This window comes from Equus przewalskii, chromosome 2 (assembly GCF_037783145.1).
Source record: "Equus przewalskii isolate Varuska chromosome 2, EquPr2, whole genome shotgun sequence".
In the NCBI taxonomy this organism is placed as follows: Eukaryota; Metazoa; Chordata; class Mammalia; order Perissodactyla; family Equidae; genus Equus; species Equus przewalskii.
In genome coordinates, this window is record NC_091832.1 from 60,464,814 (window position 1) to 60,536,902 (window position 72,089).

Below are 72,089 nucleotides of genomic sequence, written 5' to 3' on the forward strand. Positions count from 1 at the left end.
CTGGTTGTGTTTGTGGGAGGAGGTGATTTCAGAGTCTGACTATACCAGCATCTTGACGAGATCTCTAGATGAATAATTTTAAATGGCATAGATGTGCCAATCATTGTCTGATTACATGTAGTTTCTCGAACTTCTTTCCATTACAAACAACATTATAATAAACTTTCTCTCACATATTATTTTAGTGTAGTGTGTTTTTATTCACATGAGATAGATTCTCAAGTGGAATTCCTCTACAATAGGACATGTATATTTTAGATTTTATTAGTCATGATTAGATTATTTCTAAGGAGATTTTAGCAATTTATAGTCTCACTAATGAGGTTTGAGAATACCTATTTCTCCATAGATCCTCCTGCACTAGATAGTATCCTTTAATAAAATTACTGCCAAATTAAGAATTAAAAAAAATGTCTGTGAGAGAATTGTTATTTCTATGATTGCTTAGTGAGATTATAGATATTTTTTGTAATGTTTATTGGCTGTTTTTCTTTTATTGCTGAATTGTTTCTTCATATGCTTTACCCATTTTCCTACTGGAATGCCTTTCTAGTCTTATTTTGTTTTGTGACTTTTGCCATGTAGAGTTTTAATGTAGTCATGTCTGTCGGCAATGTCCTTTAAGACTTCTAGGTTTTCTTTCTAATATAAAATGTCTCACTTCAATCTGAAATCTAAATTATATAATATTCTTCTTTACTTCTAGTGTTTGTCTACCTCTAGTTTTAAATTTTATTTTATGAAATTTTTAAAATATATAGAAAAGTAAAAAAGTTAGGAAGTTGCTTATTTTTTATTAAAGAAACAAGTCATTGCACATATAGCTAAAGCTTCACTTTTTCATGCTTTTTTCTTCCTACCTTCTTTGAAAATTACCATCATCCTGAAGTTCATATGAAGATAGAAAACTCTAAAAAAACAGAAACTTCAAGCCAGTCTATGGTCTCTGCATCAGTACTGGAGAGTGCCTAGAATTTATTCTACTTCTTCTTCTTCCTCATTTCAGGACAGTATTCTGTTAATAGCACCTTTTGTAATTTATCTTACATCTGTTCCTTTTTTTGTATTTTCTCTGCCAGTATCTTATGGGACAAATAGATCTAAGATATCCTATATTGCATCTGGGATAGGATAATATTTTCATTTTATTAATTCATTTTTACTGTGAATTATTACATATAGAAAAGTGTATAAAATCTAAGTATGTAAATAAACAAATTATCGAAAAGTAAACACACATGGAAACACCAGTTAGGTCAGGACATAGAGAATCGCCAGAACCTCAGAAGCCTTTCTCACAGCCTTCCTCTCCCAATCATAACCCCTCATTTTCCCTTTTCCCCAGGTAAGCAGTTCTATGAAAATTGTTTCCTTGCTTCTCTTTATACTTTTCTATGCATTCTGAAAGTGTAGTTTAGTTCTATTTGTTTTTGAAATTTGTATAAATGGAATCATGAAGTATGTTTAATTTGTATATTCCTAACATTTCTTTTTTAAAGATTCATTCATGTTGCTAAAATGTATTGTGGTGCCATCTATTCCTCTATTGATGAGAACTTAGGTTATTTCCAGTTTGGGGCTATTATGAAAAATTCTGCCATGAAAATTTTTGTATATGCTTCCAGCTGAACATAAGCACACACTTACATAGGTTCCACACCTAGTAGTGGAAGTGCTAGGTCATAAGGTATATGCACATATTAAACTGTTCTAGATAATGCCAAAATTTTTGCCAGAGTAATTGTACCAATTTAACCCTCCTATCATCAGAATATTCAAGTTTCTCTTGTTTTATACCCTTTCAAATACTTGATATTATAAGAGGTTTTAATTTTAGCCTGTCTGATAAGTGTATAGAGATTTTAATTTTCATTTCCCTAATTACACAAATGATATTGAATACCTTTATTTACATTTATTGATGATTTGGTTATCTTCTTTTATAAAGTACCTATTTATTCCTTTTGCTAAAATTTTGTGTTGGGTTATCTTTTATAGATTATATATATTTGCATAAACACATAATTATACGTGCATATTCTTGATACAAGTGCTTTGTTAGTAGAATGTGTACTTTTATCAATGAAATTTCTTACTGTTAATGTAAAGTTTATCATTCTTTTTTCTTTTTGGTTAGTGTTCTTGTGTCTTATCTGAAAACCTATAAATTTGCTCATATTTACTTTTTATTATTTCACATTTCTTATTTAATCCTATAACTCATATGTAATTGATTTTTGTGGAAATGATTATATTTTTCTCTGTTTCATTAGGTTTGGTTTCTGTAGATATATCTTTTTCTTTTGTTTGGGCATTTCCCTGTTTCTTCATTTTGCTTAACTTTCTGTGTTGATTTCTGCACATTAAATAAAACAACTCCCTCTCCTGGGCTTGACAGACTGACCTTGTGTAGGAGAAGACAACCAGCCTGGCCTGAGATTCTGGGTACCTCTCAAACCTTTGTCCTTGTCCCTACTGCTGTCTGTGTCCTTAGTGGCCCCCAGGAGGTTAGATTAGGATATGCCATGTTCCTTCAGTGCCCCAAAGGAGAGGGAAAATCCCACAGGCTTGTTCTGTCTCTTAAAGGACTACCAATTACCTGCCCTGTCAGAGTCCTGTTACAGGCTAATTGGAAGCACCAAAAATTGGGCAGCAGCTTGGAAGGTTAAGGTGCTATCTATGCAGTCTAGCCCATATCAGGAAGAAAGTGGGAGCTGGGTGTTTTTGCCTACTTGCTCTGTGCTGAGTCATGGGGAATAGCTCTGGGAGTGCTTCTGTGTTCACATAATATCATTTCTTTATTCTCTGTGGTCCTGGGGGACTCATAAATACAGTTCCCAGAGCTAGGTCATTTACGAGCCAATCCCTTGTGTGGCAGCCATAGAACCAGGGGCACTAAATTTGCGAACAATTTCTCTCAGGGAGAAGCTGGAGACTGTTTTATTGCTGGGACAAAACAGGGAGAGAAGGCCCAGGAAGTTTTATACATCCGTTCATGCTCCCAGAACTACTAATTATGTGCCTTGTGAGCTCTCAGATGCAGGCTAATTAGAGGCATGGCGTCGGGTAGCATCTAGGAAATCATGCAAATACCTTCCAGGGAGAAACTGGGAGCCTTGCTTTTTTTGCCTGCTCCCTCTACACTGAGCCCAGTGAGACAGCCATAGGAAGCAAGAGCACTTCCATTTAAAACTACCCCCTTGTTTAATGTGTTCTCAAGGAACTCAAAGGGCTGAGCCCTGTTGGCTCTCAGAGCTAGGTAATTTGAGACCCAGTCCCTCAGGTGGCGGCCATAAGTGTCAAGTGCTAGATGTGTGGATAAGCACTTTCCAGAGAGAAGCCAATACTTTGTTTTAGAGTTGGAGCAAAGCTGGAGGGAGAAGGTGGGGAAGTGCTCACAAGGCCCTGATGTCATGCTCCTGGAGAAACCCAGCCAGCTCCTAGATGCAGGCTTATTAGAAGCCTGACCCTCGGACAGCAGTTGGGAAAGTGTGCAGTTGGACCCCTTCCAGGGAGAAACTGCAAGCCTTGCCTTTTTGCCTGCGCCTTCTGCACTGAACCTGGGGGAGAGCTGTGGGGAGCTCCTGCACTTCTGTTTAAAACTGCCTCTTTGTTTAATATGGTCCTGGAGAACTCTCGACTGTCAAGCCCTTGAAATTTTTGCCTGTGTATTTACAAGTATAATTGCCTGAAATTTCCTTTCTCACATTGTCCTTTAGGTTTTGGTGTCAAATATACTAGACGTAGGAATGAGAAGGCACATCTTCTCTCTTTTCCTTTTCTCTTGGAGGATCGTGTACAATTGGAATTTTTCTTTTTTATATATTTCACTTACCAAGGAGTTAATCTAGGCTTGGAATTTACTCATGGGAATGTTTTTCATTAAAGAATTCAATTTTTTTTCTCACTCTTCTGTTTTATTCTTTTTTCAATTATTTTATTGAGATCATATTGGTTTATAACATATAATTTCAGGTGTATATTTTTATATGTCAGTTTCTGTATAGACTGCATCTTGCTCACCACCAGTAGTCTAATTTTTATCCATCACCATACGTATGTGCCACTTTACCCATTTTACCCACCCTCTCTTCCCCTCTGGTAACCACTAATCTGTTCTCTTTATACATGTGTTTGTTTATCTTCTACATATGAGTGAAATCATATGGTATTGATCTTTCTCTGTCTTGCTTGTTTCACTTAACATAATACCCTCAAGGTCCATCCATGTTGTTGCAATACCTTTTTTTGTCTTTTTTTATAGCTGAGTAGTATTCGATTGTATTTATGGACCACATCTTCTTTATCCAATCCTCAGTTGATGGGCACTTGCGTTGCTTCCACATCTTGGCTATTGTGAATAATGCTGCAATGAACATAGGGGTGCATAAATCTCTTTGAATTGCTGATTTCGTGTTCTTTCAGTAAATTCCTAGTAGTGGGATAGCCAGGTTGTATAGTATTTCTATTTTTATTTTTTTGAGAAATCGCCATACTGTTTTCCACAGTGTCTGCCCCAGTTTGCACTCCCACTAGCAATGTATGAAGGTTTCCTTTTCTCCACATCCACTCCAACATTTGTAATTTTTTGTCTTCTTAATTATAACCATTCTGACAGGTGTAAGGTGACATATCATTGTAGTTTTGATTTACATTTCCCTAATAACTAGTGATCTTAAACATCTTTTCACATTCCTGTTGTCCATCTGTATATCTTCTTTGGAAAAATGTCTGTTCATAACCTCTGCCCATTTTTGGATCCAATCGTTCGTTTTTTTGTAATTGAGTTGTATGAGTTCCTTATATATTTTGGAAATTAACCTTTTGTCAGATATATGATTTGCAAATACTTTCTCCCAGTTGGTGTGTTGGCTTTTTGTTTTGTTGATGGTTTCCTTTGCTGTGCAGAAGCTTTTTAGTCTGATGTAGTACCATGTTTATTTTTTTTCTTTCTCTTGCCTGAGTAGACATAGTATTCAAAAAGATACTGCTAGGTCCAATGTCAAAGAGTGTACTGCTTATATTTTCTTCTAGGAGTTTTATAGTTTCAGGTCTTACATTCAAGTCTTTAATCCATTTTGAGTTAATTTTTGTGTATGGTGTCTACTCTCATTCTTTTGCACATGGCTGTCCAATATTCTTAACACCATTTAGTGAAGAGACTTTCCTTTCTCCATTGTATTCTCTTGACTCCTTTGTCAAAGATTAACTGTCCATAGATGAGTGGTTTTATTTCTGGGATTTCAATTCTGTTCCATTGAGCTGTGTTTCTGTTTTTGTGCCAGTACTTGTGTTTTAATTATTGTAGCTTTGTAGTATGTTTTGAAGTCAGAGATTGTGATGCCTTCAGCTTTGTTCTTTTTTCTCAGGATTGCTTCGGCTATTTAAGGTCTTTTGTTGTTCCATATAAATTTTAGAATTCTTTGTTCTATTTCCATGAGGAATATCATTGGGATTCTGATTGGGATTGCATTGACTCTGTAGATTGCTTTAGGTAATATGGACATTTTAACCATGTTTATTCTTTGAGTCTGTAAGTATGGAATATCTTTCTATCTCTTTAAGTCCTCTTTAAATTTCTTTCAATAATGTCTTATAGTTTTAAGTGTATAGGTCTTTCACCTCCTTGGTTAGATTTATTCCTGGATATTTTATTCTATTTGTTATGATTGTAAGTGGGATTGTGTTCTTGACTTCTCTTTCTGCTAGCTCATTGTTAGTGTATAGAAAAGCAACTGATTTTTGTAAGTTGACTTTGTACCCTACAACTTTGCAGTAGTTGATTATTTCTAATAGTTTTCTGATAGATTCTTTAGGGTTTTCTATATATAGGATCATATCATCCACAAACAATGAGAGTTTCACTTCTTCCTTTTGAATTTGCATCCCTTTTATTTCTTTTCATTACCTAATTGCTCTGGCCAAAACCCCAGCACTGTGTTAAATAGGAGTGGTGAGAGTGTGCAACCTTGTCTTGTTCCTGTTCTCAGAGGAATAGTTTTAAGTTTTTCACTGTTGAATGTGATGTTGGCTGTGGGTTTGTTGTACAAGGTCTTTATTATGCTGTGGTACTTTCCTTCTTTACCCATTTTATTGAGAGTTTTTATCATAAATGGATGTTGGATCTTATCAAATACTTTCTCTGCATCTATTGAGATGATCATGTAATTTTTATTCCTCATCATCTTAATGTGGTGTATCACATTGATTGATTTGCAGATGTTGAATCATACCTGCATCCATGATATAAATCCCACTTGATTATGGTGTGTGATCCTTTTACTGTATTACTGTATTCAGTTTGCCAATATTTTGTTGAGGATTTTTGCACCTATATTCATCAGCAATATTGGCCTGTAATTTTCCTTCTTTGTGTTGTCCTTGTCTGGTTTTGGTATCAGGGTAATGTTGGCCTCATAGAATGCGTTAGGAAGTATTCCATCTTCTTCATTTTTTTGCAATAGTTTGAGAAGGATAGGTATTTAATCTTCTTTGAATGTTTGGAAGAATTCTCCAGAGAAGACATCTGGTCCTGGACTTTTGTTTTTTGGGAGGTTTTTGATTACTGTTTCAATCTCTTTACTTGTGATTAGGCTATTCAGATTCTCTATTTCTTCTTGATTCAGTTTTGGGAGGCTGTATGAATCTAAGAATATATCCATTTCTTTTAGGTTATCCAATTTGTAGGCATAAAGTTTTTCAGAGTATTCTTTTATAATCCTTTGTATTTCTGTGGTGTCCATTGTAATTTCTCCTCTTCATTTCTAACTTTATTTATTTGAGCCTTCTCTCTTTTTTCGTAGTGAACGTGGCTCTGGGTTTGTCAATTTTCTTTATCTTCTCCAAGAATCAGCTCTTAGTTTCTTTAATCCTTTCTACGTTTTTTTTAGTCTCTGTTTCATTGATTTTTGCTCTAATTTTTATTATCTCCCTCCTTCTGCTGATTTGAGGCTTTGTTTGTTCTTCTTTTCTAGTTCTGTGAGGCATAGTTTAAGATTATTTATTTGGGATTTTTCTTGTTTGTTGAGGTGGACCTGTAGTGCTATAAATTTCCTTCTTAGAACTGCTTTTGCTGCATCTCAAAAGAGTTAATATGTTATATTTTCATTTTCATTTGTCTCCAGGTGTTTTTTCATTTCTCCTTTTATTCCTTCCGTGATCCAATAGTTGTTCAGTAGCATGTTGTTTAGTCTCCACATATTTGTGGCTTTTACAGCTTTTTTCTTGTAGTTGATTTCTAGTCTCGTGTCATTGTGGTTGGAAAAGGTGCTTAATATGATTTCAATCTTCTTAAATTTTGAGGCTTGCCTTGCTTCCCAACATACGGTCCATCTTTGAGAATGTTCCATGTGCACTTGAGAAGAATGTGCATTCTGCTGTTTTTGATATATATCTATTAAGTCCATCTGGTCTTGTTTCATTTAAGGCCACTGTTTCCTTGTTGACATTCTGTCTGGATGATCTATCTATTGATGTAAGTGGGGTCTTGAGGTCCCTTACTATTATTGCGTTACTGTCAATTTCTCCCTTTAGGTGTGTTAGCAGTTGCTTTATATACTTTGGTGCTCCTGTGTTAGGTGCATATATATTCATAAATGTCATTTCCTTTTGGAAGAATGTCCCTTTTATCATTATATACTGCCTCTCTTTGTCTCTCATTGTCATTTTTATCTTGAAGTCTGCTTTGTCTGATATAAGTAGGGCAACACCTGCTTTCTTTTGCTTGTCATTAGCTCAGAGTATAATCTTCCATCCCTTTACCCTGAACCTATGTTTGTCTTTAGAGTTGAGATGTGTTTCCTGGAAGGAGCATATTGTTGGTTCTTGTTTTTTAATCCATCCAGCCACTCTGTGTCTTTTGATTGGAGAATTCAATCCATTTACAGTTAGAGTGACTATTGATATATGAGGAATTAATACCTGCCATTTTATTTCTTGTTTTCCAGTTGTTCTATATTTCCATTCTTCCTCTTCCCTTGTATTTCTGACCACCTTTTCAGTTTGGTGGTTTTCTGTGATCACTTTCTCATTTTTCACTTTATTTATGATTTGTGGCTCTATTCTCATTCTATGTTTAGTAGTTACCATAAAGTTTGTATAAAAGATCTCATAGATGAGATAGCCCATTTTCTGATAGCCTCTTATCTCCATTAGCCTAAGCAGGTTCCACCTCTCTCCTCTTCCTCCTCCGTTATTGTTGTCACAAATTGTTCCATTTTAAATTAATAGCCAAGTTTGTAGTATATTGATGACAATGCCACTGGTGTTTTTTGTGTGTGCATGAGAAAGATTGGCCCTGAGCTAACATCTGTTGCCAATCTTCCCCTTTTTTGCTTGAGGAAGATTGTCACTGAGATGACATCTGTGCCAATCCTCCTCTAACTTTTCTATGTTGAACACCACCACAGCATGGCTTGATGAGTGGTGTGTAGGTCCAATCCTTGCATACGAACCCGTGAACCCTGTGTCACCAAAGCAGAGCAGGTGAACTTAACCACTATGCCACTGGGCTGGCATACAAATTATTCGTTTTTGTATTGTGAGTTTGTGACTAAGTTGAAGTGTTTATAGCTTTTTCTTTGAGGAAGATTAGCCCTGAGCTAACATCTACTGCCAATCCTCTTCTTTTTTGCTGAAGAAAGTTGGCCCTGAGCTAACATCCATGGCCATCTTCCTCTATTTTATATGTAGGATGCCTGTCACAGAATAGCTTGATAAGCAGTGCATAGGTACACTGTTGGGATCTGAACCAGTGAACCTTGGGCCACCAATGTGGAGCATACAAACTTAACTGCTATGCCACCAGGCCAGCCCCTATTTATAGTTATTTTTGATACTTTCCTTCCTTTTATCTTTTATGTTATAATTGTTTGCTAACCTGTTCTTATAGAGAGCTGCAATTTTCTGATTTTGTCTATTTATTTCCCTACTCAAAGCTTTGTAAACTTTGCCTTTTTGTTTCAGGTGGGAGGGCTTCCTTCATCATTTCTTGTAAGGGAAGTCTAGTGGGACTGAACTCCCTCAGCTTTTGTTTATCTGGAAAGATTTTATTTCTCCATGATATCTGAAGGATAGTTTTGCCAGATAGAGTATTCTTGCCTGAAAGTTTTTGTCTTTCAGTATTCTGAATATATCATTCTATTCTCTCCTAGCCTATAGAGTTTACTCTGAAAAATCCACTGAAAGCCTGATAGGGGTTTCTTTGCAGGTTATTTTCTTCTGCCTTTCTGCCCTTTACATTTTTTCTTTGTCATTGACTTTTGAGAGTTTTAGTATTATACACCTTGGAGAAGGTCTTTTTGCCTTAATATAATTAGTAGTTCTATTGACTTCATGTACTTGTAAGTCCAGTTTCTTCTACATGTTTTGGGAATTTCTCAGTTATTATTTCTTTGAACAAGCTCTCTGCTGCTTTCTCCCTCACTTCTCCCTCTGGAATACCTGTAAGCCTTATATTGCATTTCCTCATTTTTAAAAAAATCTTAGTTCTCTCTCCTCTACCTGTAGCATTTCTATTTTTCTGTCTTCTAATTCACTAACCCTCTCCTCTATAACATCAGCTCTATTTTTTATGGTTTCTAGATTATTTTTTATCTCATTAATTGTGTTCTTCATATTCAGAATTTCTCTTTGTGTCTTTTAGAGTTTCAATCTGTTTCGTGAAGTATTCCTTCTGCTCATTCATTTTATTCCTGAGCTCATCAAATTCTCTTTCTGAGTTTTCTTGTAACTCATTGAGTTTCTTTATGACAGCTATTTTGAATTCTCTGTCATTTAGATTGTAAATTTCTGTGACTTCAGGATTGGTTTCTGGAGACTTGTCATTTTCCTTCTTCTCTGAAGTGTTACTGTAGTTTTTCATGGTGTTTGATGAATTGACCCTTGACTGGTGCATTTGTGGTAGTGTCAGGACACAGATTCCACCTGCCACTGCTGGGGGTGTGGAGCAGGAGCTGTGTTTTCTGATCCTGCTACATCTCCTGGGTGTTGCACAGGTACAGCTACTCTGTGCTTTCCCAGGCTGGCACCAGTCACTCTGCAGGTTGTGCTCACTTGGGCAGGGGCTTTGTGCAGGGTAGGTGGGTCATGCTCCATAAGCAAGGCCTCTGTGCTGCACAAGGGGACTGACTGAGCTGCTGCATGCTATGCAGGACAGCACCTATGCAGAATCTGAGCTGCCACTCTGTGGGTCCCATGGGCTGCTGTGATCCATGGGCAGGGCACCTTCTTGCAGGTGGGGCACCTTCTCTCTTCCACTGTGCTAGGAGAAAGAGGTGCCCACACTTGGACTGAGCTACCACTCAATGGATCTGGCAGACTGCTGTACTCTGTGGGTAGCAGCACCTTCTGAGTGGATGGGCACCTTCACAGGGTCTGAGCTGTGCCACTTAATGTAGATTGTTCCCACCAGTAGAGCTGCTATGGCACCGTGGGTGCTCCCACAGGCTGGGCTGCAACTCTGAAAGTGTTCGAGTAGCCCAGGCCATCCTTTTCTTACAGTCACACCAGCCACTGTGTGAGGATCTGTGACCTGGTTCACTGGTGCTGCTGAGGGGGAGAGGTGTGCTCACCCAGTTCCACTGCCTCCTGGGGATCCAGTCCACTTACCTTCAGATGTATAGCTGCATGGATTTCTCAGAAGTCCTGTTGTGCTGTGCAGGGAATCCTCTGGTGCTTGGTGAATCTCCATTTAGTTGTAACTTAAAGAGGAGAGACTAAGAGAATAACTTATTCCACCATAATGCTGACGTCACACTCCTAAAGGATTCAATTTTTGAAAGAGTTTTAGACTATTTAGGTTTTCTCTTTCTTCTTGTGCCAGTTTGAGTCAGTTTTATTTTCTACAGATCTGTCAATTTATCTAAAATTTTAAAATTTCTGCTTAATTAATATATATGTTTTCTTTCCTTCACATTCTATTTATTTGATAGATAAAGGGAACAAATCTATTTTCTGATTTCAGTCTTCTAATTTAAGGCTGTAATTGTTATCTGAATAGTATTTTAGCTGTATCTCACAGTTTTTGAAATATAGTATTTGTGTTTTTATTCATTGCAAAATATGTCTAATTTTCAAGTATTTTTTCTTTGACTCAAGAATTATTTAGGTCCATTTTTCTTAATTTCAAAAAGCATAGTGTATTGGTTCTGTAAGACTGCTATAAGAAAGTACCACAAACTGAATGGCTTAAACAACAGAGATGTATTGTCTCAGCATTTGGAGGCTAGAAGTCAGAGATCAATGTTTTGGCAGGGTTGTTTTCTTCTGAAAGATGTAAACGAGAACCTCTTCCATGCTTTTCTCCTAGCTTTTGGTTGTTTGCGGCAATCTTTTGGCATTACTCAGCTTGTAGATGCATCACCCAACCTCTGTCTTCCTCTTAACATGGCATTCTTCCTGTGCACATATGTCTGTGTTCAAACTTCCATTTTTTATGAGGACACCAGTCATATTGGGTTAGGGTTCACCCTAATGACCTCGTTTTAACTTGATCATCTGAAAAGCCTCAATTTCCAAAGAAGATCACATTCATAATTATTGAGGGTAAAGACTTTGCTATAGACTGAATATTTGTGTCCCTCTAAAATTGACATTTTGAAACTTAATCCCCAGTGTGATGGTATGTAGAGATGTGGTCTTTGAGAGTGATTAGGCATGAAGGTAGAGCCCTCATGAATGGTGTTAGTGTTCTTATAAAGAGACCTCAGAGAGCTCCCTTGCAACTTCCCACAATGAGAGGAGACAGAAAGAAGATGGCTGTCTATGAACGAGGAAGTGGGCCTTCACCAAACACTGAATTTGCTAAGCCCTTGATCTTGGACTCTCCAGCCTATAGAACTGTGAGAAATAAATCTCTATTGTTTATAAGCCACACTGTTCATGGTATTTTTGTTATGGCAGCCTCAATGGACTAAGACAGAATTCAACATCTTTTTCGGGGAGACACAATTCAACCTATATGAGGAATTTATTTTTCACATTATCTTTCTGTTATTGATTTCCAGCATAATTTCATCTGAGACTAAAATCAAGGTGATGTTTATTCTTTGACACACGAGACTTGCCTTTTTGCTAGTTTGGAGTAATTTTTGGTAAGCATTCCATAGCTTCTTGAAAAGCATATATATTTTACATTTGTTGGATGCAGTGTTCTACAGATATCAATTAGGTTGAGGTTGCTAACCATGTTGTTAAAAATTTCTATATTCTGCCATACTTATTTTTCTGCCTTTTCTCTCCATTACTGAGTGAAGTGTGGTAAAATCTTCTACTGTGATTGGAGATTTAGTTATCCTTGATTTACTTAGTTATAAACATGTTATTAGATGCACATTTAGTTTATAAATTGTTGATATTTGAATATTTTATCACTAAAAAATGACTTTCTTTATGTTTAGTAAAGCTTAATGTCTTAGTATCTACTTTGCTGTAAATATAGCTATACCAGATTTCTTTTGATGAGTAATTGTTCTGATTATACTTTTCCGTTCTTTTATTTTTAATATTTGTGTATTCTTATTTTTATATGTCTTTTGTAATGTGCATGTATATAGTTTGAATTTTTACTGAGCATCCTTTTCTTTCAATTTCACCAGTTAATTTATATTTAGTGTAATTATTGACATGATCAATTTAAAAGCTATCAAATTATTTTGTTCTTTCTATTTGTTTCACCCATTTTATTTATTTATTTTTTAGTCCTATTACATCTTACCTACCTATGTTTACATCGGTTATGTTCTTTTATCATTAAATTTTCTGCTTCTACTATTTTGGAAGTTATCTGCTCTTTTTCTACTTTTGTAAATAGTTCCCATAAAAATTGCAACACACATCATTGTCGTATCTAATTTAATGTTAACTGATACCTTTGTTCTATTTTTGGAATACAAGGATCTTAGAAGACTTGAAATCCCTTAAGCTCCTTCCTGAAATATATGTAGAATTTTAAATCTATTTTATAACTTCTATGAGATGTTGTTTTGTATAGTACACTTTTATTCAGATCTAGTTGCATATTTACTACTTCCTACATCTTTATCCTTTCATATGGGGATGATTTTCTGTTCCAGGAGCATATTCTAAAATGTTTTGTAATGTATGTCTTTAAGGGCTAATTATTTCAGTTTTGCTTAGTTAAAAATGTCTTTATTTCACTCATTATTTATTATGGTTAATTTTGTGTGCCCACTTGACTGGGCCATAGGGTGCCTAGATATTTGGTCAACATTATTCTGGGTGTGTCTGTGAGGGTGCTTCTGGATGAGATTAATATTTCAATCAGGAGACTGAGTAAAGTGGATTGCCTTCCCTAATGTGGGTGGGCCTCATCTAATCAATTGAAAGCCTGAATGGAAAACAAGGACTGACCCTCCTGGGAGTAAATGAGAACTCCTCCTAACTCCCTGCCTTGAGCTAGGATATCAGTCTCTTCCAACCTTTGGAGGGAAATTGAAACACCACTCTTCTTGCGTCTCCAGTCTGCTGGCTTTCAGACTGGAACTTACACCATTGGCTTTTCTGGTTTTCAGGCCTTTGGACTCAGACTGTAACTACCTGTTGGCTCTCCTGAGTCTCCAGTTTGCCAACTGCAGATCTTGGAGCTTCTCAGCTGCCATAATCTTGTGAGTCAATTCCTCATAATAAATCTCTTTATATATGTAAAATATGTAAATCAAGTTGCATTTTGTGTAAGAAGTGGTTACTCTTCTTTTGCCTCTGCTCCTACAATATGTTCCTTCAGGAGTTAAAGCATGAATGACTTTTATTGGAGGCTCACCAAGAACTCTGATTTTTTCACTCTAAAAGTACAGTTTAGCCTCTCAGTTGACTCTTTTTTATTAATCAGCATATGCTTTTATGTAAAATCACCTTTATGTCAAAGTTTAATTCTATGAGTTCTTATCTCCTTATCATATGTTATGTATTGCTGTGTAACAAATTACCCCCAAAGTTGGCAGCTTAAAAGGGCAAACATTTATTATCTCATAGTTTCTGTGGGTCAGGAATTTGGGCATGGCATAAATAGGCACCTCAGCATCAAGGCCTCTCACAGGCTGCAATCAAGGTGTAGATCGGGGCTTCAATTTCATCTGTGGGCTTGACTGGGGGCAGAATTGCTTCTAACTTCACACGGTTGTTGGCAGGATTCAGCTCCTTGCGACAGAGATGTTGGACTGGGGACTTCTGTTTCTCACTGGCTGTTGGCTTGAGCCCTCCTTCACTTTTTTACTATGTTGGCCTTTCCATAGGGCAGAAAACAACATGGCAGCTGGCTTCTATCAGTGATATCACAAGAGAGAGTGAGCAGGAAAGGGTGAGAAAGATGGAAGCTTGAGTCCTTTTGTAATCTAACCTTGCAAGTGACATTCCATCACTTTTGCTATATACTATACATTAGAAATGAGGGACTAAATAGGAAAGGATTACATAAAAGCATGAATACCAGGAGGCAAGGATCATTGGGAGCCATCTTAAAAGTTGCCTACCCTACCCTTGGACTTTTTGGGCTAAGTTCCCTACTAATTTGTTAGATTTTCATTAGTTATAAGAATATTTAAAAAATATTTCATCTGCCTTTTTTTCCTGCTTTCAAAAGTCCAGAACACTTAGTTCCTGTTACCATATTCTAAACAATGTGTACCTTTTTCCCTCAGAAAGAGAAAAACAAAGAGCAGGCTTCCGCATTTCAAACGATTATGTTCTCTTGGTCACTGGAAGAAACTGTTGGATTGAGATTTTATGATAGATTTTGGAGAATGCAGATGAATTAAGAGCATGATTCCTTCCCTAAACCAAGTCTTGAATAAAGTAGAGGCAGAGGGAGAGTACAGAGTGAAGGAAGAAGGACAGCTTAGATAGTGGTGGGTCACTGTTTCTATCTCCAATCCTGGGATTCATATAATGGGAGGGGAGGGAAATGGAATCAAGCAATGGAGGACAGAAACTGGGCAGAGTCTGAGAGTACAGTACACTAGTGTTTCCTTGTGTGAGCAGAGCTCAAAGAGGTGGTGAGACCACAGCATAGCATCAATTGCATAGTTTTCTTTAGTCGATAAGTCTGAGATAGTCTCACAGCACTGATTCCCTTTCCCTCACACAGGTGCTCCAGCACAAGAGGGGAGCAGTAGTAGAGTCCCTTTATGGCTGAGATCAGCATGGAAGTGGTGAAACCAGAGATGTTCCCACCTGAATTTCTGCTAACCTAGAGTGATGCCTGAGTAGCAGAATTATTCCATGAACTGAAGCATGAGCCTCATGCAAAGAGTTTTAAGAATTTTGTTAAGACTAAGAGGCAACTCAGCTGTGGTACATTGACTAGTGACTGAAGACCAAGTAGGAATGAAGATATCTTAGTAATGTTAACATAATCAATGCTTTCCCAGATGCCTCACCACTGCTTAACTCCTCTGGGACTTGTAAGTAACTTGAAGAAAAGAGGAACAGCTCTGAATTGACTAAGTTTAAGTTTCTGTGACGAGATGGAATGAGGTTCATAATAGGAATTAAGTTCATTTATAAAAAAATAAAGTTAAACTTGTGCAAATATGCCAGTGGACTGATATTCATACCCTCTACTTCAATTGAACTTCATTATGCCAAAACATCTCTTCATTCTCTCTCCTCCCCCTCCCAACCTACTTTCTCTTCTGGCCTCTTTAGTTTAGTGAGCTATATCACTAACTATCTCTTTGTCAATTTTGAAATCTCAGTATCATCTTTCATATCTTCTTATTAAATCATATGGCCACTACATTCTGTCAAACCTACTTCTGAAATTCATCCTGAATCTCTTCTTTCTTCTTAGTCTTCACTACCAGTGTTCCAGTCCTACATTACTGAAATATAATCATGTTGCCTAGTGGGATCATATGGAATTTCTGTTTTTTGAAGGGAAGGGGCAGAAGGAAGGTGAAAAGGGTAAAGGGGAACAGGTGAACAGTGGTGGATGGCAACTAGACTTTTGGTGGTGAACACTTCCCCATCTAATTAACCTCAATCTAATTGATATCTGTATTAGATGCAGTCTATATAGAAGTTGAAATATAATAATGAAATTTATATAATGTTATAAACCGATGTGACCTCCATAAAAACAATCTTGCATAAATATATTGTGTTTATATAAGATTGTATATCTCATAAATAGCAAATATACCTTATTTTCAAAACCACACGAAATTTTAAAAAACACCAATTTTATCTGAGACTAAAAAGAATGATTCGATAAATTCCAAAAAGCTATGGGACAGATCACATTCTCTGGCCTGATGAAATTACAGTTAACATGTACGGAGCTTACATTGAGGTCAGGAGCATTTCAGAAATGTACATATATTATCTCATATAATCCTTATAATTCCGTGATGTAGGTGCTATTGTTATCTTGTTTATAGATAAGGAAACTGAGGCAGAGAGAGACTAAAGACCTTACCCAAGGTCAAACTGTTAGTAAGTGGTGGGGCTGGGATATAGTGCTATAGACGAAACAACAATGTGGTGGCTATAAATTGGGGAAATTAAAATAAAAGTGCACACAGGAAAACAGAGTGTAAGCCTTTATAAAATTTATATTTACTTTAACCTGACCATCTAAACATATAATTATCATGAATTTCCATTATCCATCATATTAATTATTCTTATATAGACAAGGGAGTTTTAAACATTTTTAATTTCTTTTCCTGGAGTCTGCAGAAGATGGAGCTAGACTTTTCACCACATCTTTTTTTTCTTCAATTCAGTCTTCTTCAGTCTGCAGCAGATGCTCCAGTCAGCACAGTATCTAATTGCGAATTCATCAGCATTGCACTTCATTCTGCAATTATAGTATCCTGAACGACATACCTCCTTAAAAAATAAGCTTCTGGCTTTGAAAAGAGAAAACATTATATTACATTACTTACTGGTATATTTTAATGTCTGAAGTGTTTCATAATAAATTAAAACAGAAAAAAAAAAAATCCAGGAGAGAAAATTAGAGATATTGAATAAAGGTAAACCAGAATTTCTTCTGTAAGGAGAGTAGATAAATGAGGCAGTAGCTGGAAAAGGGCAGAGTTTTTGATGAGAACTATTACGGGATATGTCTGTCTAAAATGAATGCTCCATTTGGGGCTGAGGAGCCATGAGGCAAGAAAGAATGTTTAATTTCAGAAATGAAGTCCTTAAGAATTGAGTGGGGATAAAATCAAGTGTACAAGTGAAAGGGTTAACCTTAAATCAGAGAATGAAGAGAAGGTAGAGTAAGGTGAAATTAGGTGAAGATATTTGGTGGTGGGAAGATGGGGAAGTTATTTCTTGTTGCTTTTACCTTCTTGGCGAAATAAAAAAAAAGGCACCAATTGAGAGTGAGAAGGGGACAGGGGGATTTGGGTCTTGGTTCCAACTTTTCAGTGTATTTAGGCTCAAAACTTCATTTTACTGGGGAAGTTTCAGAGATCTGCACAAGATTCCACAAGGCGTAATCTCTCACTTTGGTTTCCAGTTTTCTCTCTTTCTTTCACACACATACACACCTACACACACACACACACAAACACACACACACAGAGGCATTTCCTTCTATCCTTTGCCCCCCAAAAAACCTATCTTAAGTTTTATAGTAATCATTTCCTTATTTGTTAAAAATAGGGGTTTTTTTTTTGAGGAAGATTAGCCCTGAGCTAACATCCACGGCCAAGCCTCCTCTTTTTCCTGAGGAAGATTGGCCCTGGGCTAACATCCGTGCCTGTCTTCCTCTATTTTATTTGGGAGATGCCTGCCACAGTATGACTTGATAAGTGGTGCATAACTCCGAGCCTGGGATCCTAACTGACAAATCCTGGCTGGTGAAGAGGAGAGTGCAAACTTAACTGCTATGCCACCTGGCTGGCGCCTAAAAATAGTTTTATATTATCTGAGTTTTCGCCCTTAGACAGTATAGTTTTTTTCTCGTTATAATTTTTATATTCCCTTTAAGTCTACAGGTCCTTCCCAAATCCTTTCCTTACAATATTTATACTGAGAAAGTTGAAATGAAAAACCTGTAGCATTTTCCACAGTTTATATTTTTCTGATTGCATACTCTTGGAGAATTCAGCATGTTCCTGTGTCCTCTGTATTTTCAGCAAATTGGCAGCTAGCTTCAGAGTCTTGATCGGACTCATTTTTGATTCCTTTAGCTAGCTGTACTGTAGTTGGTGTTGTGTGTGTGTGTGTGTATGTGAGGCCCATAATGTCTGGTTATCTCTCTTTTGGAGATAATAGCAGCCATTGATTCTCAATGGCTAGATTCATTAATGCAATGGGGCTTGTACATGGGGATACTGTAATTATATAATGTCTTTTTCCTTGTTTAGTTGTAATATTTTAGTAAGGTGATGTTTTCTTTAATCTATTTTGTTTTTTAAGCCACTTTATTATGATATGACTGATGTGCAAAAAGCTGTGTATGTTTAATGTATACCACTCAATAAGTTTGGGGACAAGTATGCAACTGTCAAATCATCACCACCATCAAGGCCACAGACATATTTATCACCTACCAAAGTTTCCTTCCACCTCCATTATTAATATCATGATTATTATTATTAGTAGTAAGAATACTTAGCATAAGATCTATCCTCTTAGCAAAGTTTTAGTATACAATACAGTATTGTTAGTTATAGGTACTATGTGTATAGCAGAACTTCAGAACTTATTTATCTTGTGTACTGAAGCTTGTACCCTTTGACCAACAACCTCCCATTTCCTTCATCCCTCAGCTCTAGGTAACCACTACTCTACTCTCTATCACTATGAGCTTGATTTTTTTAGATTTCACATACGAATGAGATCATGCAGTGTTTCTCTTTCTGTGTCTGGCTTATTTCACTTAGCATATGTCTCTCAGGTCCATCTAAGTTGTCACAAATGACAGGATTTCCTATCTTTTTAAGGGTGAATAATGACCCATTTTTTCTATATATCACATTTTCTTCTTGTGTGTGTGTGTTTTTCACTTTTATTGAGGAATGATTGACTAATAAAAATTGTATATATTTAAGGTGTACAATGTGGTGTTTTGATATAATATACATTGTGAATTGATTAGTATCACAAGATAATTAACATATCTACCATCTCAGATAGTTTAGTTATCTTCTTTTTTGTGTGGTAAGATCCCTCCAGATCTACTTTCTGAGCAAAATTCATGTATCTAATACATTATTATTAACTATAGTCACTGTGCTGTACATGAAGTCTCTAGAACTTGTTCATTTTATAACTGAAAGTTTGTACCCTTTGAGCAATATCTCTCTATTCTCCCACACCTACTCCCTGGGAACCACCATTATGTTGTCTACTTCTTTAAGTTGAACTTTTTTTACATTCCACATATAAATGAGATCATACAGTATTGGTCTTTCTGTGTCTGACTTATTTGACTTAGCATAAATCCTTCAGGTTTGTCCATGTTGTAAATGGTATAATTTATTTTTTTTTCATGCTGAATAACATTCTTTTGTATGCATATACCAAAATTTCTTTACTCATTCATCCATCGACAGACTTTTAGGTTGTTTCCATATCTTGGCTAGTGTGAACAAAGCTGCAATGAACACGGGAGTACAGCTCTCTCTTCAATAGCCTGATTTTGTTTCCTTTGGATATATACTCAGAAGTGGGATTGCTGGATCATAAGGTAGTTCTAATTTTAATTTTTTGAGAAACTTTCATACTGTTTTCCATAATGGCTGTACCAATTTACATTCCTCCCCAAAGTGGACAAGGGTTCCCTTTACTCCACTTGTTATCTTTTTGTTTCACAATAGCTATTGTAATAGATGTGAGGTGATATCTCATTGTGGTTTTAATTTGCATTTCCCTGATTAATGATGTTGAACACCTTTTTGTATTCCTGTTGGATATTCGTATATCTTATTTGGAAAAATATTCAAGTCTTTTGCTCATTTTTAAATTTTTTTATTATTAGTTTTGTCTATTGAGTTGTGTGAGTTTCTTGTATATTTTCAACTATGAACCCATTATTGGGTATATGGTTTCCAAATATTTTCTCCTTTTCACACTGTTGATTGTTCCCTTTGCTGTGCAGAAGGTTTTTAATTTGATGCAGTCCTACTTGTCTCATTTTTCCTGTGTTGCTTGTGCTTTGGTGCATATCCAAGAAATCATTGCCAAGACTAGTGTCATGAGGCTCTTCTTCCATGTTTTCTTCTAGGAATTTTATAGTTTCAGATCTCATGTTTAAATCTTTAATCCATTTCGAATAGATTTTTCTCTATCTATGTACTCATTTGCATGTGACTGTCCAGTTTTCCTAACACTGTTCGTTGAAGGGACTGTCCTTTCTCCATTGTGTAGTCTTGACACCCTTGTCAAATATCATCAGTTCACTCTACATGCAAAGGTTTATTTCTGGGCTCTCTATTCTCTTCTATTCATCAGCATGTCTTTTTTTATGTCAGTATCATACTTTACAAATTATTGTAGCTTTGTAATATATTTCAAAATCATGAAGTGTGATGCCTCCAGCTTTGTTCTTCTTTCACAAAACTGTTTCGGCTATTCAGGGACTTTTGTGTTTCCATATGAATTTTAGGATTTTGCTATCTTTCTTCTTAATATTTTTTACGTTGTCTTAAATTTTTCTTTTAAAAATGTTTTAGGATTGTTTTTTCTATTTCTATAAAAATGACATTAGGATTTTCATAGGGATTTTATTGAATCTGTAGATTGCTTTGGGTGGTATGAACATTTTAACAATATTAATTCTCTCAATCCATGAACACAGGGTATCTTTCCATTTATTTGTGTCTTCTTTAATTTCTTTCATTGTTTTGTAGTTTTCAGTGTAACATCTTTCACCTCCTTGGTTAAGTTGTATTCCTAAGTATTTTATTTCTTTGATGTTATTGTAAATGGGATTAGTCTCATAGATTCTTTTTAGAATAGTTTGTTGTTAGTGTCTGGAAATGTTACTGGTTTTTGTATGTTGATTTTATATTTTGTAATTTACGGAATTCTTTTACTAATTCTAACAGTTTTTTGGTGGCATCTTAGGGTTTCTACACATAAAATCATGTCACAAATCTACAAAAAGCTGAACTCATAGAAAACAGAGAGTAGAATGGTAGTTACCAGAGGCTGAAGGGCTGGAGGAAATGGGCAGATGTTGGTCAAAGGATACAAGTGCCCAGTTATAAGATGAATAAGTTCTAGTAATCTAATATACAGAATGGCGATTGTAGTTAATAATACTGTTATTATATACTTGAAAGTTGTTAGGAAAGCAGACCTTAATTGTTCTCAGCCCCCAAAATAAATGGTAATTATATGCCATAATGGAGGTGTTAGTTATGTTGACAATCATTTTGCAATATATACTCATATCAAATCAATATATAGTACACCTTAAACTTACACGATGCTATATGTTAATTATATCTCAATAAAGCTGGAAAAAATAAAATGAAATAAAATTTATGTTTAGAAAAGATAAAACAAAAGCAAAGTTTATTACCAGAATTTCCCAGCTATATTCCTTAATAAGTCATTCTCAGATATGTGAATGGGTTCTGAGAAATGAAAATCAAAAAAAAGTTTGCAATGAAATAAAATTAGAGTTTGTGTAATTAAAAAGGAAATTCTATTTTCTTCACTCTAGCAGGATAATTTTTTTGGAAAGAGAATTCTAGGTTGGTATGGTACTTTTTCTTTCAAGACTTTAAATATTTTACTTCACTTTCCTTGCTAGCATGGTTTCTGAAAAGAAGTCTGTTGTAATTCTTATCTTTGTTTATCTATAGAAAAGATTTTTTCCTGCTGCTTCTTTCAAGATTTTCTGCAGGTTGAATGTGATATTTCTAGGTTTAGATAGATATATATTTTTTGGTATTTATCTTTCTTGGTGTTCTCTGTGCTTCCTGGATCTGTATTGTGTCTATCATTAATTTTGGGAAATTCTCAGCCATTATTGCTTCAAATGTATCTTTTTTCCCTTTCCTTCTTTCTTCTCTTCCTGTTATTCCCATTAGACATATTTTGCTCCTTTTGTAATGTCTCACAGTTATCGAATATTCTGTTCATTTCATTTTTTTTTCCCTCTGTCTTTCAGTTTTGGAAGTTTCTATTGACATTTCTTCAAGCTCACTGATTCTTTCATCACATGTGTCCAGTCTGTTGATGAGGTCATTGTTATGGCCTGAATTGTGTTCTGCCAAAATTCCTATTTTCATATCCCAACCTCTAGTTCTACATAATGTAACCATATTTGGAAAGAAGATTTTTAAAGAGACTAAATTAAAATGAGAAAATTATGGTGAAGCCCTAATCCAGTATCACTGATATCCTTATAAGAAGATGAAGAGACACTGGGGATGTGCAGTGGCAGAGGAAAGTCCATGTGAGGACACAGTGAGTATGCAGTCATCTGCAAGCCAGGGAGAGTGGCTTCAGAGAGCACCATACCTGCTGATACCTTGATCTTGAACTTTTAGCTTCCAGAGCTGTGGGAAAATAAATTTTTATTTGAGCCACTTGGTCTGTGTTATTTTATTATGGCAGCCCTAGCAAACTAATACACTCATCAAAGGCATTCTTCATTTGGCTACAGTGTTTTGATTTCTAGCATTTCCTTTGATTCTTTGTTAGAGTTTCTATCTCTTTGCCTACATTATCCATTTGTTCTTGAATGTTGTCCACTCTTCGATTAGAACCCTTAGCATATTAATCATAGTTGTTTTAAATCTTCAATCTGGTAATTCCAACACCTCTGTCATATCTGTGTCTGGTTTTGATGGTTTTTCTGACTCTCCAAACTGTGTTTTTTGTCTTTTAGTAAGTCATAAATTTTTGTTGAAAACTGGACGTGATGTACTGGGCTAAAGGAACTGAAATAATAAATCTTTAGTGTGAGGTTTTCTGTTTATCTCACTAGGGGTTAAGCTGTGTTTACTGTTTGCTGCAGCAGTAGCTGTCAGAAGCTGAAATTTTCTCTGGTTACCTGGTGTTTGTATTACTTGTTGCCTTTGGATTTCTCTAGAGACTTCTTCTTGAATAAGAATGTCTGAGACATGCAATTCTTCCAGATGTTTTCCTGTATTGATATTATGGTGTAGGGGCTGAGAAATAATTTTGTAGTCCTATGATTAGGTATTAGTCTTTTTGTGAACCTGTACTCCTTGGCTGTGACCTTTACAACTGTTTCTCCATTTTTGTCCCTTAGGAGAGAAAAATATCTAGAAGAGACTGGAGTTGGGTATTTCCCTTCCACCATGTGGAAGGCTAGATCAAGCTAGAGTTGGATATTTCACATTCACCTGGTCACTGAAGCTCTGGTAAAACCCCAGTTGATAAGGTCCTGGTAAAATAGTTTCTCTTGAGGGCAAGCCGTGTTAAGAAGAACACATTGCTCTGGGAGTATTTCAAAATGGCTACCTTCCCCTCCCACTGTTGGAAATATGAGGGGATTTTTTCCCCCTGATCATCATTGTGAAAACTTGATAGGGCTCCAGGAGGTAAAATTCACAATAGTGTGAGAGTAATGCTAAGACTGGAGTTTTTACCCCTGGAGCTTTAACTCATAAATTTGTCCATGTTTAGCTTCCTGCAATTTGCCAATTACCCTGGAAATAGTTTCCATGGATGGTGCTCCTGCGCTTCTGTTCTGGTAAGTTTTGACTTTCTGTATCTGCCTGTCTGTCTCTCTAATTTTGTGGGCTGTGGTTTGCCCTGTGATCTCAGTTCTCTGATGGATTCAAGAAGAATTATTGATTTTCAGCTTTTCTTTTAAAAATTACTTTATTGGGGTCATATTGGCTTATAATATTGTGTAAATTTCAGGTCTACATTATTATATTTCAGTTTCTGTATAGACTGCACTGTGTTCACCACTGATGGTCTAGTTTTTGTTGTTGTTGTTGTTGTTTTTGGCAAAGAAGATTGGCCCTGAGCTAACATCTTTGCCAATCTTCCTCTATTTTGCATGTGGGATGGCACCACAGCATGGCTTGATGAGCCATACATAGGTCTGTGCCCATGATCTGATCCCATGAACCCTGGGCCACTAAAGTGGAGTACGTGAACTTAACCACTACAGCACTGGGCCAGCCCCTCAGTAGTCTAAGTTTTATCTGTCACCATACATATGTGCCCCTTTACCTCTTTTGCCCTCCCCTAACTCCCTTCCCCTCTGGTAACCATTAATCTGTTCTCCTTATATATGTGTTTGTTTTGTTTGTCTTTCACATGTGAATGAAATCATATGGTATTTGTCTTCCTCTCTCTGACTTATTTTGCTTAGCATAACACCCTCTAGGTGCATCCATTTTGTTGTAAATGGCACAGTGTTGTCTTTTTCATGGCTGAGTAGTGTTCTGTTATATATATATACACCAAATCTTCTTTATCCATTGATCCTTTGATGGGCACTTGGGTTGCTTCCATATCTTGGCTATTGCGAATAATGCTGCAATGAACAGAGGGGTGCATAAATCTTTTCTAATTATTGGTTTCACATTCTTTGGATAAATATGCAGTAGTGGATTAGCCAGATCATACAGTAGTTCTATTTTTAGGTTTTTTTTAGAAATCTCCATACTGTTTTCCATAGTGGGTGCACCAGTTTGAGCTCCCACAAGAAGTGTTTGAGTGTTCTCTTTTCTCCGCATCCTCTTCAAGACTTTGTATTTCTTGTCTTGTTAATTATAACCATTCTGATAGATGTGAGGTGATCTCTAATTGTAGTTTTTATTTTCATTTCCCTAATAATTAGTGGTGTTGAACATCTTTTTGTGTGGCTGTTGGCCATATGTATATCTTCTTTGGAAAAATGTCTGTTCATATCCTCTGCCCGTTTTTTGATTGGACTTTTTGTTTCTTTGTTGTTGAGTTGTATGAGTTCCTTATACATTTTGGAAATAAACCTCTTGTTGGATATATGATTTGCAAATATTTTCTCCCAGTTGGTGGATTGTCTTTTGATATTGTTCATGGTTTCCTTTGCTGTGCAGAAGCTTCTTAGTCTGATATAGTCCCATTTGTTTACTTTTTCTTTTGTTTCTCTTGCATGAGTAGTCATGGTATTCAAAAAGATACTGCTAACTGATGTCGAAGAGTGTACTGCCTATATTTTCTTCCAGGAGTTTTATCGTTTCAGGTCTTACATTCAAGTCTTTAATCCATTTTGAGTTAATTTTTGTGTATGATGTAAGATAATGGTCTACTCTCCTTCTTTTGCAAGTGGTGGTCCAGTGTTCCCAACACCATTTATTGAAGAGACTTTCCTTTCTCCATTGTATGTTCTTGGCTCCTTTGTCAAAGATTCACTGTAGATGTGCAGTTTTATTTCTGGGCTCTCAATTCTGTTCCATTGATCTGTGTGTCTTTTTTCTGTGCTACCAAGGTGTTTTGATTACTATAGCTTTGTAGTATGTTGTGAATTCAGGGAGTATGGTCCTTCCAACTTTGTTCTTTTTTTTCAGTATTGCTTTGGCTATTCTGGGTCTTTTGTTGTTCTATATAAATTTTAGAAATTTGTGTTCTATTTCTATGAAGAACATCATTGGGATTCCGAATGGGATTGCATTGACTCTGTAGATTACCTTAGGTAATGTGAACATCTTAACTATCTTTATTCTTCCAATCTATGAACATGGACTATATTTCCATTTCTATAGCTAAAGGTTTAGCTAAAGGTCTAGCTAAAGGTTTGTCAATTCTCTTTATCTTTTTCAAAGAACCAACTGTTCATTTCATTGATTTTTTTCTATTGACATTTTAGTCTCCATTTTATGTATTCTTTGATTTCTTTCAATAATGTCTTATAGTTTTCAGTGTCTAGGACTTTCACCTCCTTGGTTAAATTTATTCCCAAGTATTTTATTCTTTTTATTGTGATTGTAAATGGGATTGTATTCTTGACTTCTCTTTCTGTTAGTTGGTTATTAGTATATAGAAATGCAACTGTTTTTTTTGTGTGTTGATTTAGTACCTTGCAATTTTACTATATTTGTTTATTATTTATAATAGCTTTTTGATGGATTCTTCAGGGTTTTATATATATAGAATCACGTCATTGGCAAATTGTGATAGTTTACCTCTTCCTTTCCAATTTGGATCCCTTTTATTTGTTTTTCTTGCCTAATTGTTCTAGCTAAAACGTCTAGTAGTATGTTGAATATGAGTTGCAAGAGTTGGCAACCTTGTCTTGTTCCTGTTCTCAGAGAAATAGTTTTCAGTTTTTCACCATTGAGTATGATGTTGCCTGTGAGTTTGTCATATATGACCTTTATTATGTTGAGGTACTTTCCTTCTATACCCATTTTATTGAGAGTTTTTAATCATAAATGGATATTAGATCTTGCCAAAAGTTTTCTTTGCATCTACTGAGATGGCCACATGATTTTATTCTTCATTTTGTTGATGTGGTGTATCACATTGAGAGATTCATGGATGTTGAGGCATCCCTACATGCCTAGAATAAAAACCATTTGATCGTGGTGTATGATCCTTTCAATGTATTGCCATATTCCATTTGCTAATATTTTGTTGAGGATTTTTGCCTTTTGTTAATCAGCAATATTGGCCTGTAATTTTCCTTTTTCTGTTGTCGTTGTCTGGTTTTGGTATCAGGATAATGTTGGCCTCGTAAAATGAACTGAAAGTGTCCTGTCTTCTTCAATTTTTCAGAAATGTTTGAGAAGGATAGATATAAAATCTTCTTTGAATGTTTGGTACAATTCACCAGAGAAACCATATGGTTCTGGACTTTTGTTCTTTGGGAAGTTTTTGATTATTGTTGCAATCTCTTTACTTGTGATTGAAAGATTCAGAATCTATTTCTTTTTGATTCAGTTTTGGGAGGTTGTATGAGTCTAAGAATGTATCAATTTCCTCTGGATTATCCAATTTGTTGGTGTATAGCTTTTCATTGTATTCTCTTATGATCCTTTGTATTTCTGAGGTGTCGATTGTATTTTCTCCTCTTCTGCTTCTGTTTTTATTTATTTCAGCCTTCTTTCTTTTTTTTCTTAGTGAGTCTAGCTAAAGGTTTGTCAATTCTCTATCTTTTCAAAGAACCAGCTCTACGTTTCATTGATTTTTTTCCTATTGATTTTTTAGTCTCCATTTCATGTATTTCTGCTCTGATTTTCTTTACCACTTCCTTCTACTGTTTTGGGACTTTGTTCTTATTCCAGTTCCTTTAGGTGCACTGTTAGATTGTTTATTTGAGATTTTTGTTTCTTGAGGAAGGTCTGTATTGCTATGAAGTTCCCTCTTACTACCACTTTTACTACATCCCATAAGTTTTGGTATGTTGTATTTTCATTTTCATTTGTCTCCAGGTATTTTTTGATTTCTCATTTGATTTTGTCATTGATCCAATAGTTGTTCAGTAGCAAGAACGACTTGTTCAGCAACAAAATACTTATTTGTTGTTTAGTCTTCACGTATTTGTGACTTTTACAGCTTTTTCCTTGTAGTTGATTTCTAGTTTCATAACATTGTGGTTGGGAAAGATGCTTGATATGATTTAAATCATCTTAAATTTATTGAGGCTTGCTTTGTTTCCCAACATGTGGTCTATCTTTGAGAATGTTCCCTGTGCACTTGAGAAGTATGTGTATTCTGCTGTTTTGGGATGGAATGTTCTCTCTATATTAAGTCCATCTGGTTTAGTCTTTCATTTAAGGTCAGTGTTTCCTTGTTGGCTTTCCATCTGGATGATCTACCCATCGATGTAAGTGTAGTCTTAAGGTCCCCTACTATTATTGTGTTGCTGTCAATTTCTCTCTTTAGGTCTGTTAGTAGTTGCTTTATGTACTTTGGTGGCCCTGTGTTAGGTGGATATATATTAATAAGTGTTATACTTTCTTCGTGGAATATCACTTTTATCATTATATAATGTCTCTTGTTACTTTTTTTTGTCTTGAAGTCTGTTTTGTCTGATGTAAATATGGCTACAACTGCTTTATTTTCCTTGCCATTTGCTTGTAGTATCATCTTCCATACCTTCACTCTGAGCTTATGTTTGTCTTTAGAGCTGAGATGTGTTTCCTGGAGGCAGAATATTGTTGTGTCCTGTTTTTTAATTTGCTCAGCCCCACTATCTTTTTTTTTTTTTTTAGATTTTATTTTTTTATTTTTTCTCTCCAAAGCCCCCCAGTACACAGTTGTATATTCTTCGTTGTGGGTCCTTGTAGTTGTGGCATGTGGGATGCTGCCTCAGCGTGGTTTGATGAGCAGTGCCATGTCGGCGCCCAGGATTCGAACTGACGAAACACTGGGCCGCCTGCAGTGGAGCGCGCGAACTTAACCACTCAGCCACGGGGCCAGCCCCCCAGCCCCACTCTCTTTTGATTGAAGACTTCAATCCATTTACATTTAGAGTAATTGTTGATATAAGAGGCCTTAATAATGCCATTTTATTTTTTGTTTTCTCATTGTTTTATATGTTCATTGATGCTTTCTTTCTTTTTTTTTGGTGAGGAAGATTAGCCCTGAGCTAACATCTGTTGCCAGTCTTCCTCTTTTTTTTTCTCCCCAAAGCCACAGTACATTGTTGCATATCCTAGTTGTAAATTCCTCTAGTTCTTCTATGTGGGATGCTGCCACAGGATGGCTTGATGAGTGGTGCATAGGATCGCACCCAGGGTCCAAACCAGAGAACCCCTGGCCACTGAAGCAGAGCACATGAACTTAACCACTCAGCCACAGGGCTGGCCTCTTCCATCATTTCTTTTTCTTTGTATTTCTGTCTGCCATTTCAGTTTGTTGGTTTTCTGTGATGGTATTCTCAGTTTTCTTTTTATTTATGATTTGTGACTCTGCTCTGATTTTTTGTTTTATGGTTACCCTGAGATTTGTGTAAAAGATCTCCTTGATGAGATAGTCATTTTTCTGATAGCCTGTCATCTCCATTAGCCCATGCAGGTTCCATCCTTTTCTTCTTCTGCTGCTACGTTTTGGTTGTCACAAATTATTCTTTTTGTGTTGTGACTTTGTGAACAAAGTGAAGTGTTTACTGTTATTTTTGATGCTTTCTTTCCCTTTACCCTTCAAGTTATAATGAAGTACTTACTAACGTATTGTGATATATAGCTGCTATTTTCTGATCGTGCCTATTTATCTCCTTGCTCAAAGCTTTGTAAACCTTTGCCTTTTTGTTTAGGTAGGAGGGCTCCTTTCTTTCTTTCTTTTTTTTTTTGAGGAAGATTAGCCCTCAGCTAACTACTGCCAGTCCTCCTCTTTTTGCTGAGGAAGCCTGGCTCTGAGCTAACATCCTTGCCCATCTTCCTCTAGTTTATACGTGGGACGCCTACCACAGCATGGCTGCCAAGCAGTGCCATGTCCGCACCCGGGATCCGAACCAGCGAACCCCGGGCCGCCGAGAAGCGGAACGTGCGAACTTAACCGCTGCGCCACCGGGCCGGCCCCTGGAGGGCTCCTTTCAATATTTCTTTTAAGACATGTCTAGTGGCAATGAACTCCCTCAGCTTTTTTTTTGTCTGGGAAAGCTTTTATTTAGCCATCACATCTGAAGGGTAATTTCACTTGAGTATTCTTGGCTGGTAGTTTTTATCTTTCAGTATTTTAAAAATATCATTCCACTCTTTCCTAGCTTGTAGGGGATTTCTGCTGAGAAATGTGCCGCAAGTCTGATGGAGATTCCTTTGTAGGTTATTTTCTTCTCTCTTGCTGCCCTTATTATTCTTTTCTTGGCATTGACTTTTGACAGTTTTAATATTATATGCCCTGGAGAAGGTCATTTTGCATTGAGGTAATTAGGAGTTCTATTAGCTTCATGTACTTCCATGTCCAGTTCTTTCCCTAGATTTGGGAAGTTCTCAGCTATTATTTCTTTGAGTAAGCTCTCTGCTCTTTACTCCTTCTGCGATATTTATAATCCTTATGTTACTTTTTCTAGTTGAGTAAGACATTTCTTGGATAATTTCTTCATTTTTTAAAAATCTTAGTTCTCTCTCCTCCACCTGAATCATTTCTAGATTTCTATCTTTGAGCTCACTAATTCTCTCCTCCATATGGTCTGCTCTGTTTTTAATGCTTTCTCCATTATTTTTCATCTCATTAATTGTATTCTTCATCTCCAGAATTTCTGTTTGTTTTATTTTTTAGAGTTTAAATCTCTTTGGTGAAGTACTTCTTCTGTTCATTAATTTTATTCCTGCAATCCTTGAACTGTCTTTCTGATTTTTCTTGTAACTCGTTGAGTTTCTTTTTGACAGCTATTTTGAATTCTCTGTCAGGTTGTAATCTGTGACTTCAGGTATAGTTTCTGGAGAGTTGTCATTTTCTTTCTGTTCTTCCATTTTACTGTAATTCTCTGTGGTGTTTGATGAATTGATCCTCTACACATTTGTGGTAGTAACCACCTTTCTTGTTTAGATACAGCTTTGGTTACTTTGGTTCTAAACTTCTTCTGTTTGTATTTGACAGCCTGCACTTTCCACCCTCCACTGCCTCTGCTAGAGGTGTAGTTAGGACTCTCCTGTGTTGCTTGTGCTTCTGACATTGCTGGTGCCTTGCTGCTTACAATGTCACCACAATCTCAGGTGTCACCACTATGGTCACCAGGCTGTGAGCACTTCTGCTGCTTCTGGGGTTGCCTGGGTCTCTTGTTCCTTCACTGGCTCTCCACAGGTTCTCCCTGGGCCTGGATGCTGCTGCCGCATTCATCACCTGTGCTGCTTTCCCTGGATTGTCTAGGGGTGCTGGTTGCACTGCTGCTAGGGGTGCTGAATTCACAGGTGTTGCTGTTGTTGCCAGAGACCTGAGGACCCAGGGACTTGTATGCAGCCCCCACTCCTGGTGGAGCTGGTGTCAGGGTTGCCGTCACTGGGGGCTGTGGTCACTGTTTCTTCTATGGTTCCTGAAGCTTCTGGTCACAGGTTCTACCTGCCAGCATGTGGGGAAGCAGGCGTTAAGCAGGGAGAGGCTTTTCTTGCTCTATATTTGTGAAGCTGCTGATCTCTGGTGCTAGCCGGTGTGTTTTGAAAGCTCAGGTCAGGGTGCCCCACCCCAGCTGGGAACATTTGAGTTTTGTATATGATCCCCACTGTTGGAAAGCTCTGGCCACTACTTGGGGAGGGGGTGAAGGGGGTACACATGCTGCATCTGCTGGGAGACAGCCAGGGAGCAAGCTGCACCTGTTTTTTCTGCTCCCACTACATCTGCTCAGTCACTCAAGCTGTGGCGTCTGCTGTGTCCACTCCACTTGCAGTTGCACAAGCTGAAGTACCCACTGTCTCTGCTCCACACCCTGGATCACTGCTGCTCTGGGGGGGGGGGGGGGGCTGCTCCAGTATTTTCTCTGCCTCCCAGGGTTCCAGTCCACCCACCTTCAGATGTATAGATGCATAGATCTCTTATGCATCCTGTTGTGCTGTATAGGGAATCATCTGTTGGTCAATGGATGTCCAATTGGTTGTAATACAGAGAGGAGGGACAAAGGGGACAACACAGTCTGCCGTGATGCTGACATCACTCTGTTCAGCATTTTTATTGCTGTAAAAATGGGAGTGATGGTCTCAAGCTCCTTATGTGCTAGACCAGGAACCAGCAGAACATCTCCATAGCAATTTTAAGTTGTTTATATTGAATTTGGAATTATACCTGAGAGCCTAATGTTGCTTTTAAAGAACTTTTTAGAAACTCAAGTAATGAAATTTGTACATGTACTTTTTCAGTGGACTGACTGCTGAAATTTATGTGAGTTGTTACAATGAATTTATAGAATATATTTTAAGCTATTATTTCTATCTGCTATACGTAAATGAATTTGAAACTTAGGCTAAAGTATTGAAAGTATTTGATGGTGACGTATACCATGCTTGATTCACCTCTTTTGGAAATAATTAGAGCACAGAGATAATATGCTTGTCTTGGTTATTGACATTGGAGTATATAGCAAATAAAAGTGTCCTTGCTCTCCTGGAGGTCAAGGGTGGTAGAAATAAAATTAGGAGTGAATCTGGAGCATCCACCTTAAAGATGATGATTTCCTTTGAAGGTTAATAAACTGTTTAAATTACACTGTTTAAATTCTTTCTGTAATGGCAAACATTCATGACAAATATTTGACAAAAATGACAAACATTTATAGAAACAAAAATGAATCTTCCAATAATCAGTTTTGAATATGTTCACATGCTGGAATGAGAATTCTACTCAGTTGCTGGACCAGGGAAGACTGCTATAGAACGTTTTGAGCAAAGAAGTTAATGGATATTCATATCCACCATAAAGGAACACTTAGATTTGGGTATACAACTGCGTCTGTCTGTGGTCTATCATACACTCTCCATGCCTAGCTGACTTTCTGTTTATAATTTTAAATAGAATTATTCAATATTTTACAATACTTAGTAAGTAAGGTCAAGAAGAAAGGAAGTGTGTAAATGAGCAAATCAAGTTTGGCTTCATTCTTTTTAGCTCCTCTAGAGCCATTTTCCATTTTGTTCTGGGGAGATATGAATTTGAAATTTTAAAATTAACACAACTAAGTATTGAGAACAAAGTTTTTCAATAACGAAGCATCTGAAAATGTGTGAATTCAAACTGAGAATTCATTAAGTGAGGAGATGAGAGTATTTGGCAGAATCCACTTGTTAGAGATTAAAGGAAATAAATTTATATTTAATTCCCAATGAGTTTATTTTTCCCACTAAAATGGTTATAGGATGTCGCCGAATTGCCTTTCCATATAATCTTTCTAGGGGAGTTATTATGAATCTTTTAAAATCTTTGCCCCTCTGCCTGGTAAAGAGTACTTGATTATTGTTTGATTTTGCATTTTACAATTTTATTTCTTTCATTCTTAATGATGTTGAGCATCCTTTCATATGTACTTGGAATTTTTATTCTTTCTTCTGTGAATTTCTGATCATATTCCTTGCTTATTAGAAAAAGAAGTGTTTGTTTTATTCTTATTTTATAAGAGAAGTTTAATTAATGCAGGGTTTTTCATTATTTTTCATCATTCTCATCTTTCACAGCTGGAACATGGTTTTTCATATTAGAAGGATATAATACATATTTTGTTGATTTAGGAATAACAGAGATTTTTCTGTCATAGACATTGCAAATGATTTTCTTCAGTTTATCATTCAACTTTGTCTTTGCTTTGGTTGTTTTGCTTTAGTTTTCTGTTTAATTTTTGATTGTTAAATTATCGTCTTTTTATAGTTTCTAGCATTTGTGTCTTGCGTAGAGAGATTGTCACCACTTCAAGATTACACATATATTTTCACCTGTCTTTTTGGTATGTTTAAACTTTCCTTTCATACCTTTAAATATTTAGTCCATCCAGTGGTCCACCTATTAATTGAATTGTGAAGTGTTAAGTATTCATTTGCAAAATAATGTATCTCTACTGCATTCTTTATAACAAAATTAATTCCACATGAACAAAATATTTAATTAAATAATATATATTTAGTCTATTTATTTAAAATTCCTTTTCTATCATAGACAACATGGAATAAATGATCTACTTTTGAATTTTCAATTGTCTTGCAAGATAGGCCTATCCTTTCTGTCACCAGCATCAAGTTGTTTTGAATTATTCTGATATTTAATAATACTGGCTTATCTGCATTATATTTATTTAGAACTATTTTTTTGGATATTCTTTAAGATGTATTTAAATAATGCTATTACTAAAATAAAAAATATTTTCTTGATTTTGGTTGGGGTTTGAATTTGCAGATAAAATGAGGCAGAATTTCTGCATTTAAAAATATTGATAGTTTGTACCTTAGGATGAGTTATACTTTATTCGTTAAATACTTCTCTTATGACTTTGTACTATATATTTCACTTTGCTTCACATAAATTGTAGGAAGTATTCTATGTATTGTGTAATTTTTCTATTTTTTTTTAAGGAAGATTAGCCCTGAACTAACATCTGCTGCCAATCCTCCTCTTTCTGCTGAGGAAGTTTGGCCCTGAGCTAAGATCTCTGCCAGTCTTCCTCTATTTAATATGTGGGATGCCTGCCATAGCATGGCTTGATAAGCTGGGCATAGGCCCCTGCCAGGGATCTGAACCAGCAAACTCTGGGCTGCTGAAGTGGAGTGCATGAAATTAACTGCTGCACCACTGTAGTGGCTGGCCTCCAATTTTTCTATTTTGATTTAATTTTTTTCTATTATAATTTCCCACTGGTTACAATGATGTCATACTCGATATATTAATTTTTATAACTATTAACTTTGTTACCATATGCACCTAATAGAATGCAATCAGGAAAACAGGTGCTATTTTAAATAATTTACCCAAAAGGAAAACACCGGAGTTGGAAGGGCTGACAGAAGAACTCAGAGAAGGAAAGGTCAGTGGAGAAGCAGAAAAAGAAACCATTTGGTCCTGAGTTTTTCTGTGTTTTAAGATTTTTGATTACTGACTCAATCTCCTTACTCATTATTGATCTCTTCAGATTTCCTCTTTCTTCCTAACTCTGTCTTGGTAGGTTGTATGTTTCTAGAAATTAATTCATTTCTTCTAGGTTGCCTAGTTTGTTGGCAAATAATTATTCATATAGACTCTTTTGGTTTAAGTATTTATGTGGTATCAGTTGTAATGCCTCCTCTTTCATTTTCATCTTATTTATGTTTTTATTTTTATTATATTTATTTTCATTTATATTTTTATTTTATTTATTTGGGGCTTCTCTCTTTTTTTCCTTAGTCAGTCTAGCTAAAGGTTTGCATGTTTCATATTTTCAAAAAAACGGCTTTTAGTTCTGTTGATGTTTTCTGTTTTTTTCTGGTCTCTGTTTTATTTATTTTCACTCCAATCTTTGTAATTTCCTTCCTTCTGTTGACTTCAGGCTTAGTTTGTTCTTCTTTTTTAGTTTCTTGGGTGTAAAGTGAGCTTGTTTATTTGAAGTTTTTCTATTTTCTTAATATAAGCATCTATCACTATAAACTTCCCACTCAAATCTGCTTTTGTAGCATCCCTTAGGTTTTGGTATGCTGTTTCCATTTTCGTTTGTTTCGCGATATTTTTTGACTTCTGTTTTGATATCTTCTTTGACTCATTCATCATTTAGAAGTGCGTTGTTTAGTTTCCACATGTTTGTAAATTTTCCAGGTTTCCTCTCATTGATTTCTAGTTTCATACCATTGTGGTTGGAAAAGATACTTGGTATGATTTCAGTCTTTTTAAGTTTGCTAAGACTTATTTTGTGGCCTAACATATGATCTATTTTGGAGAATGTTCTGTGTGCACTTGAGAAGAGTGTGTGTCCTTTTGCTCTTGGATGGAATATAAATGTTCTATAAATGTCTGTCAGCTTCATTTGGTCTAATTTTGGTTTAAGTCCAGGGCTTCCTTATTGATTTTCTTCCTAGATGATCTATTCATTGCTGAAAATGAGGTATTGAAATCCCCTACTATTATTGTATTGTTTTCTTTTTCTCCCTTCAGAGTTGTTAGTAATTGCTTAATATATTTAGGTACTATGATATTGAGTGCATATATATTTATGATTGCTATATCTTGATGAATTGACTTCTTTTTAGTTATATAATGACCTTCTTTCTGTTTTGTTACTATTTTTGGCTTAAAGTCTGTTTTGTCTGATACAAGGTTAGTTAACCTACTTTCTTTTGGTTTCCTCTTGCTTGCAATATCTTTTTCCAACCCTTCACTTTGAATCTATGTGTGTCCTTAAAACTGAAGTGGGTCTCTTCTAGACAGCATATAGTTGGGTGTTGTTTTTGTTATTTTTTTAATCCATCCAGCCACTCTGTCTTTTTGATTGGAGAATTCAATCTATTTATATTTAGAGTAAATATTGATATGTAAGAACTTTCTAATACCATCTTAATTGCTCTTTGGCCATTTTATATTTCCATTGTTTCTTTTTTCCTGTCTTTCTTTCTACCTTTGTGAGCTGGTGATTTTCCATGGTGTGTGCTCTTATTTATCTCTCTTTTTCTCTTGTGAATGTGCTATTGACTTTTGCTTTATGGTTATAATGAGGTTTACATAAAACATTTTATAGATAAAACAGCCCCTTTTAAGCTGTTGGCAGCTTAACTTCAGTTGCATTCAAAAGCTCTACTCTTTTTCTCCTCCCTTTTATGTTTTTGATATTACAATTTATCTCTTTTTATATCATGTATTCATTAGTAAATTACCATAGCAACAGTTATTTATAACACTCTTTTATTTTAAACTTTATTCCATAGTTAAGTGGTTAACAAACTCTCATATTATGGAAGTAGAGTTTTCTAAACCCGTGCGTATATTTGCCTTTATCACTGTGTTGTATATTTGCGTATGTTTTCATGTTACTAAATGCTAAATGATGCTAAAATGATTAACATCATTTTATTTCTACTTGAAGAACTTTCAGAATTTCTTGCAAGGCATGTCTAGTGGTAAAAAACTCCCTAGCTCTTGTCTGGGAAAGTCTTTATTTTTCATTTATTTCTTAAAAATAACTGCCATATAGAATATGCTTGGCTGGCAATTTTTCCCTTCTTCACTTTTCCTATATCATTCCACTCTCCTTGCCTGAGACTTTCTACTGAGAAATCTGCTATAGTGTAATGGATTTTTTTTTGTAGGTTGCAATCTTTTTTTCTCTTGCTGCTTTTAGGATTCTTCCTTTGTCTTTGATTTTTGAGTTTCTTATATTGTATCTTGCAGAAGATTGTTTTGAATAGAAATAATGGGGTGATCTACTAGATTCATAAACTTGGATGTTAAGCCTCTCCCCAGGTTTGGGAATTTCTCAGCCATCATTTCTTCAAATAGACTATCTGCCCCTTTTACCTACTTTTCTCCTTCTGGAACTCAATTATCCTAATATTTGTACATTTGACGATGTCCCAGAGTTCAAATAGGCTTTTTTTTCTCTTTTTTATTCTTTCTTTAAATTCTTCTCTGACTGGGTCATTTCCATGTTCCTATCCTCTCCATCACTGATTTTACCTTCTGTTTGATTTATTCTATTGTGGATTCTCTCTGTTGCATTTTTCATTTTCATCACTGAATTCTTTAACTCCCGAATTTCTGTTTGATTCTTTTTTTTATGACTTATATCTCTCTGTTAAATTTCCCATTTTGTTCATGAATTGTCTTCTTGATTACATTGAACTTTCTGTGTTTTCCTGTGGCTCATTTAGTTTCCTCAAGACAGCTATTTTGAGTTCTTTATCAGCTAAATTGCAAAATTCTATGACTTTGAATCAGATTGTTGGAGGATTATTTTTATCTTTTCGTGATATTTCCTCGACTCTTAATGTTTTTGGAGTTTACATTCCTGTTTTTTTTATTTTAAGGAAACTACACCTCCTTAAATCTTTACTTGTCTTCTGATGGGAGATACTTTTTGTTGTTCCTTCTTGTATCTGTGACTTTCTCCAACCTTCTATGGATACGCCTCTTCCACACTTCTTGCTCCCTCTTGTGGCAAACTTTTTAGCTTGTGTGTCTTCTCTGATTCTTGCACTTCATCATGCTGGCCGCTGGAAACCTCTCCTTTGTTTTCAGAATATTACCTACAGCTCATGTTTGTGGTTTCCCCTTTGCCCACAGACTCTGGCCTATTTTCCATGGGAATTTCCTGTTTACTAGAACTTTCCTTGCACCACAGAGCTTGGGAGAAGCCACAGGGGCCAGCTACAGAGTGGAGGGAGATGTGGGCTTAGTGCCTGGGGTGTTCAGGGTGCCGACATTCCAGCTGGGGGGATCCTCAAGTTAGGTTCTCCCAACAGTTTATGGTTAGGCTTCCTATTGGAGATCTGAAAACAGACAGCAGGAACTGTGTTCTTCTAATGTCCTTTGATATTCTTATCTGCTTCTTTTCCTATCTTCTACCTCCCCACCCTGCCCGGTCATGGAGGTCCTGCTTCAATACCATGGGTGTGTGGGCCAGGCACTCCTCAAGGCTGTCTTTCCCCTGTGGTTGAGGACACCACTGGGTAGTTGAGCCCCACACTGTGCCACCCTGCCACCCTCAGGGAGGGGCAACTTTATCAAAGTTCCTTTTACCCTCTCCAATGTGTCCAAACTTGTAATTTTTTTCTCCCACAGAGTGCTGTAATCTCTCCTCAGAAAGCCTGGACTTTTACCAAGGCTCTCTCATCCATGGGTGCCTGCCTACATCGGCATTTTCCTGGTTTTTCCTGACTGTGGCTGAGAAAGTCTGGGGTCGGTTCACAGGCTCTTGCTTGTTCTGTAACTTCTACTGAGGTCTGTCTGCCTATTACTTGATCCAGAGGTGAATGAGACTTCTCTTCAGTCCCTTGGTATATGGTAGTAGATACCACAACTTTTGTTCATGGATGGATGGCTAATTAATTGTTAAGAAGCGGGGATAAAAAGAAGGAATGTCTTATGCTGCCATGATTCTGACAGCATTCTCATTTTTAAGTTTTTGAGGGATGTCCATATCGTTTTCTATAGAAGCTGCATCATTTTACATTCCCACCAGCAGTGCATGAGGATCCCAATTTCTCCACATCCTTGCCAATGCTTGTTATTGTTTCTATTTTTGATATTAGCCACTCTAACTCATGTGATATCTCATTGTAGTTTATTTTTTATTTGTTTATTTAGGTCACAATAGTTTATAACATTGTTAAAATTTAGCTGTACATTATCATTTGTCAGTCACCATACAAATGTGCCCCTTTACCTCTTATACCCACCCCCTAACTCCCTCCGCCTCTGGTAACCATTAATCTGTTCTCTTTGTCCATGTGTTAGTTTATCTTCCACATATGAGTGAAATCATATGGCATTTGTCTTTCTCTGTCTGGCTTATTTTGCTTAACATAATACCCTCAAGGTCCACCCATGTTGTTGCAAAGGGGATGATTTTATCTTTTTTATGGCTGAGTAGTATTCCATTCTATATATACCATGTCTTCTTTATCCAATCATCAGTCAATGGACACTTGGGTTGCTTCCACTTCTTGGTTATTGTGAATAATGGTGCAATGAACATACGGGTGCATAAGTCTCTTTGAATTATTGATTTCAAGTTCTTTGGATAAATACCCACTAGTAGGATAACTGGGTCATATGGTATTTCTCTTTTTAATTTTTGAGAAATCTCTACTTTTTTCCATAGTGGCTGCACCAGTTTGAATTCCCACCAACAGTGTATAATGGTTCTCTTTTCTCCATGTCCTCTCCAGCATTCATGATTTTCTGTCTTGGTGATTATAGCCATTCTAATGGGTTCACGGTAACATCTCAGTGTAGTAGTTTTGAGTTGCATTTCCCTGATGATTAGGGATGTTGAAGATCTTTTCATGTGCCTATTGGCCATCGTATAACTTCTTTGGAAAATGTCTGGTCATATCCTCTGCCTATTTATTGATCAAGTTGTTCATTTTTTCTTGTTGAGCTGTGTGACTTCTTATGTATTTTGGAGATTCACCCCTTGTCAAATATGTGATTTACAAATATTTTCTCCCAGTTGGTGGGTTGTCTTTTTATTTTGTTCCTGGTTTCCTTTACCTTGCAGAAGCTCTTTAGTTTGATGAAGACACACTTGTTTATTTTTTCTTTCGTTTCCCTTGCCCACATAGACATGGTATTCAAAAAGATCCTTCTAACACGGATGTCAAAGACTGTAGTGCCTATATTTTCTTCTAGGAGTTTTATGGTTTCAGGTCTTATCTTCAAGTCTTTGATCCATTTTGAATTAATTTTTGTCTTTGGCAAAAGATAATGGTCTACTTTCATTCTTTTGCATGTGGTTGTCCAGTATTCTCAGCACCATTTATTGAAGAGACTTTCCTTTCTCTATTGTATGTTCTTAGCACCATTGTTGAAGATTAGCTGTCCAGAGATTTGTGGCACTAATCCTGGGCTCTCAATTCTGTTCCATTGTTCTGTGTACCTGATTTTGTACCAGTACCATGCTGTTTTGATTACTATAGCTTTGTGGTGTGTTTTTAAGTCAGGTACTGTGATGCCTCCAGCTTTTTTCTTTTTTCTCAGGATTGCTTTGGGTATTTGGGGGTCTTTTATTTCTCCATATGAATTTTAGGATTCTTTGTTCTATTTCCTTGAAGAATGTAATTGGGATTGCATTGAATCTGTAGATTGCTTTAGGCAGTATGGACATTTTAACTATATTTATTCCTTCAATCCATATGCATGGAATATCTTTCCATTTCTTTATGTCATCATTGATTTCTTTCAATAATATCTTATGGTTTTCATTGTATAGGTCTTTCATCTCTTTGGTTAAATTTACTCCTAGATATTTTATTATTTTTGTTGCAATTGTAAATGGGATTGTATTCTTGAGTTCTCTTTCTTTTAGTTTGTTATTAGAGTATAGAAATGCAACTTATTTTTGTAAGTTGGTTTTGTACTCTGCAACTTTGTTGTGGTTGTTGATCATTTCTAACTGTTTTCTAATGGATTCTTTGGGGTTTTCTATATATAAGATCATGTCATCTGCAAACAATGAGAGTTTAACTTCTTCATTGCCTATTTGGATTCTTTTTCTTTCTTTTTATTGCTTAATTGCCCTGGCCAAAACATTCAGTACAATGTTGAATAAGAGTGATGAGAGTGGTCACCCTTGTCTTGTTCCTGTTCTCAGAGGGATGTCTTTCAGTTTCTCACCATTGAGTATGATGTTTGCTGTGGGTATGTAATATATGGCCTTTATGATGTTAAGGTATTTTCCTTCTATACTCATTTTATTGACAATTTCTATCATAAGTGGTTGTTGGACTTTTCAAATGCTTTCTCTGAATCTATTGAGATGATCATGTGGTTTTTGTTCCTGATATTGCTAATGTGGTATATCACATTGATTGATTTGCATATGTTGAACCATCTCTGCATCCCTGGTATAAATTCCACTTGATCATGGTGTATGATCCTTTTAATGTCTTGCTGTATTTGGTTTGCCAATATTTTGTTGAGGATGTTTGCATCTATGTTCATCAGTGATATTGACCTCTAATTTTCCTTCTTTGTGTTGTCTTTGACTGGCTTTGGGATCAGGGCAATGTTGGCCTCATAAAATGTTAGGTATTGTTCTGTCTTCTTTAACTTTTTCGAATAGTTTGAGTGGATAGGTATTAAATCTTCTTTGAGTGTTTGCCAGAATTCTCTGGAGAAACATTCTAGTCCTGGACTTTTATTTTTTTGGGAGACTTTTGATTACTGTTTCTATCTCTTTACTTGTGATTGGTCTACTCAGATTCTCTATTTCTTTTTGGATCATTCATGAATGGTTCTAAGAGCCTAAGAATTCATCCTTTTCTTCTATATTGTCCAATTTGTAGGCATATAGTTTTTCATAGTACCCTCTTAGAACCCTTTGTGTTTCTGTGGTATCTGTCTTAATTTCTCCTCTTTCATGTCTACTTTTATTTATTTGAGCATTCTCTCTTTTTTTCTTAGTGAGTCTGGCTAAGAATTTTTCAATTTTGTTTATCTTCTCAAAGAACCAGCTCTTACTTTCATTGTTACTTTCTATTATTTTTTTGTTTCAATTTCATTAATTTCTGCTCTAATTTTTATTATTTCCCTCCCTCTGCTGACTTTGGTCTTTGTTTGTTCTTCTTTTTCTAGTTCTGTTATGTGTAGTTTAAGATTGCTTATTTGAGATTTTTCTTGTTTGTTATGGTGGGCCTATATTGCCATGAATTTTCCTCTTTGGACCACTTTTGCTGCATCCCAGATGATTTGGTGGTGTATCTTCATTTTCATTTCTCTCCAGATATTTTCTGATTTCTCCTTTAATTTCAATAATCCACTGGTTGTTCAGTAGCATATTGTCACATATTTGTCACTTTCCCAGCTTTTTTCTTGTAGTTGATTTCTAGTTCCCTACAGTTGTGGTTAGGAAGGATGTTTGGTATTATTTCAATCTTCTTAAATTTATTGAGACTTGTTTTCTGTTCTGATATGTGATCTATCCTGGAGAATGTTCCATGTGCATTTGAAAAGAATGTGTGTTCCATGGTTTTTGGATGGGATGTTCTCTATATATCTTCTAAGTCCAACTTGTCTGATGTGTCGTTTAAGACCAATGTTTTCTTATTGATCTTCTGTTTGGATGATCTATCCATTGGTGGAAGCAGAGTCTTAAGTTTCCCTAGTATTATTGTGTTGCTGTCTATTTCTCCTTGTATGTCTGTTAGTAATTGTTTCATATATTTAGTTGCTCCTATGTTGGGTGCATAGATATTTACAAGTGTTATATGCTCTTGTTGGATTGTTCTCGTTATCATGATGTAGTGCCCTTCTTTGTCTCTTATTACAGTTTCGGTTTTAAAGTCTATTTTGTCTGATATAAGTATTGCTACTCCATCTTTCTTTCCATTGCCATTTTCATGGAGTATCTTTTTCCATTATTTCACTTTCAGTTTGTGAGAGTCTTCAGGTCTGAAGTGTGTCTCTTGTATGCAGCATTTATATGGGTCTTGTTTGTTTATCCAATTGGCCACCCTATGCTTTTCGATTGGAGCATTTAGTCCATTGACATTTAAAGTAGCTATTGATAAGTTTGTACTTATTGCCATTTTGTTACCTTTTTCAGGCTTTTAGTAGTTCTTCTCTGTTTCTTTATTCTTCCCTTACTCTCTACCTTTGCAGTTTGATGGCTTTCTTTAGTATTATGTTTGGGTTCCTTTTTCTTGATGTTTTGTGTATTTATTATAAGTTTCTAGTTTCTGATTACCATGAGGTTCACATGTAATAACCTATGTATATAGGAATCTATATTAAGTTGATGGTCTCTTTAGTTTGACCTTTTGCTAAAAGCTCTACTCTTTTACTCCCCTCCTCACACATTTTATGTTTTTGATATCATATTTAACCATGTGGGTGTGTGTGTATCCATCACCCTCTTATATGGAAATGCATAATTTTAGTACTTTTGTCTTTTGACCTTCATATTATCTTCACAGGTGGTTAATCTGCTACTTTTACTGTATGTTTACCTTTACCAGTGATTTTATTGCTTTTTTAGGCGATAAATTCCTTACTTTTATTTATTATCTTTTCTTTTGCACTTAAATAAGTCCCTTTAGCATTTCTCGTAAGACTGGTTTATTGGGGATAAACCCAAAGTGTTTTGCTTGTCTGGGAAACTCTTTATCTTTCCTTTCATTCTGAATGATAACCTTGCTGGATAAAGTATTCTTGGATGTAGGTCTTTTCCTTTTATCACTTTAAATATATCATCCTACTCCCTTCTAGGCTGTAAGGTTTCTGCTGAGAAGTCAGATGATAGCCTTATGGGATTTCCTTTATATGCAACTTGTTGCCTTTCTCTTGTGGCTTTTAGGATTCTGTCTTTATCTTTAATTGTTGACATTTTAATTATAATATCTCTTGGTGTGGGCCTCTTTGGATGTATCACAGGTGCTCTCTGTGCTTCCTGTACCTGGATGTTTTTTTCCTTCCTTCGGTTAGCACAGTTTTCAGCTATTATTTCTTCAAATAGATTCTCTGTCCCTTGTCTCTCTCTTCTCCTTCTTGGAACCCATAATACAAATGTTAGTGCCCTCGATGTTGTCCCAGAGGTCCCTTAGACTGTCCTCATTATTTTTAATTTTTTTGCTTTTATCTGTTCAGTTTAGGTGATTTTCTCTAGTGTTTTGTCTAGCTCATTTATGTGTTCTTCTGTATCATCTACTCTGCTGTTGAGTCCCTCTAGTGAAATTTTCATTTCCAGTATTGTATTCTTCTTTTCTTATTGGTTCTTTTTTATATTTTCCAATTCTTTGTTGAAGTTCTCTGAGTTCATTCATTCTTCTCCCAAGATCAGTGAGCATCCTTTATGACTTTTTGTTTAAATTCTTTCTCAGGTGGATTGTTTATCTCTATTTCATTTAGTTCATGTTTTAGAGTTTTGTCCTCTTCCCTTGCTTGGAACTTATTCTTTTGCCTCCTCATTTTGCCTCTTTCTCTGTGTTTATATCTATGTATTATGTAATTCAGGTACATCTCCCAATCTTGTAGAGGTGGCCTTATGTAGGAGATGTTTTATGAGGCCTTGCAGTGTGCCTCCCTTTTTTCACCAGTTCCAAATGTTCTAGGACTGTCTCCTGTGTGGGCTACATGTTTCCTCCTGTTGTGACAAGGTTGCTTTTGTTGCAGGTGCTCGGCAAGTCTAAGCTGTCTCCCTGGCTGGTTGGTTGTAATGCTCAGCTGTGTGTGGCTTCTATGGACCCTTCAGTCACTTTATCAAGCATGGGGTGCTCCATTACACTTGTAGGCCTAATAGCACATTCCTGTTGCAGTTCTTCTGTTAAATGAGTAGGCCCCCAGTGTGACTGGTTGCTATGCTCATAGGCTTATACTTGCTATAGGCCTCCAGCCTGGAAAGCTTTTGTCAGCTCTCTCAGTGTTGCAGCTGTGTGGAGCTGCTGCTTGTCATGGGAACACCCAACTGTTTCAGGCTTTGGAAAGTGAGGATGATCCCCTGTACAGCTGTTTGAGAAGCACTAGTCTGCTGCAGCTGACAAGACCCACTGCCCACAGGGCCACACACCCCATCAACACTGTCCTGCCCCATGCATGCACCCTGACCCACTGAAGTGGACCCAGTTGCCTTGCTGCAGAGGCCCACACACTCCACCAACACCCGACATACTCCAGGCACTGCTTGTGAACACCCTATCTTACAGAATTGGACCCACTTGCCAGCCTGCAGAGGTTCTAGGCAACCCACCTTTGCAGGCCCAGAGGTTGTCCAATGGCTTGCTGTTGGATAGGGCCAGTCTTTAGAGTGGATTACCTGCCATGGCTGAACTGGATTAAATTCGTACTCTATTGGGTGGGGCAGATTCCTGGGCTAACAGGCCAGGGAAAAACAGCAATGACGTTTTTCACACCTGTACTAGGTCTCAATAATGGGTGCTGCCAATGTCTCAGTCCCTTGAGAGGTCTCACCTCACACCAAGATGTGCCCAGAGCCTATCAAGTGAGTCTATTTTCACCAAAGGACTGTGCACCTTTCTTTCTGGTGATTTTAGGTTGCTTTCTGAAATGAGTGTATTTGTGTGTGGGCCCTTTAAGAGAAGGCTTTTTCCCCCCTTATGTCTGATAGCTTTTCTAGGGGTATTCCCTGTTGTTGTTAGTAGCCAGAAAGCCAGATATTATGACACTCATGTTGGTTGTGCTGAGTCCCAAACTGTTTATTGTGGTAACACTCCTCTGCTCAGACCTTGCATGTCTCCAGGAAAGACTTCACACCTTAGGGTTGCTCTTGGCTAGCTGTGAGGTGCCACAACTCACGAAGGTGGATTTTTCCTCTCCAGAAAGGAATTTCTGCCTCTTCCACCTCAGTCAGCACTGTCTATTGTTGCAGGGGTTCTTTTTATCCAGTTTTCAGTTCTCTCTCAGGGGTAATTATTCCAAGAATAGTTGTAAATTTATTGTGCCTGTGGGAGGAGGTGAGTTCAGAGTCCACCTATGCTGCCATCTTGACACCATCTCCTTGAACATCTTTTAATATACCTGTTGGCCATTTGTATATCTTCTTTGGAGAAATGTCTATTCAGGACTTTGCCCATTTAAAAATCAGGTGATGATGATGATTTTGCTGTTCAGCTGTATGAGATCTTTATATACTTTGGATATTAACTTCTTGTCAGGTATATGGTTTGCAAATATTTTCTCCCATTCTGTAGGTTGCCTTTTCATTCTTTTGATTTGTTTAGTTTGCTGCTCAGAGCTTTTTAGTTTGATGTAGTCCCATTTGTCTAATTTTGCTTCTGTTGCTTGTGCTTTTGGTGTCACATCCAAGAAATCATTACCAAGACCAGCATCAAAAAATTTTCCCCTATGTTTTCTTTTAGGATTTTTACAGTTTTCAGTCTTAAGTTTGAATATTTAATCCATTTTGAGTTGATTTTTGTGTAGTGTAAGATAAGGGTTCAATTTCATTCTTTTGCATATAGATATCTAGTTTTCCCAGCATCATTTGTTGAAGAGATTATCCTTTCCCCATTTTATATTCTTGGTACCCGTGTCAAAAACCAGTTGACCACATATGCATCAGTTTATTTCTGGATTATCTAGTGTGTTTTGTTGTTCTATATGTCTGTTTTTATACCAGTCCATACTGTTTTAAAAAAAAGAAATAAAAGTCATCCAAATCAGAAAGGAAAAGATAAAATTATCTTTGTTTTCTGATCACATGATCTTATATGTAGAAACCCACAGATTTCACCAAAAAACTGGTAGAACTAATAAATGAATTCATTAAAGTTGTAGGATATAAAATCAAGATACAAAAATCAGTTGTGTGTCTATACACTAACAATGAATTAAGGAAATTAAGAAAACAATCTCACTTGTAACAGCATCAAAAAGAATAAAGTACTTAGGAATAAACTTAACCAGAGCAGATTATAGTCTGCTACACTGAAAACTGCAAACCATTGATACAAAGAAATTAAAGAAAACACAAATATATGGAAAGGTATCTCACCTTCATGGATTAGAAGACTTAATATTTTTTAAATATCCTTACTACCAAAAGTGATCTACTGATTCAATGCAATCCCTATCACAAGCTCAGCGGCTTGTTTTACAGAAATAGAAATATAATCCTAAAATTCATATGGAACCACAAAAGACCCTGAATAGCCAAAGCAATCTTAAGAAAAAAGAACAAAGCTGGAGGCATTCCATTTCCTGATTTCAAAACATTACAAAGCAGCAGAAAAATTAAATTTTCTAAAGATGTCAGCTTTCCCCAAATTGATCTCTAGAGTCACTGCAATCTTAATGAAAATCCTCATCAAATGTGTATGTGTGTGTACTTGAATAGTTGATTCTAAAATTTATACGGAAATTCAAAGGGACAAGAATATTCATGATGCTCTTTAAAAAAAGAGAAAATGTTGATATCTTTCTCTACCGGACATGAAGTCATCACAAATTGTTGTTAATTAAGACAGTGCATTACTTGTGCCAAGAGAGTCAAATAGAGCAATAGAACAGACTAGACGGCCTAGAGCAGACACCAGATTTATGACAAAGAGGGCTCTTAAGTCCTTGAGAAAAAGATTTTTTTTTTCAGGAAAGGATGCTGGGCCAATTAGCTACCCAAATGGTAAAAACAAATAACAAATTTTGACCCCTATTTCACAAAAATCAATACCAGGTAGAGATTTACAATCTAAATATAATAGGCAAAATAATAAAGCTTTTGGAAGACAAAGAAAAGCTTTTTGAAGAAGATATTCAGACAATATCTTTATGACCTTATGTAGAGAAAGGGATGCAAAAAATACTAAATTAAAAAGAAGTTTGATAAATTGGGCTATATTAAGATTAAGAATGTCCATAAAATGGCATCATAAAGAGGGTGAAAAGGCAAGCTATAGAACAGAAGATATCTGTAAGACACATAATAAAGCACTTGAATACAGAATTTATAATGAAACCTTAAATATCACTGAGAAAATAACAACTCAATGGGACAATAGGCAAAATACTTGAAAGTTACTTTAAAAATTGATATTAAAATGGCCGACAAAACATAAAAATATCCTCCATCTTATTAGTAATCTAGGAATTCAAGCATGAACTACAGTCACTTACTACCATTCCTCTGCCTGAATGGCTGTACTTTAACAGGGATGTGGACCAATAAGAACTGTCCTACATTGCTGAAGAGAATGCAAATTTGCTCAGCTATTTGGGAAAGTTTTGGCACTATTTCCTAAAGTAGAACATATACATACCCTATGACAAACACTTTAATTCCTAGATATATACCTAATAAATATGTGTTCACACACACAAGAATAATTTATTGAAAATGTTTAGTAGTAATAGTATTCATAGTAGCCAAAACCTGGAAACAATGTAAATGTTCTTCACTGGTGAAATGAATAAACTGTGGCATATTTTTCTGATAGTACACTATATAGGGAATAAAAATTAATGAGCTACAGTTGCACACAGCAACATAGTTAAATTTCATAAATGTGATGTGGAGTGAAGTAAGCAAGATACAAAATGTACATACTATATAGTTCCATTTATATAAATTTTAAAGCAATGTGACAAAACTAAGCAATAGTATATAGATATATGTGCTTAGGTGCCAGAGTTCTAATATATGTCCTTACTTCCAGTGTCCTAATATTGTTTTGTTGTTTACCATTCCTGTAGATACCCTAGGCATCAATCTGTATTAATCTAAGTCAATAATAGTGTTCTCCATTTCTTTCCCAGTGTTTAGTTTGGGGATGGGGATGTAAGCCATTTCTCGGGAAATTTTGGGAAAGTATTCTTTGTTGATATATGAGGAAATGCCCTCCTTTTCCTCTGGAATAAATTGGTGGGTCTGGATATGATGTCTCGTAAAAGGACAGCTATCTTAGGACCATGAAAAGAGTTAGTCAAGGATAAACCTGACGCTCTTCTGACAATCGATGGTATGGATGATCTGCATTAATCAATTTTGGAAGTGTCTGAACTCGTTGTGTGTAATAATGTATTTTCTTTATTGTTGAAGCCAATTGAGTCTGAGTTGTTTGTAACTCGAACTGGAAAACATACTCACTGGTACAGCAAGTATGTCCAGTAAAATATTTTTAAAATATAATCCACACAATGGGAGAGAATATTTGCAAACTTGTATCTGGTAAAGGTTTAGTGTCCAGAATATATAAAGAACTCAACAAAGGTTCACAACTGACACCTCAATGATAAATGACAATCTAATTAAAAAATGAGTAAAGAATTTGAACAGACATTTCTACAAAGAAGATATAGAAGTGGTCAATAAACCATGAAAAGATACTCAGGATCATTAATGTTGCAAATTAAAACTACAATGAGATATGGTTTTACACCAACTAAGGTGTCTATAATAGAAAAGACAGACAATAGAAAGTGTTAGAGAGGATGTGGAGAAATTGGAACCCTCATGCATTGCTGGTGGGACTGTAAAATGAAGCATGCAACTGTGGAAAATTGTTTGATCATTCCTCAGAAAGATACACGTAGAGTTACCATATAACATGGCACTTCTATTCCCAAGTATATACCCATGAGAACTGAAAATATGTCCACACAAAATCTTAGACATAAATATTTATAGTAGCATCATTTATAATATCCCCAAACTAGAAACAATCCATATGACCATATGACTCATGAATGGATGAATAAAAGGTAGTATAGCCATTCAATAGAATACTATTCATCAATTGAAAGGAATTAAGTATTGATGCAAGCTATGACATAGATGAACTTTGAAAAACATTATGCTAAGTGAAAGAAAACAGACACAAAGGGTCACATATTATATGATTATATTAAGTGTCCAGAACAGGTAAATTGATAAAGACAGAAAGTAGATTAATGGTTGCTGTGGTCTGAGAGAAGGGGAGAATGGGGGGGGGGGTGACTGCTAATGAATATGGATTTTCTTCTGGGGTGATGAAATGTCCTGGAATTAGATAGTGGTGATGGTTGCAAAACTTTATGAATATACAGAATGCCACTGAAATGGTACTCTTTAAAACAGTTAATTTTATGGTGAATTGTATCTCAATAAAAAATATAAAAAACCAAGAACTATGAGAGAAATCTTGAATAACTAGGCATTAAAATATGCTTTAAGATAGTATGTGCACCAGAAAAGGTAAGTCAGTCAATGGATAATAGTATAAACCTCAGTTATAAGCCCAAAGATTAACATGTATTTATTATACAGTATTAGTGGATTTTAAAATTAATTTGGGAAGGTTATATTGATTAATAATAAATGTGACTGCATAATTGGTTATTTGGTTAAGTGATAAGATGGAATATTAACTTACACCATACACAAAGTAATTTCCACTCAGGCCCTTAGCTAGATCAGTGATCAGAGTGCTCTGTGAACCACAGGTTGTGATGGAGCAGCCTCGTTTTTACACCTGGCTCTTCTAATCACCACTCATTTTCCATTTTCTCAGTTCTCCAAATTTTCTCTATTGTGTAACCATCCTCCTACCATCTTTGGATCAAACACAATCTTCAAGTTAGAGTTCATAATAGGTTAAATCATCAAAGGGGACTACCACATAGATGTTGTCCTCAGCATCCACTATCCATTACGTCTATTTCTGAGAGCAGCCAATGCATTCCTCTGACATTCTTCATTGTGTGGTACAATCTGCCCTTCTCTAATTTATTTTCAAACTCTTGGAAGACCTCGTATTCCTTTTCATTTATATTTTCATAACTCTGGAATGAAAGGTTTTCGTCTTACCTTGAGGAGCTATGGACAACAACACAAAGACCCCGAGGATGGAAAGCAAGACCCTCATGGCTGAACAAGTCAGTTAGAAAGAATCAGTGGCTGAGATGAAGAGAACTTCTTTATGTATTTAGTACTCAAGAGGTGAGTTGCTGTATGGTTATTGAAGCTTTCAGTAGCAAGAACATTTCTGTGTTCCAATGAGCCTTCATATCAGAAGACAGCATGCAATGGACATGCTATCAGTTATTTCAAGTTCATTTGTCAAATGTTGACAGGGTGTGGGCAAAGACAGTAGGATGCACAATACTTACCAAGAAGGAGCAGCCATGATGAAGGCAGGAGAGATATTCTGTTGAAAAATCATTGTCTTATGGTTGGTTCCTGGAGGAACTGTAAAGGTTAAGGCAACATTTATAGAGTAAAAGCATTCACTTTATTTCTCCAATAATAGAAAAAGAAGCACTAGATATAACAACATGCCTATTAATTAATATTTTTGGGAATGTATATTAGCAGACTTCAGCAATGAAATTATATTTGAAATCATACATAGGCTAGTGAGACATAGAAAAGCTTTTGTTTGTCTCTCTGTCCAACCAACTGAATGAGATCAACTACTTTTTATATCTAAAGTCTTAGTGAACAAAACTTGTTTGGAAAGCAAATAATATATAAAAAGCCATGGCAATGCAATATGAGCATATGCCTGACAAAGTCGCCTAAAGTACCTCGTAGACACTTAGGAAATGAACATAAAGGAACACCAGAGTAGTTTGGGTGGCCCAGGGAATGCTTAAAGAAGGCACGAGTAAGAATAACAATATTAGAAACTGCAAAGTGCATTCACATACATGATCTTATTTGATCCTCATAATTTCTTAGATGGTCTTACTCCAGTTAAGTAACTTTTCTCCATACTAAGAAGGAAGCTCCTTTCTGCCATGCCTTCCTCTGGGTGCTCCTTCTACTTCACAGTTTTAGTGAATGGAACACGAAGTCACGTTATTTGAGCAGGTCCTCGCTGGCCAGTGAAACTTTGAAGATGACATCTTAAGCTGAATCAGGGATGGAGGATTGGTAGTGGCTTGTGGTACCATTACTGGAGGTCCTGGAAGAGGCAAATCTCACAAGTGTTAGCCTAAGGAGGAACAATGAGGGAGTTGAAAACTCTGGACATGACTTTCCCTAAGCCTGCGTTCAAGTTCATTCTCCTCGGAAGTTCCTGGGGCAGTGTCACCTGGGACCAAGCCTCTCCTAGCACCCTAAAAAGTCACAGGGAGATCTTGGGGGTCATTTGAGGGTGTGCTGGTTGTTGATGACTGCTCCATTTACTTAAACCCAACTGGCCTGGGATCTTTAGCATCTCTGAACATGAATCCAAAATTTGTTAATTTTTCTCATGTGTCTTGGAGTTCTTGCCTTCTTGATCATAAAGGAAAAGCTTTGGAAGCATAGTTTACATTGCAAAGCCTTCAAATATATGAGCACAAATCACTGAGTTCCCTTAGGGAACACTAAGGGGGGAATTTTCAGTGACACTTTGGCGTCTTCTATAAACATTTGTTACCCATACAGACAGATTTAGAGTCAGGAGGTGGGCTTGTAAAGCTGCCCAGGAAGCCCAAGAACATGTTGTGATCCATGGGCTGGTAATCAGGGACATCAAAGGAAGGGCCAGAGGAAGGTTCATTGCATTCAGGGGGAGGGGCCGTTGGCACCAGGCGAGTGTTGAAAGATAGCTTATGATCAGGTTGCTTAGGGCATCAGTAAAGAATGATAAGGAACTTTGAAAAATGCTTCTTCTTAAAAGAACACAGAGAAGAAAATCAGATATCTATCAAGCTATCAAAGTACAAATTGTCACAGCAGAAGCAAGGAGTTAATTTACCATGAGATAGTAAATTAGACCTAGAATTATTGGATTTTATGGAACACAGCTCTCCAGAAAGGCACTGGATACTCACCAAAAATTCCTGTTCAAGTGTTCATTGTCTACTTTCCTTCTTTGTACTCAGTAGTATTGAAAGCTTTGGAGTCCTTGCTGTATCTATTATCTCTTTTTATTCTTGTTGTCATAATCTTTGTAAATTCATTTTTTCCTTACCTCCAGTCTACAAATATCACCAATAAAACATAAAACTACCTTCCTTGTCTTTAGTTTACTTATTACATAAGATCCTAATTTTTTCCCTTTCCTCTCAGCAAAGTAATGGTATACACTCTATTTCCAGTTCTTTCCATTCACTTCTTACCCTACAGGTTTCTGACATCTTCCCTCATCTTTCTACTGAATACTCTTTTGATAAATCACTAATAACTCTTTCTCTGTTTAAAAACAAACAAATATATATATATATATACACACACACACACATATACACACATACACGTACATATATGCCTATATACTAAATATATATTTTATTTTTACATTCTGATTCCTAAATAATATATTTTTATTTTTAAGATTGGGAAACCCACAAAATTATTAAGATGGTAATAAATACAATGCACTATTCTACCACTTAAAAGATCATTACTATTTTGGTTTATTTCTCTTTCATTAAAATAACAGGTAGAGAAGAGTTTAAAAATTATAATAGAGTACTATGAACTCCCCATACCAAATATCTGAATGAAATGGGCACTTTTAGGGAAATATAAGTCAATATGTTGGCCAATAAAATAAAATTGCCTGTAGCCAAAGTTCTATCCTTTCATAGTCAAAAGGTGCTAGAGTAAGCTAGATTTTATGCACAACTTTCAAGGTATAGATAATTTCTATTTTATGAGAATAATTCAGATGAGAGAATAAGCTAGATAGCTACTCAACATATTTTATGAAATAGAATAACCACAATATAGAAATGTCACAAGGTCAATGTGTTAGTTATGTACTGTTGCATAACAAAGTACCCCAAAATGTAGCGGCTTAAAACAACAAACATTTATTACCTCATGGTTTCTGTGGGTGAGGAATCTGGATGTGACTTAGCTGGGTGCCTTTGGCTCAAAGTCTCTGATAAAGCTGCAGACAAAACTGTCAGCTGAGGCTGTATTCTCACCTGAAGGCTGGGGGAGTTCTCCTTCTCATCCACGTGGTTGTTGGCAGGCCTCAGTCCCTTGCCACATCTGGCTTGTTCAAGAGTGAGTGATCTGAGAAAAGGTGTAGGAGCAAGACCAAAATGAAAGCCACTGTCTTTTTATAATCTAATTTTGAAAATGGCATCCCATCTCATGTGATATACTCTATATTCATTATATCTAAGTCAATAAGTCCATGGAGCCAGCTCTGTGGCCTAGTGGTTAAAGTTCAGCATGCTCTACTTTGGCAGCCTGGGTTCAGTTCCTGGGCGTGGACCTACACCACTTGTCGGCAGCCATGCTGTGACAGTGTTCCACATACAAAATAGATAAAGATTGACACAGCCATTAACTCAGGGCTAATCTTCCTCCAGCAAAAAAAACAAAAAAATAAAAAAACCCCTCCAGCCCACACTCAAGGGGACAGATTTGCACATGGGGCAGGAATCATTGAGGATTACCTTAGAAGCCACTTACCACAGACAGCAAAAGATGAAAATAGCCACTCTAAACTATGAACATAGATACAAATGTTACATCAAATATCATCAAATTGAATTTAACTTCAAAGTAAAAGGATAATACAACATAACCAAGAAATATTTATCTGGGAATGAAAGAATGGCCCAACGTTAGAAAATCAGTTAACTGAATACACCACTTTATTCTACTTTTTTTGATCACTTAGTATGTGCCAGGCACTGTCTCAGTCCTTGGAATATAGTAGTGGACAAGACAAACAAAATTCCTGCTTCCATGGAATATATACTGTAATAATGGGGAACACTTCACACACACACATGATAATTTTGGAAATGATACCTGTGTGATAGCAATAAAATAGCAGAGTTTTCACAAATTAAGGATAAAAGTGGTTAAGGGTACTGTCTTAGTTTTATCTTAGATGCAAACTCTGAGACAGGGACTTTAGTGCCAGTAGTTTTGTAGGGAGGTGATTGCAAGAAACACCAGTAGAAGAGTGGGAAATGAGACAAGGAAGAGAAAAAACTGAAAAAGAATGGACTTGAAGACAGTTACCACTTTGGGTATATCATTTCCATTGGGAACTCTAGGGTGGAGTGTAGAAGACTTTTCAGAGTTATGCCAGTTGAAGGAAGAGAAAGCTGGGATATCTATCTACACAACCTTTTATACCTCATTGATTGAGTCCTACTTCCAGGGGTACTAACTACTACTCGCATGATGCGGTCCTCAAAAGCCCTAAGGAGGAGATCTCAGGTATTCACAGTAAACATCCCTCACTGTGTAGAGAGGAATTGCCAAGGGATAAAGGCAGGGCGGCAACAGTGTATGCTATTGTCCAACTCTTGCACCACCGAGATTCCCTTATGCCCCATGTTAAGTCTATTCCATCTTGTCCCTGACATTTTAAGATTGTGGCTAGTTATAATTAAAAAAATAAGTGAAACACTAGTGTTAGGAAAGTTACAGGCCTTGCTACTTGCAGTTGGTCTTGAGGCCGTAATTTATATTCATCATCTTTCTTCTAGATATCCCTCATCCTTGGACAGCATTTCTGTTGATCTATTGCTTGCCCTGTGGTATAAGGCAGACCTTCATCCCTGTGATGACTGAAACTCAGGTTACTGTGTCATAGTCATGCTGTGATTACTAAAATTGTCAATTCATGGTTATCACTGGGCATGGAACAACAAGGAGACACCTCAGTGAATCCCCTAAGATTTTATTTGCCCTCTTTGTGATATCTTCCTATGATTATTAGGACCAATTAACTCTGCCAATGTAGTAATTTCTTTCTTTGCTGCCTAGTCTTTTGGTATCAGGAATTCAAAATAACCAGATGGTAGTCATAGCATTAAGGTTGGTGGAACCCTTATTGTCTCCTCTGGTAGAAGCAACCCCACACTGAAAACCTAAAACTTGAGCTCAATGGAGCCTAAAGATGTGGGGATAGGAAGCATCAATTCCCCAAGTGTGCCCCCAGGAGTGACCAGAGGGCCTAATTACACTCATACCTTGATTTTCAGACCCACGTATCCTAGCTGGTGGGAATAAGGAATCATACACTGACCATAGATTCAAAATATTTATTACATCTTAAAATACAGTGCCACAACACTGTAGTGTGACATCTTCAAGATAGTACCTTCATCTTTAAGAACATTTCAATGTTCCAAGCCTGTAAGCTTCTGGGTGAGAAGGCATGTGGTAAAACCAGTAGGTTTCGTGGTCATGTACTCATTTTTGTATTTTCTTTGCATTAAGTGAGTCACTTGGTTCAAGGTGATGTCATGTGGGATCTCATGATAGTAAATTACTTTATGAGTCCTTGCATAGAAGCATTGTTAAGGCACTGTGTGAGAAATGCAAATTCATACCCCCAAATATGTATATCAACCTAATAAGGTTGAATGATTGCTTCTTCTAGGAAGGAGTAGTCCAATGTAATCAATTCGCCACCAAGTCTCTTGAAGGGTGGTATTGTATTTGGGCTCAGTATTGGTCTCTGATGCTGACAGGCCAGATGTTCCACAATTGCCATTACGAGGTAAGTTTAATGAAAGGTTCGTGCAGTTAGGGTCAGGCACAGCTTCCATTCCTGCCACAATGACTAATTTATGTGTGAACCTATTGTACAAGCAGTGAGGTGGCTGTGAACAAAAACTGGCATTCCTCTATTGGAAGAGCATTCTGTTCACCTGGTTATTCAGTGTCTTCTCTACAATGGATACTCCTTCTACTATTGAGACATAAAATCTTCAAAGATATATTGCTCAAAGCTTTGCCTCTTGGGATTATGTTTTGATTTGCATTTCCCTGATGATTAGTGATGCAGAGCATCTTTTCATGTACCTTTTTGCTATTTGGATGTCTTCTTTAGAAAAATGTTTATTTAGTTCATCTGCCCATTTTTTAACCAAGTTTTTTTTGTTATTGAGTTAAGTGAGTTCTTTATATATTTTAGGTATTGATCCCTTATCTAATATTTGGTTTGCAAATATTTCCTCCTGTTCTGTAGGTTGCATTTTTATTTTGTTGATTGTTTCTTTACTATGCAGAAACTTTGAAGTTTGGTGTAGTTCCACTTACAGATTTTTGCTATTGTGGTTTGTGCTTTGTGTCATATCCAAAAAATCATTGCCAAGACCAATGTCGAGGAGCTTCTTCCCTGTGTTTTCTTCTAGGAGTTTTGTGATATCAGGTCTTATGTCTAAGTCTTTGATCAATTTTGAGTTAATTTCTGTGAGTGGTGTAGGATAGGGGTCCAATTTAGTTTTTCTGCATGTGTTTATCCAGTTTTTCCAACACTATTTGTTGAAGAGACTATTCTTTCTCCATTGGGTATTTTTGGTTCCCTTTTATATCAGTTGACTGTATATGCAGGGATTTATTTCTGGGCTCTCTATTCTGTTCTATTGTTCTATGTATCTACTGTATCTATTTTTGTGCCAATACCATACTGCTTTAATTACTATAGCTTTGTAGTATAGTTTGAAATCAGGAAGTGTGATGCCTCCAGCATTGTTCCTCTTTCTCATGATTGTTTTGGCTATTTGGGGTCTTTTGTGGTTTCATTACATTTTAGGACTGTTTTTCTATTTTTGTGAAAAATGCTGCTGTAATTTTTGTAGGGATTGCATTGAATCTATAAATGGCTTTGGTTAGTATTGACATTTTAACAATATTAATTCTTATGATCCACGATACTGGGTATCTTTCCATTTGTTTGTGTCTTCTTCAATTTCTTTCAACAAAGACTTGTGGTTTTTGCTCTACAGATCTTTCATTTCCTTGGTTAAATTTATTCCTAGGCATTTTATTGTTTTCAATACTATTGTAAATGGGGTATTTTCTTTATTTCTTATGCATATGCTTTGTTTTTAGTGTATAGAAGTGCAACTGACTTCTGTATGTAGATTTTATATCTTGCAACTTTATTGAATTCTTGATCAGTTACAACAGTATTTTGGTTGAGTCTTTGTTTTTTCCTATATGTTAAATCATATCATCTGCAAATAAGGACAGTTTTACTTAATCCATTCTGATTTGGATGCCTTTTATTTTTTTGTCCTGCTTAATTGCTTTAGTTGGGACTTCCAGTGCTATGTTGAATAAGAGTTGTGAGAGTGGGCATGATTGTCTTGTTCCTGATCGTAGAGGAAAAACCTTCAATTATTCACTATGTGGGGACCTGGAATTGGCCACCCCAAGATATGTCTCTTTGGCATCAGGATTATTTGAGGTTGATTGCTTTTGATAAACTGGGACAGGCAAGGAGGCTCTGAGGAATGGAACTTGCCCTTTGTTAGGACACGTTTACATTTGTAAGGTAAATCTCTGTCTGTAAAAGGTGCCTCCCTCTCTGTACCAGGAAGAAGAAAGGAGATGACCTTCTCTCTAAAAACTCTTAATCAATACCAAAGGCAAGGACATAAAATCTGCATTTTATTGTGCTAGTCTGGTAACCTCCTGTAACTGACTTCCCTCCCCCTCCCAACGTTGGCATTCCTTAAAGATTGAGCATCTTTCTTTAGGCTAGGAACTGATTGCTGAGCTCACCTGTGACCGCCCAGCTCCAGACAATCGACTTGCCTCCGGCTACACCCTCCGAGACAGCAGACCACTACCTGCTGTGTCCATCAAGCACTATGCTGACGGGGCAATCTTGTGACTATTGTGGGAGGGACATTTCAGTCACATGTGAAACACCCCGTTTGGGGGCTGTATAGCCACTGTCTGCACCCCACTTCTTCGGTGCCCTTTCTTCTTTCGGGAAGAAAGGCCCCGGGCCATGGTTCCTCATAAAGCTTTGTTTAATTTTCTCTTGCTATTCTGTCTCATGTGAATTTAATTCGTTCTCCAGCCAGACGAACCCCCATTCGGGGAGAGGAAATGTCCTCCTCCCCTACAACTATTTAGTATGATTTGAACCGTGGATTTGTTATATATGGTCTTTTATTATGTTGAGGTACGTTCCTTCTATACCCAATCTATTAACATGTTCTTTTTCTAGTTCTTTCAGGTGTAAAGTTAGGTATATTCGAGATCTTCCTAATTTCTTAATATATTCACATCACTCTAAGCTTCCTTCTAAGAACTGCTTTTGTAGCACTCCATAGATTTTAGTATGTTGTGTTTCTATTTCATTTGTTTCAAGATTTTTTAAAAATTTCCCTTTTGATGTTTTCTTTGATCCCTTGGTTGTTTAGAAATGTGTTATTTAGTTTCCACATATTTGTAGATTTTCCAGCTTTCCTTATGCTGTTGATTTCTAGTGTCAGCTATTATGGTCAGAAAAGATACTTGGTATGATATCATTCTTTTTAAACTTACTAAAACTTATTTTGTGTTCTAGCATATGGTTTATCCTGGAGAATGTTCCATGTCAATCTGAGAAGAATGTGTATTCTGCTGCTGTTGGATAGAACGCTCTATATACATCTGTTAGATCCATTTGGTCTGAAGTATGGTTCAATGCCAATGTTTCTTTGTTGATTTTCTGTCTGGATTTCCTACCTATTGCTGAAAGTGGGGTATTGAGATTCCTATTATTATTGTATTGTGTATTTCTCCATTCATATCTGTTAGTATTTGCTTAATCTGTTTAGGTGCTTGGTGTTAGGGGCATATATATTTATGATTGTTATATCTTCTTGATATATTGACCCCTTTATCATTATATACCTTTTTTGTCTCTTGCTACCATTTTTGGCTTAAAGTCTATTTCATCTGATGCAAATTTGGTTACCTCTAGTCTTTTGGTTTCCACTTGCATGGAATACCTTCTTCCATCCTTATGCTTTAAGCCTATGCATGTCTTTAAAGCTGAAGTGAGTCTCTTGTAGGCAGCGTATATATGGGTCTAGTTTTTTAATCCATCTAGCCACTCTGTTTCTTTTGATTGGTGAATTGTATCCATTTACATAGAGTGATTATTGATATGTAAGTACTTACTAATGTCATCTTATTGATTGCTTTGCTTTTTTTGTTTATATTGTTTCTTTTCCCTTTTGTTTTTGCCTACCTTTGTAAATTGGTGCTTTTCCTTGGTGGTATGCTCTGTCTCCTTTCTTATCTTTTGTGAATCTACGCTAGATTTTTGCTTTGTGGTTACCATGAGGCTTACATAAACCATCTCATAGGTAAAATAGTCCATTTTATGATGAGACTAGCTTTTATTAAATAGCCTACAAAGTCTCCACATTTTTACTCCCTTCCCTTTTATATTTTTGATGTCACCACTCACCTCTTTTTATGTTACATATCTGGTAACAAATAATAGCAGCTATAGTTATTTTCAATACTCTTTCCTTTAAGCTTTTTTACTGTAGCTAAGTGGTTAATACACCATCCTATTATAAAATTAGAGTTCTCTAAATCTAACAATGTATTTTTAACTTTTAGCAGTGTGTGATATACTTTTGTATGTTTTCATGTCACTGATTAGCATCTTTCCACTTCAGCCTGAAGAACTCCTTTCAGCATTTCTTGCAAGGCAGGTCTAGTGGTGATTAACTCCCTCAGCTTTTGTTTGTCTGGGAAAATCTTTATTTCACCTTCATATCTGAAGCAAAACTTTGCCAGATAGAATGCTCTTCACTGGCAATTTTTATCTTTCAACAGTTTGAGCATATCCTTACACTCTCCTGGCCTATAGAGTTTCTGCTGAGAAATCCACTGTTAGCCTAATGGTGGTTCCTTTGTAAGTTACACTCTTTTTTCCCCCTTGCTGCCTTTAGGATACTTTCTTTATCTTTGATTTTTGATAGTTTCATTATAAAGCGTCTTGGAGTATGTCTTTTCACATTGAGATAATAAGGTAATCTATTAGCTTTGTGAACTTGTATGTCCAAGTCTTTCCCTGGTTTTGCAAAGGTGTCAGCTATTATATCTTTAAATAAACTTTCTGCCCCTTCTACCTCTTTCTCCTTCTGGAATCCAGATTATTTTAATATTTGTCTTTTTGTTGTAATCCCATAGATCATGCAAGCTGTTTTTGCTCCTTTTTACTCTGTTTTCTTTGTTCTCTTCTAGTAGTGTTATTTCAAAATTCCTATCCTCTAACTCTCTTATTCTATCTCCCATCTGCTTTACTCCACTACAGACACTCTCTGTTGCATTCTTCATTTCATTCATTGAATTCTTCAGCTTCATAATTTCTGTTTGGTTCTTTTTCTGATTTCTATATCTTTGATAAAGAGCTCATTTTGGTCATGTATTTTTTCCTTATATCATTGAACTATTGTTCTTAGTTTTATTGCAGCTTCTTCAGTTTTTTCAAAACAGCTATTTTTATCTGTTTAGGCTTTTTTCAGTTTGATTGAGATGTAATTGACATTCATCATTGTATAAATTTAAGGTGTACAGCATAATGGTTTGATTTACACATACTGTGAAATGATTACTGCAACAAGTTTAGTTAGCATCCATCATCTTGTATAGATACAATAAAAAGAGAAAGAAAAATTGTTTTCCTTATGATGAGAACTCAGGATTGGCTGTCTTAATAACTTTTGCATATATTATACAGCAGTATTAACTATAGTCACCATGCTATATATTGTCTCTTGTCTCATGTCTGTACGTTACATCCCTACTACTCATCTTATACTAGAAGTTTGTAATTTTTGACTACCTTTCTCTAATTCCCCATACCCCCACTCCTACCTCTGGTAATCACAAATCTGATTTCTTTTCCTATGAGTTTGGTGGGATTTTTGTTTCCTTGTTTTTTTAGATTTCACATATAAGTGAGGTAATATGGTATTTGTCTTTCTATGTCTGACTTATTTCTCTTAGCATAATGTTCTCAAACTTCATCCATATTGTCATAAATGGCAGGATTTCCTCATTTATTCTGGCTGAATAATATTTCATTGTGTGTGTATATATATATATATATTAAATATGTATACTATAGCTTCTTTATCCATTCATCTCTCAATGGATGCTTAGGTTGTTTCTGGGCTATTGTAAATAATCCTGCTATGAACATGGGGGTACAGACATCTTTTTGAGTTAGTATTTTCTCAAAACATCTATTTTTTTTAATTAACAACCCTAGGGTGCTATTTCTTTTCTTTTTTAAAGATTGGCACCTGAGCTAATATCTGTCACCAATCTTCTTTTATTTATTTATTTTTAAATTTTTTTCTTGTTCTCCCCAAAGCACCCCAGTACATAGTTGTACATTCTAGTTGTAGGTCCTCTGGTAGTGCTATGTGGGATGCCTCCTCAGCGTGACCTGATGAGCAGTGCCATGTCTGTGCCCGGGATCTGAACTGGTGAAGCCCTGGGCCGCTGGAGCAGAGTATGTGAACTTAACTGCTTGGCCACGGGGCGGCCTCAAAACATCTATTTTGAATTCTTTATCATCTAGATCACAACATTCATGGGCTTGAGCTTCATTGGAGAATTATCATTTTATTTTTGGCAATGGCATATTTCCTTGATTATTCCTAAAATGTAATGGTTGTCTTGAGATGGGATACTGTTCGTTGGTGTTGCTTTATCTGGAGTTGTCTAGGATTTGTACGGGTAAACCTGTTCCAGTCTTCTCTCTCTCTCTCCCATGGCAGAATTCTAAAGCCTTTATGTTTTCTCTTGTTTTTATAATTCTCCAGGCTGGCTGCTGGGAACCTCTTTTTGTTTTCCAGAGGGTGGCACTAAAGCTCCAGTTTGTGATTTCTCTCTCGCCTACAGACCCTGGTCTGCCTTTCTGAGAGCACTCTAATTACTCGATCTGCTCTCACTGCAGCACTCAGAAGCAAACCCAAAGTGTGCAGGTGTGGCTTTAGCACTCAAAGTGTTGGGGGGGGGCCTGTGCACCTAGTGGCGAGGTCCTTGGGTGGGTTGCTCCCAGAGGCTTACATGCAGACTTCCCACTGAAGTCCTGAAGCCGTCAGCAGGGACAGCATCTCTTTAATTCCCTTTGAAATTCTTATCTGCTTCCTTCCCTTTCTCTTTCCTCCCCCCAGACATGGAGGTCACACTCAGTACTCTGACTGCTGCTGAAGAAAAACAGGTTTCTTCAGACATGACCAGCACAGCTGGGGAAGACGAGCTCAGTTATTGGAGAATTATTATTTTCTCTTTGTGATAGGATGTTTCCTTGGCTTTTCATATTCTTTGTAGTTTTGTGTTGCTGCTTTCACATTTGAAGAAGCAGACGCTTCTTTAAATCTTTGCTAGTTGCCTTCATGTGGGGTGTTCTGTTTGAAGTTGTTGTTACTAACCGAGATTTTCTCTGTCTGTGTGTCAGCCCACCTGCTCCACTCTTTTTGATCTCTCTTTTGGCAGAATTCTTAACCTTTTATGTCTTCTTTGGTTCTTACAACTCACCAGGCTGGCTGCTGGAAGCCTCTCTTCTGTGTTACAGAAGACGGTGGTCTGGCTCAAGTTTATGGTTTCTCCCTTGCCCACAGACCATGGCCTGTTTTCTGAGCACACTCCCTGTCCATGGTTTTTGCATTTGATATGTGCATGGGAGTGAAAGTGTGCACTGAAGAGGAAAATGCATACGCCCTTCCAAATAAGAGGGGGCAGTTAAAGAGTTATTAGGAAAGAAGGAAAAGTATAGGTAAGATCAAGGCAAACAGTTTTTCCAGTTAGATAGTTCAAAATTAGTTGCAATAAATGCCTAAGGAATGTCACAAACAGACAAAGCAATAACCTCAAAATTATATGTAATTACCATCAAAATTTCAAAATGGCTTCGTGTTTAATCCTAGGAACTACACGACTGAAGCATCTGTTACTCTTCCTCTTTATAGGAAACAAAACCCAGTTACTAAGCTGAAACAACAGTGAGGATTAAGGTTAGCTCACAGGAATCAAGCCACAAGCACCAGACAGGTTAGTAGAGTAAGAAACCCCTTGACAATGATAATACCAGGAACGACACGGCTGCTGCCCCAGCTGGCTTATGTCAAATATGCTTTCAGTCACTGAAAGAAGTTCTCTTCTATCTCTCGCTGATTAAGGATTTCGTTAAAGGAACATATGTTAAGCTCTATCAATTACTACTTCAATATCTATTGAGGTGATCAGACGTTCTGTTCCTTTAATCAGTTAACATTAATTCCTTAGTATTTTTTTTTTTAATAAACTGCAGTCTTCTTGCATTTCTAGGACGAAACCTTTCTTGGTCACATTACATTAGGCTTTCAATACAGTGCATGGCTCACTTTGGTAATGTTTATTTAGGAGTTTTGCCCATATTTCAAATGCCAGATTTGTTATTTCTTTCTTCTTTGTGTGCTATTCTTTGGGTTTTTTCTATTTTTATTGGGCTAATATACGCACAATATAAAACTTACCATCTTAAGCATTTTTAAGTGTACAGTTCAGTGGTATTAAATACATTCACATTGTTGTGCAGCCGTCACCATTATCCATCCCCATAACTCTTTTCATCTTGTAAATTTGAAATAAAACTGAAACTCTATGTCTAAGAAAGAATAACTCCCCATTCTCCCCTCCATCTAGCCCCTGGCAACCACCTTATACTTTCTGTCTTCATGATTTTGACTACTCTTAAGTACCTCATACAATATAAGTATATAAGATATACCTATCTCCCTGTTGACATTGTATGAAAAGGGTTTTGTTCTTCACTTGACTCATTCTCTAAAAGGTTACATAATTCAATGTAACAAGATAGCATTGCTAATAAAATATTATGCTCATCTTCCATTAAAATTCTGTATATGAGTCAACAAAGTTAACATTAAGTCTGAAAAAATTATATACCACAAAATATAAACACTATGCAATAATTTCAGTTCAGTTTTGGTTGTGTTTTCTTTTCCAAATGAAGATACGTTTGCAGAATCTAAGTAAATAACATTAATATTCATTTTCTTAAGTCTTTAATTTTCTTCAAATGTAACAAAAGTTTGAAATTTAGGGAGACTGAAATTTTTACTGGTTTTATATTCTACATTATTTAACTTGAGTTTTTACCTAACATTATACTTGTATCATAGGTCTTTTAAAAATATTCTTCCATATGGATACTTCTATTTAATCTTACTCTGTCTGCCTAATAGAGTTCGGGACTTGACAATGTATGTCTGTAGCAGATACTGCTGGCTGTTCAACAAACTGACATTGGATTCTGCTTGGGGCTCCCAAGCAGTTAGGTGAAGACATGCCATTGATTTCTAGACAGGGAATGTGAACAGAAGTGATGGATATCCCTTCCAGGACTAGCCCATGAGAAACTTCTAGGTATACTCCTTCATGTTCTTTCTCTTTTCCTATTGAGTGGATAAAGATGACCTCTGTTACATTGAAATCCACATGTTGAAGATGGCAAAGTCTGATAGCTGGGTTATGGAATGACAACATGGAGGTGACTCAACCTACCAGAAATACCTTTCCTAGACTGTTCATGTCAAATGAGATGAGCTTCTGTTCATTTGAGAGATTCTGCAGCATATTTATTACTCTAAATATATGTATATAATATATATATTACTCTGTATTACTATAACTAATGTTACCAGTTAATACCAGAATTCATAATTTGGGGCAAGACCAAAGGAGAAAGTAGAATAAGGGTGAGAACAATAGATTATTTAGGAATGAGGCAAAAAAAAAAAAAAAAAAAGAAAATCCACACTATTATAACCTCTATACTTACTATGAGAGTGGTACAGACTTGGCTCTAAGATGACTAGCAATGTATGAGACTAAGGAATTCTGGCTAATAAACAAATCATAATATAAGAAAATAAATGCAAGCAATATCAAAGAATTAAGCGTGAAGTATGATTATGCAGATGTTTCTCTTGCCATTCCACCTAAAGAAGTAATTATGTAAAAGTGTTTCCCACAACCTTTGGGACAATATTCTCACACTGGTTCAAAGGCTGTTTTTAAAAACCTCAATCTATATTGATATCATTACACTGGAGCTCTTTTCAGTAAAAATAATTTGGATGAGGTAAAAATAAAATATTTCAAATACACATCTCTCTATTGATCTAGACTGATAGAGGAGCAGATATAATAATATCTGGACCAGTGGGCTATTCTCTGAAACTAGCTTCATGCAGTTATTCTGTGACTCTGTGAAAACCAGTTGAATTCCCAGCCATATATTACATCTGATGTGTGAGTAGGGTTAGCATTCTTTCGAGAAAGCTGAGATTCTTAGCAATAATGGATGCCATATCACAAAGTTTCCCTCTTCTCCTTAAAAGAATGTTAAAGGAAGAGCACATTTTATGTTTTTAAATTTTTTTAAGTGCAACGCATTCAACATTTATTGAACATCTATTATATGCCTCACACTGGACCAAGCTTTGATATTACAGCAATTTTTTTTGTATGGAATTTATAATCTAGACCGGATATTATGAGAGCATCTCTTAAAGGAGAATACTGTATCAGATTGGAAAGTCGCAGAAAGCTTCCAGAAGGAGACTACACTAAAGTTGAGTGCTGAAAAGTTCAGTGAAGGACACCAGAAAAGGTCATCAAACATCTTCTTAGAATCAAAGGATTAAGTGAGAGGTGGATTGAAGTGGTGACAGAGGTAGGAAAGAAGTCAGATTATCAGGGATCAAATATACTATTCCTAATACTTTTGATTTTATCAAAATGGGGCGCCACTGAGGATTCTCACCAGGAGAGAGCCTTGAAATTTGTATTTGAGAAAGCAATCTGAAGAGTATGGAGGATGGAAAGGCTGGTAGCTGGGAGATCAATCCTAGGGTGAATACAATCGTCTATATGGAAATGGTAATAATTCTAGTAATTCTGACAATAATAGTTATTAAATTTGGAGCTTTTATGAATTGTTTCATTTTATCTTACAAATAAGCTTTGAGGTAGGTGTTATTATTTCATGCCTATCTTACAAATGAGGAACATAAACCCTGGTAAAGTTGCATTGTCAGCTATGAAGGGGACACTACGGGTATTTGGACCCAAAGCCTTTCACCAAAGTCCATACTGTTCACTGAGCTCTTGAGAACTAACCAACCCATCAATAAGTCCGACTAGCTCATCTTCAAAACATATCTCACAACCAGCTACTTCTTACTCCCTCCAAGTTACCACCTTGGTCCAGCCACAATTATTATTAGCTTGAACTATCACAGGTGGTCCCTAACTGGCTTCTGCACTGTCATCTGTCTCTATATTGTCCAGTCTCACAGAACAGCCTGAGTAATCTTTTAAGTCTTAAACTATGTCAATCTCTTGCTTACTATCCCAATGGCTTCTTGTCACAAGGCTCTAAGTCAGCTGGCCTCTGCCTACTTTGAACTGTGAGTCACATGGGCTTCATTCTGAAGTGGGGACAAGACAAGCTTACTTTTCATCCAAAGCTTTCACAGTAGCTGTTTCTCCTATTTCAGGAATATTCCTTTCCATTGTCTTCCTACAGCAAGTTCTCTCTCATTCTTCAGTCTTCTGCTCAAATAATCCTTCTCTCTTGACTAATTTCCCACATGGAGCTTATTCTAGGAGGGGTAGGGATGTGCATGTATTTATATGTGTGAAGAGGCAGCGTGTGTTTACATCTTCTCAGTTTACACTTTCTCACTTTATATGATATTTTATTCTTCCTTAGGACTGGTCACTTCTGATTTCATCTACTATTTTTGAATTCTTCATAACTTCAATCCTTGAAGACTTTTCAGAGTCTCGAAGCACTGTTACCTCCAAGTACCAACCACCATAATTCCTCTACTTTGCCAATGAAGCTGAAGTTAAAAGAAATGAATTGAACTGGCCAGTCATTGAGTAGCAGGGCTGGATTTGAACCAATTTCCAGTGCTTTCCCCACGGTTGTTGGTAAGCAGTTTAGTAGGGGACAAGTTATGTATAAAATTAAAGCTCAGATTTACCAATTTTTGTATTTCTAGAGCACTATTCATAAGAATCCTTAAAAGCAATTTTATATCTATTTTCCCATATTTTTTTCTTAAAATTTTCCAGGTAGGCAAGAGGTAAAATTACTCCCATTGTATAGATGAAGGGGACACAAAGAAGTAAGTCACTGACTGAAACGGTGATCTTGAGTTCCAGTGGTAAAACTTTTTCCATTAAACTGCTGTCTAGTTAACCAAATAACAATAGTCAATTAAACTACTGATACAAAAAGGACCTCTGATGAAATCAGAACAGTTAAGAGTAGAGTAGCTACATTATGCAATGGGTCTGGGTTTGTTTAGGGGGCTGTCATGGAGACATCACATTTATGTGGACTTCTCTGTCTAAAAAGGACAAGGTCAAGGAGGAATGTAGCAGAATTAGAAAATTATGAGAGCCATGGCTAAAGGAAAACCTGCACCAAGGAAGTACTCTTTAAAAATTTGAGCATTGTAGTACTTTGTACAGCATTTAGTAAATTTATAGAACTTAGTATTTGAGGATGCTACTAGAACTTAGGTGTTTTTAAAAATTGGCATAGATAGGTTTTTGAATGTCAGAGACACACATAGCTATTAATAAAGTTTGAACATGTCTAATCTTCAAAATGAAGGTTAGGGAGACCACTGTGACATCCCACAATGATGGAATCCTGGAACACATGGAGTATAGATGTGACCATCAATTCTCCTATCCCAAAGATGAAGGCAAAAATTATAAACATTTATCCAATCATTCAGTGTAAACCAATCTCTATTATTTTTATATCCTTAAAGCAAATTTTATTACCTTAATAAATGATTACACCTGGGAAGGTGCACCTGCCTTATGTCTGCTTCTTCCACTTTACTTGGGATTGATTTTACCTTGCAGAAAACAACCATTAAAGCTTCTTCTCTTTCTCCCAAGACTTAACAAATAGTCAAGCATTATATACAAATACAGAAAGGCCTATGCCAAGTAACAAATGAAAAATATAACTCAGAATCATATGTGTACACTGACAGTAAGTGCATTAGTATATGCTATACAAAATCACGCTGGAGAATTTACAAACAGTTGATGTCAAACAGTGATTTCCAAGAACTTACTTAATCAGACCTTTAGAAGGCCCTAGAAAGCTTCATTTATAACAAGAACCCCAGATGATTCTAGGTTTTGACTAAAAATATGGTTCGAGGAAGCACTTTTAACTTTCATTGTGTGGCAGATTACATATACAATAAAATTAAATCATAAATCATATAATTGCATTATATAAACTATTAACAGATACCTAAGTACAATATGGCTTTTAAAATGAAATCATATACGTATAGTTGTATTCAAAAAGATAAATACACTAATCAAAATCCGTACAATGAGAAACATTAACAGCAAGTCCAAATACAAATGAAGATAGTCTTCTGAATTCTGTATTTCATCGAGCATCGAAAACCACCAGTTTTAGTCCTTTTCCTGTACATTATTCTGTATTGACATTCTCTGCATCTGATTGGATCCCTGGATATTATTTCATTTTCTGTGAGACATTTTCTATAGATAAATGTCATTGGCTGTTGCTTTGAGGGTTTAACATCCTTCTGGGTGTCCACTGTTAGTCCCCACATAGCACGAAGAAACTTCTCACTCTGTGCTTCCAAACGGATTCTGGCTCGTTGCTGTGTTGCCAAAGTATTTTGTTCTTATCATTATTGCAAAATTATCTTCCCAATACATTTCTCATATAAATATAATTCCACATATTCTCACCATGATCTTTCTCATATTCATGCACAATGAAGAATACAAAGATAAATCAGATATTTCAATATAATATTGAAAATCCAGTGAAATTCTCTGGTTTCATCTTTCTTATAGTCTTCTTCTAAATAATGGATGGAAAAACATTTGTATTTAAATGGCTTTTACAGGTTGGTAAAATTCCATGACGTTTGGACACTGAGGTACTGAAAAAAACTCTACATCAGATACTCCTTTCTATATAGTCAATAATAAGCAAATTATGTAGCAGCTTATAGTTCAGAGCAGACAGATGAAATCCTTTTCTTTTTTCTGTCAATTGGTTTGTTGCTAAGGAAACTTGTTTAACGTTATTTATTTTTTTCCCTTTACATCACCAATTTTGATGTTCTACAGTAAGTTATCACTGTCAATTCTTTGTGTTTTCTGAAGACTGCCTTCTCTTCTATACATAAAACACTAGTCAACTCAGATCAGTTATTTGTGTATTTGGTTATAGTAGAGTATATTTAAGTTGGAATAAATGTTTGCATTGTGACAATTTCTGTTTTTTTCTGTTGATGTTGAACAATTTTGACTGCTTTTAAAGGGCACAGAGCTCTAGCTGTCTTCATTTCCACAATGTCAAAATCATCGCTGTCGGGGTTAGACAGACCATCAGCGCATTTCGTGGGTTGGAGTGGTTTGTTTGGGAAATTTGGTGCTCTGTGGAGCACACAGTTATCTTAAAAACAATGTGCTGTGAATGTCCAAACAAAAAAGACAAAATGTGACTTGGAGTCTGGCAACATGCTGAAACCACGGCATTTGCATATTTACATCTGATATAAACACTGAAAAGATGAACTTTGATAAAAAATTTAAAATAATTGAAATTGAAAATATGACATTTAACAATATTAAGTGATTTAAAGATTTATTCTTTAAACTCAGAGTGGTAACCTCCAGTTAAGAAGATATTTTTAATGTTTGAAATTGCCGTTTGACACACATCACATGTATATAATCTAATCATTTATTACAGAATATTAAGCAAGAGTTTTAGCTGTCAGAAAATTTCACTATGATAACTTGTATCTCTGGGAGAAAAAAGAGATGTGGGAATAAGAAGAATATCTCCAAAACTTTGAATTATAAAAATGTGACAAAGAAAATGCATTTTAAAATAACTTTTATGTTTTTTAAATGTATTGATATGTTATCATCTGAAAATTTGTGTAATGATGTCAACTAAACCCATCAGAGGCAAAACTTGCCTTTCCTGCACCTGTGTGTAGAATTGACTGGCCTAATAGCCTAGACTTATGCTGGTTAAAGCAAAAGATGCCCTTTTGTTTTCCTGAAAGGCATAAAAGCTCCCACATGATGTCACTTGTGTAATTTTAGAACTTTTTAAAATGAAATAATTCTAAATACACTTATTCCATAAAAGTTAAACAATTTGTGAAGGGTAAAAAGTCATTAAACGATAGTTAGAAGAAAGTCTTATTTCTCTACACTTGAAACTGCTGACTCTCAGGTTTGATGTTCTTGATTAAAGTTTATATGATGATGCGTTTTTTTTGGAAGTTGGGGTGGAAGACTTTGCTAGTTGTTTATACCAGTATAGTGTTTCAGAAATTCTTGGAGTCACAGTAGGTACTATTTTACAATGTTTTCTCTTCTTTTGTTGTCTATAAGGAAGAATGACCTAAACATGAGTCCCATTTCTTACCTACCTTTAAAAACTCTAATTATATTTTCTTTATAAATACTGGTTTTATTAAAAAAGGTATACCACCAAATAAAAAAAAATTTATGGAAGCTGATAATGTTCATATGTATGAATCAAATCCTACTTAGCATATAATGGTGCTGAAATGCAATTAAAAAGAAGCTAAGGATAAGTCAATTATCCTTAAGAACAGACTCACTAAGGTTACCCATATTGTAAAGTCAGGCGTTTTGGGAAAACAAGAGCAGAAAGAAGTCAGTCCTAATGACTAAAAGAGGAGCCTCAATGCAAGTGGACTTTACAGAAGTTAGGATGTAACTTTATCATCCAGTCATCAAGATTTAAGTTGTACTCACTATATGTACTAGGGTTCTCCAGAGAAATGGAACTGATCTGGTATGTGTATATATATATAGAAGGAATGAGGTTTATTCTAATGAATTACCTCACACAATTGTGGAAGAGGGTAGGTCCCAAGATCTACAAAGTGACTTGGCATGCTAGAGACCCAAGAGAGCTGATGGTTTAGTTCTAGTCCAAGTCCAAAGTCCTGAGAATCAGGAGAGCTGTTGTTTCAGTTTGAGCTCGAAGGCAGGGAGAAAGCCTATGCCCAGTTTGAAAGCAGTCAAGCAGGAAGAACTCTCTTACTTGGTAGAGAGTCATCCTTTTTGTTCTATTCAGACCTTCAACTGATTTGAAGAGGCCTTTCCACATTAGTGAGGGCAATCTGCTTTGCTCAGTCTACTGATTTAAATGTTAATCTCATCCAAAAACACCCTCACAGAAACAGCCAGAATGATGTTTGACCAAATACCTGGGCACCCTGTGGCCCAGTCAGGTTGCCACATAAAATTAACCCTCACACTGTATAATGAACTTCCTTTTTAAAAAAAATTTATTTTTTGTCTTTTTTTAATTGAAGTATTGTTGACATACAATATTATATTAGTTTCACATGTACAATGCGGCTATTCAACTTTATTTGTGTTACAAAATTTGTCACTCTGATAAGACTAGCAACTATCTGTCATCATGCAAAGTTATTTTAATATTCTTGACTATGCTGTACATCACATTCCCATGACGTTTATTTTATGGCTGAAATTTTATACTTCTTATTGTCTTTACCTATTTCATTCTTTCTTTCATCCTTCTCCCTTCTGGCTACCGCCAATTTGTTCTCTGTATCCATGAGTTTGTTTCTGTTTTGTTTTGTTTGTTCATTTGTTTTGTTTTTTAAGAATCTACATGTACGTGAAATCATCCAGTTTTCTTTCTCTTTGGCTTATTTCACTTAGCATAATAACCTCTAGATTCATCCATGTTGTTGCAAATGGTAGGATTTCATTCTTTTTTATGGATGAGTAATATTACATTGTATATTTATACCACATTTTCTTTATCCATTCATCTTCTGATGGACACTTAGATTGCTTCCATATCTTGGCTATTCTAAATAAT

The 72,089-nt window shown here is 36.1% G+C and overlaps 1 protein-coding gene and 1 pseudogene across 1 annotated transcript; both read right to left on the bottom strand.

Moving 5' to 3' along the window:
- Positions 1-16,544: 16,544 nt before the first annotated feature.
- On the bottom strand, positions 16,545-50,432 carry LOC139081543 (beta-defensin 43-like). Its single transcript, XM_070607609.1, has 2 exons — positions 50,228-50,432; positions 16,545-16,871 (listed from the first exon to the last, which is right to left on the bottom strand). Exons 1-2 carry the CDS (start codon positions 50,283-50,285, stop codon positions 16,717-16,719), a joined length of 213 nt encoding a protein of 70 aa, XP_070463710.1. The 5' UTR covers positions 50,286-50,432; the 3' UTR covers positions 16,545-16,716.
- Positions 50,433-68,591: 18,159 nt separating this feature from the next.
- Positions 68,592-68,781, bottom strand: LOC103564690 (DNA-directed RNA polymerases I, II, and III subunit RPABC4 pseudogene; annotated as a pseudogene).
- Between the last annotated feature and the right edge of the window lie 3,308 nt (positions 68,782-72,089).

Coding starts and splice junctions, on each gene's coding strand:
- LOC139081543 (XM_070607609.1), bottom strand. CDS start 50,285: ATGAGGGTCTTGCTTTCCATCCTCGGGGTCTTTGTGTTGTTGTCCATA. Junction 16,872..50,227: donor GTTGTCCATAGCTCCTCAAG/GTAAGACGAAAA, acceptor CTCTTTTCAAAG/CCAGAAGCTTATTTTTTAAG.